Raw genomic sequence first — 72,089 nt, 5'->3', positions numbered from 1 at the left:
TACAGAAGTCCTGAGACAGGACTAAATTTGGCTTGTTTAAGAAGTGTAGGCAGTAGCCAGATGATGTTGATCTTTGCAGGCCATGGTAAAGAGTTGAGATTTTATTCAAAGTATGATGAAAAAACTTGGAAGTTTTGAAGCTATAGGGAGATACGATCTGATTTACATTTTTCAGAGATAAAAATCTCAGCCAGTCCTACTCTGAAGCCATTGCTCTTAATCTTAGGGCAATAATGTGTTTCAAAGAGCTGGTGTCTAGTTAGTATAGAATTAAAGCAATAACAATGACACAGTTCAAGAAGCAGGAATGCTCCCAATTCGGGAGAAAAGAATGAGAATCCAAAAGCAGGTGTCCATGAAGACAAATCTACATCTGAGGGTGGGCTGCTCAGAGGTTTCCTGGTCCCAACATCAATCAAGGATACGGACCCTAAGGGGAACCAACTGACAAAAACAAGAGAGAAGCCCGTTCTTGGATGGTCAAAAGCACTAGGAAGATTCTCAGACTGAGAAAAAAGGGAAAGTAGCTAACTCAGAAGCCCAGGATTTGTGGGTACCGAGCAGAAAGAAAACAAGGAAGAGAAGGAGGCACTAGGATGAGAAACTTGGTGAATAGGAAACAATCTGGGGTCAGGGAGACCACCACCACCACCACCACCACCAAGGCCTGTTCTGGCGTGAGGCGCTTCCCGGGAACACTGTGCAGAAGTTTGGGACCATCACATTCGGTTCAGTGTGGGTGGACTGCGTCTTGGGGTGAAATGAGAGTGAATTCCACTCTGGAGAATGAGAAAACACTAGGCAAAGGAAATTGGAAAGGAAGGAAGCTCCAAGTTTAGCATGATTTTTTTTTTCTTAATTAACCTTCTCTGGTTCTTATTAGTCATCTCCATTATTTTGTCAAGGCATACATCATGTTGATTTAATAGCCCGTCTTCAAATTTTGCAGGACTATTGAAGTCACAACTGTAGGCAAATTGAGTTGTGTGTACTCTGTAAACTTAAGGTAATTTTCATAAATCTAATGAATTTCTATTCTCCCTTCTCTGTCTTTCCTGCTCTATTCTCCCTTCCTCTTTCTGTGTCTCTCACTCTCTTCTTTGTCATTTTCTCTCTGCCTCTTCCTTCCTCCTTTCCTCTTTGTATGTTCGTATGTAGATAGGTTAAAAACAAAATTAGGGAATCAATAGGAACTTGTGTTTTCTTTGAGATTATCTTTTATATTGTTTTGACTATGAATGCAATATTTGCTCTTCTCCAAGCATCAGGCACTTTTTATATTCTCCAGAATTTTTAAGAACAAAACAAACAGAAAACCTGAAAATGATTTCTCCTCAATGATTCATTGGTCATTTCTGCAAGTTCACTTGAACCTGGAGGCATGAAATCATTTAAATCAGCCAGGGATTTCCTTATTATGTCTTCCATTGACTTGTGTTTCAGTTTCCTCTTAATGATATTTATTTTAGGCTATTTCATTTGAAAAGCCTTGCTGTAGAATGTAAAAGGAAGTTAGGAGCTGAGAAGTTCTGCTTTCTGTGTATCATCTGTTAACAGGGCACCATCTGCCCCAGGCAACTGGTCTGTTTCTTCCCCGTTCTCTTCTAGGTAGTAAACATATTTACTCAAAGGGAAAAAGAAAGGAGAGAACAAAGGGTTTGCTACAAAAGGTGGGGGATGGAAATGGAATGGCACCCATTGGTGAAAGATAACAGGCTGCTTACTCCAGGCTACTGTCAGGCCCCAAACCCACATGCTTGATTCTATATCTACTACAGCCTCTTTGCACCGCTCCCACCAAAAATTATTAAGAGACAAAAGGGGGTGCCCTAGCCAGTTTGGCTCAGTGGATAGAGCGGCAGCCTGTGCCCAGGTTCGATTCTGGTCAAGGGCACATACCTCGATTGCAGGCTCCTCCCTGGCCCGGGCCCTGGTTGAGGTTCCTGCCGGAGGCACCAATCCATGTGTTTCTCTCACATTGATATTTCTCTCTGTCTTTCCCTCCCTCTTCCACTCTCTCTAAAAATCAATGGAAAAATATCCTCTGGTGAGGATTAAAAAAAAAAAGACTTGACCCTCACTTTGCACCTTAATGGTAAAAAGGAGGAGAGAGAGAGAGAGAACCATTTTTCAAAGCTTTCTTGTTTTCTCATCATAAAGATAATGTTTCTTCTGATAGCTTGATACACACCTATATATATAAAAGCCAAGTGACCAGAATGACAGAACAACCAGAACGACCGGTCGCTATGACATACACTGCAGCAGCCAACCAGCTTAATCAGGGCCCAATCGGCGCCCCCAACCTCCCACAGCCCCTCCCCCGGCCAGGCTGGCCCTCAATCGCCCCCCCCACCCCGATCGGGGGTGGGGACAGCCAGACAACTGCCCGAGGCCCCTCCCCCTGGCTGGCCCTGCCCCCCAATCAGCCCTGATTGGGGTGGGCTGGCCAGACCCCACCTGTGCACGAATTCATGCACCGGGCCTCTAGTAAGTAATAATGTAGTTCCTTGACTTGTAAATGCTTCACCCCTGTCTCTGCCTTCATGTTCATGTGGCACTCTACCTGTGTGCATGTCTGTCTTTTCATATGGCACCCTTTTTATAAGGACACCAGTCATATTGGATTAGGGGCTCACCCTATTCAAGTATGACCTCATCTTAACTAATTACTGAAATCACTATTTCCAAATAAGGTTACATTCTAAAGTATTCAGGATTAGGACTTCAACATATGTATGGGAGGAGGGAGAACTGGGGGGGTGAGGGGGGAGCACAATTTGGCCCATAAGCCCATAACAATCAGATTCCATGCTGTATTCATTTTCACATGCCTAACACCTAGCACAATGTCAGGTCTTTGCTTGAAGTCTAAGGCCTTCAGTAATATATGTTTAATTGCCTTAAATAAATATCCCTGCCATTTTCAGTTTAGATGCAGGCCAAAGTGAACATGGAAGCTCTATTTTTTTCTGAAGGACAGAATCATCAGGAAGTCAGAAAAATCTCTGAAAATACAACGCGATCTCTGATCCAAGAGACCTCAATGTAATCACCTGTGGCTTGTGTAGTAACACCCACTTCAGTCCTCATCCAAGAGGACTACATGTGACAATGTATGTCAAGCACATTTTATGGCACACAGAGGTGGCCACCCCTCTACATGGCTCCCATGGCCTAACACATAAAGAATGAGGTCCAAGAAGCCTGCAGACCACATTCATTCTGCAGATACCTACAAAGACAGATCCCTGCTCCTCCTTCATTTCACATTATCTTCTCTTAGCATCCAAGAATAATGACATGCAGAGATGAACAGGGCACGGGGCTTTTTTTAAGAGGCTCACAGTCTGTGAGAAAATAGCATGTGGCAAATATTACAACAGTGTGAGCCCAAGATGTAATGGGAAGCCAGAGGCCATGAAGATTTGGCTGGATCTTCAAAGGAGAGTAACAGTGAGCCAGGCGACAAGGTGGGTGAAGGTCTTTCCAGGCAATGGGTATAGCTTTACAAAATCCCAGAGGTCAGAGAATAGCAAGTAAAATCAATGGCTTATATGGTTGTAACCCCACGAGTCTGGGGTCAGGGGTCAGATCAAAAGTGTCAGGTAACTCATGCTGAGGGATTTTGGACTTCAAGCAAAAAACTGAAGGCTTTTAAGCACTGGACTAGCACTACCAGATTTGCAATTTAGAAAGAATGCTTATTGCAACAGGAATTTACTAGAGCAGGCCTGCATGGATCAGAGAATATAGGTTAGGAACCCATTATGTAATGATGAAGATAAATAATAATGGGACATGAACTAAAGATGGACAGAAAGAGTCAAGAAGAGATCATGTTGTACACTCCTGGGTGGACATAGGAGTCCTATATCCACCCAGACCTCCTGGCATCTGAGCTAACATTTTCTGTGCACTCCCTTCAGCTGAGCTTTGACTTGAATGCCCACATTCCCCCACACCTGTTTCTCCTTTGGAGACACTGCTTGGCCACTGATGGTGCTTTGCCCACAGACAAAGAGCTCAAAGTGACTAAAAGTTCACTCTTTACATACCAACCCTCCCTGTTCTGCCCGCCCCACCCCCCATCCCCCACCCCGCCCCCACACACACACCACTAATTCCTCAAATCCCTCAGTCCTTCGCCATTGATTATAAAATATAAATATAAAAGCCTAGCTTCTTTGATTCTGCCTGGGACATATCCCATGGTATAAGTTATACTTAAAAGTTCCCCATTTGATCAAGCTGAAACCACACCCTTCCCGGTCTCACATATCTTACTCCTTTACCTGCTTCTTCTGGAAGCACTTCTTTAGTAAATCTCTCAGACATGAATTCTTTCCCTGAGATGTCCTTCTGGTAATGTCCAAAGACAGAAGATTTGAGAGCTATTAAAAAATCTCAATGTTCAGAGCTTGGTAAGTGATTGGATGTAAGAAGATTTGATATTAACTCGAAGAAAAATATTCAGTGAAACTCAAACTATGTTTACAAACAAATGCTTGGGAACCAAAAGGACAAGTGCTATTAAAGAAGAAAGTAAAATTTTATATGTCTAATTTTTATTCTTTCTTTGCCTCTCAGGAAGGGAGGGGAGGTCTTGATCATTAAATTGCTCGTGTTTCTCCAAATATAGAAATATAAGACACAAATATCTCTCTTTAGTAAGATTTTTATATAATTGCCTCTGTTATCAAGAAGGGAAGAATGGCTGCAATGCCTGCCAGGTATCATGGTGCTGCACCCACTTCCCATCACCCCTTCTCGCTACTTATCCCCTTCCATGTAACCACTGGGTTTCCCCAAATGTCTCATATTATTTACTCCCTAGGAATGCATTCTGCAGAATGTTCTGCACTGACTGCTCTCATTCTGGCCACTCTTGCCTTACCTTCAGTTCTAAGCAATGTGCTTTCTCTTATTTTCTTTTTAAATTTATGAATGAACAAATGTGGCACCTGTGCTACATTCTATGAGGTCTGAGCTTGTGAGGTATGATTATAAAGCAAAGAGAAGGGCTTCTGTTGTTACTTCTGGATTAAGCCTCATATTCTGTAAATATATCTTTGGCATATGTAGTGCTTGCTGATGCAATCAAATAAAACAAAACAAAGTTGATCTGACAGAAATGAATTTACAAGTATAATGAGTAATGTTGCTATCCTATATAATAAAAGCCTGATATGCAAATCAACCAAACTGTGGAACGACCGGTCGCTATGACATGCATTGACCACCAGGGGGCAGATGCTCAATGCAGGAGCTTCCCCCAGCCCTCAGGCCCCAGGCCAGCCAAGGCGGGTGCCAGCACCCTCTTCAACCCCCCCCCCCACCACCGATTGCCTCGCCAGTCACCTCCCACAGAGGGAGGCGGTGGGGGGTGGGGGGGGTTTGGCAAGTGACTGGTACCAGCCTGACCAAGGTGGTGCCTGTGGGGGCCCCCCAGTCACCCTGCTGATGACTCCACAGATCGGCCCTGATCGACAGCCTGGCCTAGGGACCTTACTCATGCACGAATTTCATGCATCGGGCCTCTAGTATGTTAATAAAACACAAGCAGCTCCCATAAATGCCACTTAATACCTAATTTTTACATAGGCAAAGTCAATATGTAGTTCTGAAGCTTCTTTTAGAAAGGCTGTCATCGGTATTCAGGCAAACCAATGGTTTCCCAATCACAATTTAGACAACGAAGTTCCTAGATTTCACTCCTCCCCTCCATAATTTTTATCCAGCTACATTTGAGGGCTTGCTTTATGCTGAACACTGTGCCAGGTGCTGGTGACATAGGGAAAATGGAAGCTTGGTCTCCACCATCAAGCAACCTGGGTTCTCTAATTCTCACTCGCAGCCACCATCATCTAGTACTGACAGTTGTGGGTTCCACTCCTGCTCTTGTGTCTCCCCACTTCTCACATTGCCAGACTCTGCCCTTCACCACAACAGTCCTTGCCAGGTACCTCCTGGCCTGGCCTCAAACTCTAGCTTAAGGCCTCAAGTCTGTGGAAACTATAGTCCATAAGCCCTTGGCTTCTCTGTTGACTCAAGTGAGTATCAGAAGGATAGTTACTCTATTGGTCTCAGGATGGAATTGACACACAAAAAGAGAGACAAGGCTCAGTGAAAGGGGCTTCGGATCCTTAGAGGGTGGGTAAGACGAGGAAAGCTATGAGAATAGCAAAGAATAAGGACAAGAAGGTAGAGGGTCAGTTAGTCATGTAGTCGTGGATTTTGGCAAGTCCCTCTGGGCCCAAGAGCCGTCTACATTGGGCAAGGATTAGCAGGGCTCTTCCTTCTGAGAAAAACTGAAAGGAATCTAAAGGTGAGGACAGAGATGATAAAATAATAATAATAATAAATGATAAAAACAAGTATTAAGAGATTGCTAAATGCCAGGGATCATGTTAATCCCTAAATTCATTATTTTGTTTAATCTTCACAACCACACCCTGAAGTAGTTATTAATACCATTTAGCAGGTGAAAAAATTGAGGCTAAAAACATGCCCTAAATTAAACAGCTAACGAGGGGTGAAACAAGGTATTGAAACCAGCTTTTCCTGAATTCAAGTCAATATTCTTAACTACTTCATGAATGACATCCAGGCCCTGCTCTCACTTACACCAAACCATAGCATGATTTTAGACACAAACAAATAGCATCCCTTCCCCCTTCCTTATCACTTGCTTTCTGGTTTCTATAACAAAATTGAAGAAAAACTACTTCCAAATAAAAGCAGTTTGGGAGAAGTAAGGCATCAGTGTGAATGAGATTTGATCAAAGTATAAATGGCAATCTGAGAGGTAGTTGAAATCAGTAGGGCTACCGTCTCGGGTAAAAGGGAAAGCAGAGATTGGGTCAAAGACACACATCACTGAGCCGACCCTTTTGCAAAGTCTGGTCATATTTTTATATGCAGCCAAATACAGGCAATAGAAGCTGGAGGGAGAGGTTGCTCCATCTGGGCTCCTGGGCACAGAGCCCCTGCAGAGGAACTTGGCTGTGAACATCAAGGTGGGCAGCAAGAGCTCCAACTCAGCTTTAAAGCAAAGGGAGGCATCCCATGAAAAAGAACCACCCCTTTCCCTTTTATGCTCCTGTTAAGACCTGTCCCAGGGAGAGGCTATAAAATCACTAATGAGCCTGAGATGTGAATTTCTAAATACTCATCACCCAAATTCCTTCCGCCTGAGAGATGGCAATGGTGACCTGTACAGAACATTGTACTCAGTCAAGTAATCAACGTATTTCATTGACAGGAGATAAACATTAATTCAGAAATCCAAACAAAATTTTTGGCTCAGCATTGTGCCTCCCTCAAAAGGTCTTCATTCATCACCCTAGTGAATTTACCAGGGTCCAGATCATTGCCAGGAACCCAGCTGGCTCAGCTATGTGAATTGTCTCTCTCTCTCTCTCTCTCTCTCTCTCTCTCTCTCTCTCTCTCTCATTTAAATCCTCACGTGAGAATATTTTTCCATTGAAAAATTTTTTACCATTTTAGAGAGTGGAAGAGAGAGGAAAAGATAGAGAGAACATACATCAATTGGTTGGCTTAGGGCCAGGGCCCTGCCAGGAAGGATCCTGCAACCTAGCTACATGCCCTTGACCCGAATCGAACCCGGGACCCTTCAGTCCACAGGTGGATGCTCTATCCACTGAACCACACTGGCTAGGGCTCAGCACATCTCTTTTACGGACAACTCCGGGGTAGATATATAAACCCAATGCCAATTTATTAATTATGTGTGATGAGCAACAGCTATCACAGGGACTAAGCTACGTTAAGTCCTTATCACTAGTACGTCTCTTGGGGCCAGGCACGCCCCTTTGGAAAGCCAACTCACACTGAAACTTTACTTGGAGTCTTGGGAAGCAGAAAATACTTACTGGCATCCGGCTGTCGTGGTGAGATGCCACCATCTTGCAGACACGAAGCCTGTTGGCTACGGTTTCCTCTTCCAAGATGCACAAGACAGGTTTCCCCACTGTCAGAAAGTGCCGCATTCCGATGAAACCTTCCATAAGCAAAGAAGCAATGCCATTCATTTCTAATTAATTGTGTGCCTTCCCAGACCCCAAAATAACCTACCAAGTGGGCTTAATGACGTCCAGTTTCGCACTAAGTGTAACACCCTTATGAGCGCCCCAAGGTTTTGCTGATACCTTAGTGCAGTGGTCGGCAAACTCATTAGTCAACAGAGCCAAATAGCAACAGTACAACGATTGAAATTTCTTTTGAGAGCCAAATTTTTTAAACTTAAACTTCTTCTAACGCCACTTCTTTGAAATAGACTCGCCCAGGCCGTGGTATTTTGTGGAAGAGCCACACTCAAGGGGCCAAAGAGCCACATGTGGCTCGCGAGCCGCAGTTTGCCGACCACGGCCTTAGTGTAAATCTTGCCAACTAGGCGCGTGAAGCAAGATGAAGCGCAGGTGCTCGCCACACAGTTCAAAGTGCTGGTGGCCTGGTGCTCAGGTGGGAGCGAGGTCTGGGGAGGCAGCTTGGCGGGGCCATGTTTACTGTTGGGGGCACCCCTGCCCCGGTAACAGCTGCTGCAAAATGCATGCTAGACGCTGCTTTTCGCCTTTTGTCGCAAAAACAGAACGTCAGCGGATTGCTCAGCTCAGCCCGATCAGGTGCTGACCAGGTCATCCTAAAAGCAACCGCAGCCTACAGGCAACGTTGGAAACGCAGGGAAGACCTATACTTCAATGTGCAGACAGTTACTGGCAAGTTAGCCTTTGAGACTTTTTTTTTACGTTTTCATGGCTAACTGATGCTTATACTTTTCTTTCTTTCTTTTTTTTAGATATGATAAAACATTAAGTGTTATCAATCAAATTTTATTGGCCTAGGAGCTATTCTATCTATTCTGTCTTTTTATGGAAACTTCCTTTCTCAGTTTTGATCTATTATTTGTTTATCTTCAAAGGAAATTCTCTGATAATCCTATTTTTCTTTCAGAGAAAGCCTTTTAAAAAAAATAATAATAAATATATATATATTTTGTTTGTTTCAGAGAGAGAGAGAAAAAACATCAATGATAAGAGAGGATCATTGATCAGCTGCCTCCTGCATGCCCCACACTGGGGTTTGAGCCCCCAACCTGGGCATGTGCTCTGATTGGGAATGGAACTATGGCCTCCTGGTTCATGGTCGATGCTCATCCACTGAGCCATGCCTTTTCCAAGCTTATATACTAGTAAAAGTCTGATGTAAAAGCCCACACATACCAGCAATAATCCTCATTTTAACATCATTGGTAAACAGATAAGAGTATGAGATGCAGAATATTAAGACTATTAAGACCAAATCACTTTCTCTGGCAAACAAGGCTTTCAACACTGGCAGAATATATTGTATTGTTTATTCATTTACTCATTTTTTCATTCTATCAGTATTTATTGAGAACCTACCATTGGCTTGACAAGTTCTAGAAACAGGGAAACAATAATGAATCGCCACTCCATGGAGCCTTACATTCAAGTGAGAGGTGGGCAGATAGACCAAGTACAAGAGAAAATAGTAGGCAGTGGCCAGTAGTCTGATAAAAACAAAACACGTCTTATGGATCTGCTGGGTAGGGAGGTCAGAAAAGTTCTTTCTGGGTGATGTCATTTAAAAGAAGACCTAGCTATCAAGAAGGTAATAACTGCGTATAAATCTGGGAGAAGCGTTCCACACACAGGGTACATCTGGTACAAGCCATACATCTATCTGTTATGCTAAACATCTCTGACACGAGAATTTCACAAAGATTTCTGTAGACACCAATTGCATTGTAGATATTCTCTAGAACATTTAAAAGATAAAGCCTACGTTTAGACGCTTGTTGGTTCCAGGATACCATCCAGGGAACTTATAACTAGTAAGATAGAATTTTCTTACTTCATTCACCAAGACATTATACATGTAGTGGGTGATTAGAACAAAAAAAGGGAACTGCATGTGGTTTAGCTGTTTTCCTGCTGCTCAACTCCTTTCCCCCACTAATAGTCTAAAAAGCCTGGCATGATGCCAGCACAGTTTCAAAGCCTCTACAAAAGTGGCAATATTGACCATCTATACATCCATATTTGCATTTCATTTTCTGAGCAAAGAGAGATTTGCTTGGGCAGATTTGCATTCTTTCATTAACCCTTACTCCTCATGACAGCACCAAAAAGACAGCAAAAGCCACCAGGTTTTGGCATCATCTTTTAATAGGTAGTCTTTATTCAGAGTGTAGCCTCTGATTTTCAATAATTAGGGTCATATTTAGTTCTCATTTCTCACATGGAATTGCAGTAGACAAGGAAGAAAAACAAAAACTAGAAAGACGGAGTAGATACCTTTTTAGTGCCCTGAGTTTTTTTATGTCAATAACTAGTAGCCCTGCACACGAATCCGCTTGCCTCAGCTAGCCACCCACCCACCACCGCTGGTAGTTCTCCACTGCTCATAGCTTGCTGCCCCGCCCTCCTGTAACTCTCTACCCACTGCCCCGCCCTCCTGTAGCTCTCCACCCACTGCCCCACCCTCCTGTAGCTCTCCACCACTTGTAGATTGGTTGTGAAGTTACGGTGTAACGGATAATTAGCATATTCCTCTCTTATTATATAGGATATTTAGTATTGAGCTGAAAGCAGCTCTTGTGAGGGGAAAGGGAGGGAGCATTTTGTCATGGTCAATCCACAAAGTAACAATGTGGTTTGTGGGTTTCCTTTGGCATATTCTGTCTCTCTAGATACTTTGCTGTTGTTTCCTAGTTTAAAACTCACCATTTTAAAATGCTCTGTTTTCCTCCTTAATGTAGGAAAATACCCAAAACGTTCTAGTTGAATAACAATTTGTTATAAAAACATGCACACTCATAGTTTTGGAGCTTACCTCACAAACATCCAACATCCACGTCACTTGTACTCAGTTTTTAGGACATTATTCCCCAAATACATTCCTGTTGCATTAATGTGTGATGGAATTCACCTTATCCAAACATCTCCAAATATCTACATAAGTGATATTTCAGTAGAAATTAGGCACCAATGTTTTTCTCAGTTACAATGAGAAGAACATTGTGAAACTCTGTTATCAGATACAGGCCATTGACTTCCAAGTCCTTCCTTACATTCATCTTCTACTCTTACACAAGATATGACTTTGTTTACTCTTTATTAGAACTTCAATCGTAGTGAGCTGAAATTTTACAAAGATTTCACTTTCATTTCCTTCAGTTATATAAGTTGTCCCCCTCTACTTCTGTGACTCTCGGACTTCTCCTTTAACAGCTAAGAGTGTGGTAAACAGTAGCCAAGAGTTTCTAAACCTACTTAGAACTGGACTTTCTATAAGTAGTAACAATGTCTTGAATATCCTTTCCCAGTAACTTTAGAAGACATTCATAATACTTGCATAACATTAAAATAACCAGTCTGGTCACTCCAGTCAAATAATTAAACTGTGTACTTACCAATTAAATAAAAAATGTTTAAATATAAAAATCTCCAAACTTACATCCTTAGTCAGGCTTTTTGTGAATCTTTAGCAACTAAGTTGCTTCATATATAAAATATCCAGATTTTCCACATAGGGCATGTATCCAACGATTTCAGTGCTAGAGCTAGAAAATTTTGAGAGCAATGTCAGAATTTGTAATGAAATGTATAAAATTAATATCCAATTTAGAAAAGCAGACATCAATTTACGTTGTCAACATAGCTTTATTATCTCCATTTTAGAAATTTATAAACTATTTGGGGATATTGCATTAACTTTCCTGTGTTTCAACTGATTTACTAAGACCTTGGGCAAGTTCATTTCCTTCAGTATACCTCAGCTTATTTCCATTTGTGAAACAGGAATGGGAACAGCTCTAAACAGTTCAGTCCATAAAGCGCTGAAGTTGCTTCAAATGAAGGAGTTATGTAACCAGGAAGGGTCTCTGTTTTTGTTTTTATTAAGTGATTCCAGAGAAGTACTTTCAATGAACACCATTCAATTTACTATTAGACACTGGAAGACACTGTCAACCTGACAGGCGGTTGAATTCATGGTACTTTGGTAGGTCTATCTCATTAGGTGCCAGGTTATTAGCACATTACTTAGGGAACTTCATCAACTCTTTCAAAGGCAGCGATGTACTGAATGGAAAATTAGTAACTATGTATGTGGATTCTTTTAAGAAACTCAGTGAATAAGCAAAACACTGGTTGTTCTTGTGACGGATCCTTTGTTCTTGCCTTTGATCCCAAGCTACTTGCTATGGTTCCTAACTAGGATTTATCCCATAATTCAGGTCTTCTGACTTGTCCTTCAAGAATGTCTCAAAATGCCTAGATGTGTGAAGCCCCTTTACCTACCCCAACTCTCCCTTAATGCTGCCTTATAGAATTTACTTTCCCCTACCCAGAAACTTGATAATCCAACTATGAAAATTGTGGACCAAAGTGTTTTCTTATTTGACTAATGAAGTTTTGATTAACACAGTTCAATATACGGTACTAGTGCCGTGGTCGGCAAACTGCGGCTCATGAGCCACATGCGGCTCTTTGGCCCCTTGAGTGTGGCTCTTCCACAAAATACCACGGCCTGGGTGAGTCTATTTTGAAGAAGTGGTATTATAAGAAGTTTAAGTTTAAAAAATTTGGCTCTCAAAAGAAATTTCAATCGTTGTACTGTTTACATTTGGCTCTGTTGACTAATGAGTTTGCCGACCACTGTCCTAGTGTGCTCTCAGTTTATATATTTCCCACATATTAAAAAATACTGATTGAACATCTACCGTATGTTAAGCACATATTATTATAAAGCAAATTTCTCTTCTCACTAAGCATCCATGTAATATTTTATAGCTTTCAAGTGGAATTATATTATTCATTGAGTGTTGGGATAGGCAGAATGCTAAAATGGCCCACAATGGCCCACAATCTTATATAATCCCTTACCCTTGAGTGTGGGAAGGACCTGGGAATAGGTCGGGATATGACTCCCATGCACAGGTCATATTATATGTCACAGTTGACCTAATCTGACCTCATCAGTGAGACCATTAAAGGGATGAGGCTCTTCCTGGTGAAAGATTTGAAAGGTGATAAGGATTTGACACAAAGGAAATTCTCTGATGTTGGTTTTGAAGATGGAGAAGGGCACATGGCAAAGATCTGAGAGTGGTCTCGAAGCTGAGAACAGTCTCTGGCAGCCAGCAAAAAAGGGAGACTTTATTTTTTATTTATTTATTTATTTTTTAATCAGTCTGTAGTGAGTTTCTTTCTGGGCCAACAGTTCTTTTGAGACCCAATTTCAATGTCAAACAGCTCCTTATGTGTACATGTCAGCAATGATATTTCAGTTCTGGATGGTGGACAAATGGTGGTAATGCAGGTCCGACCCTCTCTGGTTTGGTCCTGGGCAACCTGAAGTGACGCACAGCTGCTAACTGCTAGTATGGCAAGGCGACGTAAGTGTCTCCCATCTCTGGACTGCTTCTCTTCTGTCTTCATGGCTGGAGTAGTCCTGTCGATTCCTCTCTGTTGCCGGAATCCACATGGTCTCGGAGTTGTTTTCTGAAAATATACAAACATATTCTCAACCAAAAGTTAATAAAGGGATATTTTCTATAAAATTGACTTTGGATCCTTTTTCATTTTTTGCCCAAATGATTTTCCTCTGGCTTGTTTTGACACCATGTGTGTTTTTCATGGGTGTCTTGCTTTTAGCCTTACAATTAATTTTCTAAAGTACAAATTTTCTAGATGTAATTTACTTACAGGGTGTTTTTCCTTACATGATATTCTTCTACTATTCCCCCTTTTTTTATTTAACTATTAGGAGGCTTTTGAAAATTTTATAATGTAGTCTTGATAGCTTTTAAATTTTAATTTTTTGCACTATAATATTACTGCTTTAGGTTCATTACATGTTACGCAATTTTATCATGAGATGAACTACCAATAAAAATTTAGTTAACACTTTAGGAACTGCTTTTTGTCCAGTACAATTAATTTTTCTAGAATATTCGCTTGTTTCAATTAGCCAATTTAAATTAGCCTGAAAACTTGACTACTATTTTACTGTCAAATGTATTACTCTAACAACAATCTTATTTTACCCTGTAAATATTAGTGGAAAGGATTATTTGCCTTCTTGAGTAGGCCCTGAGCATTCCTGGTGGTAGGCTGGATTTAGATATCAAAAACTCACTTCCCCACACCATGGTTACACGACAACTCAAACAATTCTTGTTGCAGTGAGAGGGCAGCTGCTGTCAGCCAAGTCTCTGTCGGTCCCGGGTTCCCCAAGATATGTGATCAGTGCTGGGGCCCCGCCAGCAGGTGAGGGGATCCCAAGGCAGGTGCTGGGTGTGGAGGCCACGGGGGCATAGGGTACCAAGGAGACAGAACTGAACCTCACATCACCCTGCTTGGCCCCGGAGGATGGCTGGTTAGACGGGTAAGATTCCTCAGGGAAGGAACAACCTAAGACAGGCACAGTCACAGAGGGGCCATCAGGAGAGAACTTGGGGGTCAACAGAGGTGGGGCACAGAACCTCACCCCCTCAACTTTGCAGGGGCCTGAACACTCACCCCTTCTGAAGGAAGTCTCCTGCCCCCATGGCTGCTTAACTTCCCATACCCAGCTCAAATCGGGACCTGGGTAACAGAAAAAAGGGAGACTTTAGACCTACTATGGCCTAGAACTGAGAGAACTTAGAAAAGGACTCCAAGGCTTCAAATAAAAACTCAGCCAACATATCGAGTGTGTAACCCTGAGGAGAGAACACAGTTGTGTCATATGCAGACTGCTGACTTACAGAACTGGGTATTGATAAATGGGTTTTGTTTTAAGCCACTAAATTTGTGGTCATTTTTTACACAGTAATAGAAAATTAATATAAGTGCTATATCCACTGCTAGACTGTAAACTATCTGAAAACCAAGGATTTATACACTTCTGAAAATCTCCTAGGTACCTTTGAAAATAAATGTCCTAATTTGACCTTGTTGGGGCACAAAAAATATATTTCCTCCCACCTTCTAAGTTCTTCTAATTGGACTAATAATCAAATTAACATGAGACAGATTATCTAGGGAAAACGTCCAAAATGTATTCTAGAAGTACATGCAAGTGTGCCATAAAAATATGAGAGCCCAAGAGGCATTGGGCAGTTGAGGTTTATGTACCATTTTGTACAAAGGAGAAACAGGCAGGGGTCTGGAATTTCAAAGGTAAAGCAGACAATTTACAGATAGATGAGAAAGAACAAACATAAGAAAATAAAATTCCTGCTAGGCCTGGCAGGTGTGGTTCAGTGGTTGAGCATTGACCTATAAACCAGGAGATCATGGTTTGATTTCTAGTCAGGGCACATGCCTGGGTTGGGGGCTCAATCCCCAGTGTGGGCTGTGCAGGAGGCAGCTGATCAATGATTCTCTGTCATCATTGATGTTTCTAACTCTCTCTCCCTCTCTCCCTTCCTCTCTGAAATCAATAAAAAATATATATATATATATTTTAAAAATTCTTTCTTGCCCACCAAGAAACAATGGGACACAGAATGAAGTTCAACAAGCAGCTTCTGCTAGTTTCTGTCTGTCTGTCACATTTAGTTTATTATGATGCTAAGGGGATGTCCCCTTCCTGTAAACATATACTGTCATACAGCAAATCTGAATTCCTTTAGGCAAGTAAAGGTGGAGGGTCAACGGTTATTTCTGAATGTTTTATTTCTTAATAACCACCGTAAAGTCAATATCCCAAAAGGCAAATTTTGGAGTAGCAAAATTTTGGCCCCTTTTAACCTTTCCCATGAGAATCACTTCCTAAGTTGTTTTAACCGTCTTATATATGAAATTCTTAAAAGTTCTACTAGCATAGACTTATTACTTTCAAGCCTAGAAATTTGTTCTGTTTTTAGCAAGACATGGATCAACATTTTCAAGAATCAGAGAAAAGGTAATTAGTGCTTCCAAGTACCACATTATAAAAACAGAGGTAAGAGGCAAGGAACTAGAAGTTTTTCTGAAACTTTTATTTCTTCCCTAGTTTTGTTTTATTTGTTCCTCCTACCAGGTATGACATTATATAGGAGAAACATCTAACATATTTTGAAGACTGGGGAGTCAATTGGACATAACAGTTAGCCAAGTAGAAGTTAGGAGCAAAGAGGAGGAAGAACATTTCAAAGAAAGGGATATTTTGTGAAATATCTGGAGAAAGAAAAGAACAGGCCTGTTCAAGAACTTCTAGTATTTCAGTATGACTCATTCTAGAAGGGGGCGGGGAGGGGGGGGGGGGGCAAATTCTGAGCATGAGAAATAAACAGGAACCGGAAGGCTTTGGCTTTTCCTCTGGGTCTAAGACCACCTTTTAGTGTGAGGGACCTGGGGGAAAAACTGCCATCCGAAGTCCAATGGGGTGTCTACTCTGGTACTGTTAACCTATCCAAAGTCCATGTACCCGATGCTTAGAAAGGATAAAACTCAAAACATTAGAGTTTGGAGTAAGGAAAGGTTTATTGATTGAGTAGGTGCCAACTGAAAAGATGGAAGACCTAATCTTCAAATCCATCTAAAGAAAGTACAGAGTTCAGGCTTGTTTTATGTCAAGGAAAGGAAAAATGGGAGAGGCTGTTTTAGTAAAAACTCAAGCCCCAAGCAGAATTCCCCTAATGATTAGCATGTCTAAAGCAGGAGCTATTAGCCTAAAGGCCAAGGGCACAATACAGGCTAGAACAAGATGGAGCCAGAGGGACAGACATTTTACTCTGTTACAGTATGCCAAATAAGAGCGACTGAGCCTTAGTCCTCATGGGTGAGTGGTTGGTGTGGGATCTTTCTTGGGCTTTTGGTGGCTTCAGGAAAATATCTTACCTGAGTCTAAATAGCGCTTATCAAAACCCCAGAGAACTACTCTCAAGTGTAGCTCCATCTGGAGGGCCTTCTAATCTTGAAAATTGAAATAAATGGATTTAGATTCCCAAGATCTGCCAGAAGTGCAAAAGCAGTGATGGGTTTGAAGATTCCCCCAACCTTAGAAGAATAAGAACATGGTATGAACATGGAGAACCTTTTTTGTGTCCATTGAATTACCCATTGGATGAATTTATCAGGAGACAGTCTATATGAGGCAGGATAGTAAGAAGCTAGAAAAATTCCTTGGCAAGTGGAATGGGGAAACTGAGACCCATAGATGGTTCAAACTGGCCTCCTTCAGCATTCTGACTCAACCTGCCTCCTTCTCCCTTGCATGACCACTCTCTTAAGCAGTAAGCCCTCAGGACAATGAGGTTCTGATCAGCATCAAATGATCGTAGGAACAAAAATATCGGGTCAGTTGACCACAGAATAGATTTTTGATCAAATTAGAGATAGCATCTAGACCTCAGTTGTGTTTCAGCTCCAGGCCCAGAAAAGCAGCAAAACTAGACTAATCAATACTATGGCTGATATCAGGATCAGCAGCATTGACTAATAATCCCCCACCCTAGTGGCTGCCAGTCAGTAGAGACCAAGACCCTGACCCTATATGCTCATTTTGATGAATCAGCATATTGAAGGACACACCTGGAAAGCTGTTGAATATTCTATTGAGATCCTCCCCTGAGATCTCCCCTAAAATTTCTGCCTTTAGAAAACAGATAAAAACGCTTAATGCAAAGGACCCAGGGCATACTATCTCTCTAGAGCATCTTCTTTCCTTAGGCCTGTATCTTTGCTTTCTTTCTCCTAACCGATAAGGGTCCCCCCCCTCCAGCAGACCTGCAACCAGTGGTGCCATGGGAAGCAGCAGCTTGTCCTGGGCTAACCCCCTGAACCTATCCTCAAGGGCCCTTCTTTTGCCTCTGTAACTTGTTTCCTGAGCCCATGCAGCCCAGCTGGCTCACTTCTTCTGCTTCTGTGACTTTCTTTCTAAGAGGCCAAGGTAGCTCTCTGAGCAGCCCACTCAATTCTTCCCTTCCATGGTACTTTTGCTTTGCATACTATATAAGAATCCTCTTGCATTAGAGTTCTTGGTTCTCAATTCTTTCTTTGCCGAACTCAAGAACTGAGAGCCCACATCATCAGTAACATCTAGATGCAAAACAAATTAAACTATACTCACAACTCCCTTATAAATTCTTCTTAATTAGCCTACTATGGATTTTTTCTAGCAGTATATAAAGGTTTTAGCATTTCCATTTTTCTTAAGGAAAATCTACAATTTCACTGAAGAATGATTCTTATTTTTATGTTTATTTTACTGCAAGAGATAGTGATCTTTCTTACAACAAGTTGGTATTTTCAAGGGCAATTAAACTGCTCTTATCCTTCACAGAGAGAAGCTATTTCTCTGGTTTTGATTTCTAAATAAAGTTCTGCTCCTTGCTATTGCTACAGTGAAGGAGGGCTGGGCAGGTTGGAGTTAAGGTAAGTCAACCACAGAGAAGGCAGGGGGTGGAAGAAAAGAGGCTTTCTCTCCAGGGAGGTCTTTGACATGGAAATGTGCCTCTAAAGATAATGGGGAGGGGCAGAATCCTGCTGGTGCAGTTGAGGAAGATGAGACCAAACAACAGATGCTATAAACCTCCCTAAAACAAACAGTAAGAATGAAAGATTTCACTGTGGTGCTCTTCACAAGCTCCTCAAAGGACAGAGAAGGTGACAAGGCACTTGCTCTGCACCAAGTCCTTCAGAAAAGAGATGTGAGGCCCCACTCTCAAATGACAGCATCTCGCACACAATTAGCACAGTGTAAAGTTCAGGTAAGTTGGATTTCTTACTTTTCACATTCAGATTGTGAATAAAGGGGGCCCTGAGAGAGGAAAAATAGACTTCTGTTATTTTATCAATGCTTAATCGCTGAAATTCTAGAAAGAGTTTCCCACACTTCGTTCCACTTTGCTTAGGATTTTCTGGCTTTGACCAGTTTCTTGTCACTGTTGTTTAAATTATACTGTGGCCTGCTGTTTCTCTCCTTCTTCAGAAGGGGCCCAAATAATGTCAGTTGATGAGCAAACACAGGAACCAGCCAGAAGTTTCCTCACTTTCTCTTGTGTAAGTGTAACTGTTACTTTTGTTGTCGGTTTAAAAGTCAGCTTTCCAAAGAAAAAAGTTATCACAGTAAGTACACAGGCTGTCAGTTCTAGAAAGACAAGCAAGGGAAAAGCCTGGAAGCTGACCTAACCCTGAGACATTATTGATTGCAAGTGGTTAGGATAGAACTAAGGACAGATTCTTCCAGCACATGCCCCCTCACTACACTCAGCACTTCACTGAAATGATGGGCAGCCTGGGAGGGACTGGGATATTTCTCCAAGTGGTTGGAGTTTAGCCCATTTTTCTTTTTCTGCTAATGGGATGTTGGCAGAAAGTTGGGGGGAGGGGTGGTTTATGCAGGAAGCTGATTGGCACATGAAATTGTGGGGAAGAGGAATCTCTCCTTTTCTAGATTCTTCAGCCCCCCACACTCCAGAATCCTTATTAGAGAAGAGGATTGCCACTCCATGCTGTCTGTGCAAAAAATGAAGACAACACTAATGAAAGCAAAGGGGAAACGGGACTACATTATTTCCAAGATATCTTCACACTTAGGTAGACCAGCTTCTAAGAGACATCTGTGGAGGCTGCAGCACTTCCTTGCTGTGGAGTTTTGGGTTAGTGTCTTTCTTATTTTGAAAATTGAAAATGACATTTGTGATAGAAAATAGAAATAAACACACTCCCATTTATATATATAGCAAACCCCACACTCTCTCCCCAGCTGAGGCACTGGCCATGGTTGAATTTGGCTAAGTCTCCTGAGGCACATGTTGATGTGTCCGGTTAATTTGGTTAGGCTCACAAGTACAGATCATACTGTACACAATGTTTATTACAGGCTTTTGCACTTAGTACTTCATGAACAAATTTTCCTGCCCGTAAATAGTCCTTGGTGTTTATTTTGAAAGGCGGCTGCATGTGAGTTAATCTCTTCCTGAAGCCAGATAACGGCTCAGCAGAGTTGAGAAGACAGCATCAGCGGGGTGTCTGAAATCCCAGAATCACCCTGCCTGTTCTGTTGACTCACCTGAGTTGAGTGTATTTAGAGAACTTAGGCACATGGGTCTCTGCTCTTTCAACCTCAGCCTCTGTCAGAAGTGGGAAAGGAGACAGCCAGGTGTCTATTGCTGAGTAGAGACCCCCTAAAACAGGAAGGTCAGATGGTGCCCAGAGAATTAGCTGAGGAGACATTCGTCACTGGAATACCCACATTCCTGTTCGTCCCTTAGAGGTGTTTTGACTATTTTGCCATCCCACTGACACTTACCTATGGTTTCTTTCTTAGGACATTGATTATTATTAAAGCACAAAGTAGATCAAGATAAACATTTTACAGTTAGATGTTGACGGCAGATGTCTCAGTTATCATGACCTTCACATTTTCAGTGTGGTCTGCTGCATAGATAAGTCCACATAAGACTGCACAGGAAACAGTAAAGGAGAATTGCTTATCTCCTACCCCCTCCCCACTTTCCTTTTTTCTTGGTCTGGAGCAAAGAGACAGGTCTCTTTGTTTTCTCTTGTTAGACTTATTTTGCCTTATGCCTTTTTGCCAAGGTCCCAGGGGAGGGGACCTACGGCGGCATGCAGGGCAACTAAAGATGGCCTTCTCCAGCCCTCTCACTGCTTCTAGGCAATGTCTCCAGGAGAGGCGCTCCCTCTTTCTGCAGCAATGGCTTCCATGGCGGAGGTAGAACAAAGCAAGGAAAGCAAAGCAGTGCGGGGATTGGTGGACTATCATTCTAAATGAATGCAACCTTCCCTGCCATGAAAGGAGTATGAAGCCTACATATTTAAATCTGCAAAGGAACTTCGGGTCTTTAACTTCTCAGAGGTTAGGTGCAATGTAAGAAAAAATAAATTAACAAATAGATTTATTATAGATACTAGTAGATGGATAGACAGGTAGATATGATAACACATTGATTACAACTATCTCTGACCACCATAGCTCAAGTGGCTCTATTACATTTTTCAAGCTCCTTTTTAAAACTAATATACATCAGGAGCAACTTCTGAGACCATCTCAAAGTCTGAGGCATATTCTTGAAGAAATCAGTCACAAAAAATAGATAAAACATAAGTGCTGTAGCAACAACTTGATTTTTTTGTTTTGCTTACTAAATGGCAGAATTATGTTTACTAGGGGAAAAAGCTGAAAATAATTGCAATATAAATAATGACATAATCATCCTATATAATAAAGAGGTGATATGCAAATTGACCATCACACTAACACACAAGATGGCCACCCCATGTAGTCAAAGATGGCCACCCCCATGTGGACACAAGATAGCCTCCACAAGATGGTCAGCAGGGGAGGGCAGCTGTGGGCAATCAGCCCTGCAGGGGAAGGCAGGTGGGAGGAACCAGGCCTGCAGGGGAGGGCAGTTGGGGAAACCAGGCCTGCAAGGGAGGGAAGTTGGGGGCAACCAGGCCTGCAGGGGAGGACAGTTGGGGGGGGAGGCAGGCCTGCAGGGGAGGGCAGTTGGGGGCAACCAGGCCTGCAGGGGAGGGCAGTTGGGGGCAACCAGGCCAGCAGGGAAGAGCAGTTAGGAGCAACCGGGCTGGCAGGGGAGGGCAGTTAGGGGCGACCAGGCTGGCAGGGGAGGGCAGTTAGGGGTGACCGGGCCTGCAGGGGAGGACAGTTGGGAGGGGTGGGACCAGGGCTGCAGAGGAGGGCAGTTGGGGGCAACCAGGCTGGCAGGGGAGGGCAGTTAGGGGTGACCAGGCTGGCAGAGGAGGACAGTTAGGGGTGACTAGGCCTACAGGGGAGGGCATTTGGGGGGGGACCAGGGCTGCAGAGGAGGGCAGTTGGGGGCAACCAGGCTGGCAGGGGAGGGCAGTTAGGGGTGACCAGGCCAGCAAGGGAGGGCAGTTAGGGGTGACCAGGCCCGCAGGGGAGGGCAGTTGGGGGCAACCAGGCTGGCAGGGGAGGGCAGTTAGGGCGACCAGGCTGGCAAAGGAGGACAGTTAGGAGTGACCAGGCCTACAGGGGAGGGCAGTTGGGGGGTGACCAGGCCAGCAGGGAGGGCAGTTAGGGGCAACCAGGCCAGCAGGGGAGCTGTTAGGCGTAGATCAGACTGGCAGGGGAATGGTTAGTGGGTGATCAGGCTGGCAGGCAGAAGCGGTTAGGGGCCATAAGGCAGGCAGGCAGGCAAGCGGTTGGGAGCCAGTAGTCCTGGATTGTGAGAGGGATGTCTGACCACCCGTTTAGGCCCGATCCCAGTGGGACATCCTTTGAGGGGTCCCAGATTGGAGAGGGTGCAGGCTGGGCTGAGGGACACACACACACACCCTACCCCACGCACAAATTTCGTGCACTGGGCCTCTAGTATAGTATAATAACTTTAAATCCACTCCTTAGTGTCTCTTCTTACTACTGCCTTACCAATAATACATAACATTATTGAGTTCTGACTATTTTATAGACACAGATCTGGCGGCTTTACACATATTAATTCACTTAATCTTTATAACCCTATGAAATATCTACTATTCTTATCCTTGGTTTACAGAGGAGGAAACTGAAGCAGAGAAAAAGTGAGAAACTTCCCCCAAGGTCATGGCTTCTAAGGCCAGGACTCTAAGTCAGGTCATCTAGCATCCCATGTGCCTTTCTGCACCTCTTGCTAAGAATTGGCTCTTATTCCTTCTCTCTCCTGGTCATTCTCCCTGCCTCCACTCCCTCTATTCCATCATTACACAGCTACCAATGTAATTACCCATCTGTAAAATGATATCATATCATCATGCCTCTTTAAAGCCCATCAAGGATTTCCCTTTTGCCTACAGAACAAAGTCCAGCCTGCTTAGTATGGATCCCAGCAGGTTTCACATTCTCATCTGAAATGTCCTTTCAATTCTACTGTCTTCCCATCATTCACTTTACACACGCCCTCTGCATTTTCTTATCTCTATGTTTTTACATTATATTTCCTTCCTCAATTTTTGTCACTATTTAGAATCCAGATGAAATTCCAAATCCTCCATGAAGTCTCCCTCTATTATATAGCAAGAAATAACTTCTCACTCCCCTAGACTCCCACTGTACATTATTCCTCTCTTATAATCTTTGTTTTTATTTTTTTCCACCTTCAGTATAGCTTTTTGTGTGCTTTCTGAATAACAGCTCCTAAAAAATTAAAGACCATGGCTTGTGCAACTTTAAACTCAACCATTTTTTATAGTGCCTTGCGCATAGTAGGTGTTCAACAGGTATTTATTGAATTGGAAGTATGTTAGACTCTGTGTTGGATAACAATATCTTATATTTGCCACTTGTGTCTGTGTAAGTCCACAGAGGGCTGTAGAAGTTTGCTGTGGCCATATGGGAAGGAAAATTCCCTAAGGTGGTGGATACCGTGACTCAAAATATCAGATCACTGAGTTATCACTGTGGTGTCATATTTCTGCTGCATGAGTAAGGAGAAACTGCTCTGCAGGAAATAGGCATAGCTCCTGTTTACTATTCTTTTCAAGGCCCCATCTTGATTAGGCCTAACTGACCACTACAGCAGCATCTCCCCATTCCATGCAATGCATTTTGGTTGCTGCAGAAAAAGCATTTTTGTTCCTGGCCTATTTTCTCTTCTCCTTCTGCCTGTCTAAAATTCTCTTTGCTCCCATAAAGGCATTCCCTGCAAGAGTGGCAAGTAGCATGTTACTAGAAGATGCATGGCACAGGTAATAAAACATTAAAGCAATTTTTTAAAAGAAAGAAAAAAAGAAGTGATGTAAAATATTAAAAATATTGGGCACAGAAATGAAGAAACAAAAATGAAGAAGTGGTTAAAAAGCAAAAATGAAAAGGAATTGGATGACACCTAAGAAAAGAAAGGAAACATTTGTTATTCCTTAAAAGAGTACGCTGGCCTCTGCTGAAACCTAGAGCACTCCATACACCTTAATCTGTAAACTTGGCTTTCTCAGATGTAGCCATAATAAAAACTTGTATTCCTCTACCAAAGATGTGAAATTCTTGCCTTCACACCAACAAACAGTCTCAAGAAAGATCCTCACCTGGCACTTAGATAAGCCCCTACTTTATATTACTTCTTCCTGGGTCAACTTTGCATGGATATTGTACAGATTAATGGCAACACTTCCACTTAGATCATATGCCTGCTCTTATTCTTTCTACCAATATAAGATATTCCTCTAATTTTGTTTCCTGCCAACCATCATAAACAGTATCTCCAAATATACAAATAAATTTTAGTTCAGTTGAATAGCAGTAAGACAATCAACATAGATAAAATGCAGAAAATCTCAGTTACAAATCTTCACATTACACAATCTCCCTGGCATGGTTCAAAACATCAATGGTTCTTTCTAGCAATTCTTTCTTATCACTTCACTTTTAGCCCAGGGACTCTCTAGACCAAGCATGTCAAACTCTCGGCCCACGGGCTGCACACGGCCCACAACGAATATTTTTGCGGCCCAGCTAATATAACGGTATGTAAGATACGTTTTAATAAAATATTCGTAACTTGCCCTGGCTGGTTTGGCTCAGTGGGTAGAGTGTTGGCCTGGGGCCTGAAGGGTCCTGGGTTCGATTCCGGTCAAGGGCACATGCCTAAGGTGCGGGCTCAATCCCCAGTATGGGGAGTGCAAGAGGAAGCCGATCAATGATTCTCTCTCATCATTGATGTTTCTATCTCTCTTTCTTTCTTCCTTCCTATCTGAAATCAATAAAAATATATTTTTAATTAAAAAAAATTCGTAACTTAATTTTTACAATATCCTGTTATACATAATTATTAATAACGAACTACAACGTTCGCTAAATACTGATTACTATAATCGTGTTGCATTCCTTTCTCTCATGCACCTTACGCGCAGGAACACCATTTCTCTCCACTAATACTAGTAGAGAATATTTTAGAAGCCGATTGCCATGTCATTAGTCTTGGACTGACTTGTTTGGTGTGCACAACAGGAGATATTTCACTTTCAGAGAACAAGAAAAATAGGTTTATTTGCGTTACGCTTATTAATTTGTGCAGTTATTCAGTGTCTACTAAGTTAATGTTCAAGAAAAAATATTAATTTTTATTAAAATGTTCTATTATTTTATGTTAACAACTAGAGGCCCAGTGCATGATTGAATCATGCACGTGTAGGGTCCCCTACACGCTTTCGCTTTCAATCACAGTGGAGCTGGGTGCCTGTCCGCTGGTGCATCAGGCCTTTCGGAAGCCTCCGGCTCGGCGGAGGCTTCCGAAAGGCCTGGTGCTGGAGCAGACAGGCACCCAGCTCCCCCGCTTTTGATGGTCCGCGGCGGGACGTGAGCTCGCTGCCCCAGATGCCCCTTCTGTTCCGCAGCACAGCCATGGTGCAGACACTGAGCTCGCGCCGCCGCTGGCGACGCGAGCTCAGCGTCCCGCCGGCCCAATCAGCTACCCCGGCCACCCTGAGTCCCGCCCCCTGCGCCTCCCTCTGGCCCAATCCTGGGCATAGCGGAGTGATGGTAATTTACATATTACCATTTTATTAGGTAGGATTACTCATTTATTTCAGCCCTTTGTATTCAGCATGTCTCTATCAAAATAAACCTACGTTTCAATTATGAAAATTGAAGCTTTTGTTTTTTTGCGGCCCACATAGACTTAAACCTTGTTTATTTGGCAAAATTCAATGTACACTTCTGATAAAAACTCAGCAAACTAGGAATAAAAGGGACCTATGAAAACCTATGGCTACATCATACTTAATGATGAATGACTGAATATTTTTCCCTTAAGATCAGGAAAATACAGGGATGTCTGAACTAATCATATCTATTTAACATTGTACTGAAGGTTATAGCTAGTGCAATTAGAATTAAAAAGAAATATAAGATATGTACACATATAATACCTTAATAAAAAAATTGAAAAAAAAAAAAAAAAGAAATATAAGGCACCAGATTGGAAAGAAAGAAGTAAGCTGTCTCTTTATTGTCAAACAAGATTTGTAAAAAAAAAAAAAAAAAAAAAAAATCCCATGGAACCTATAAAAGGCAGCTAAACCTAATAGTAAGTTTATCAAGTTTATAGAATTAAAAAAATCAATTTTGTTTCTATATACTGGCAAAAACCTATTGAAAATTTTAAAATAGTTTTTTATTAATTTCAGAGAGGAAGGGAGAGAGAGAGAAAAAAAAAAACATCAATGATGAGAAAGAATCATTGATTGGCTGCCTCCTGCACACCCCAAAGTGAGGATTGAGCCTGCAATCTGGACATGTGCCCGTGACCTTCTGGTTCATAGATCAACGCTCAACCACTGAGCCATGCTGGCCAACGAAAATTAAATTTTTTTAAATACCATTCAAAATAATTTAAAACTACAAACTTCTTAGGAATAAATCTGACAATAGGCATGCAAGACTGATAACTGAATATCTACAAAACATTATTACAAGAAATTGAAGAAGACTGAAGGAAATGAATAGATAGCAATCCTTCATTAAGATGTCAATTCTCCCCAAATTGATCTATAGACTAAATGCAATCACAATAAAAATTTCTGTAGGCAGTTTTTGTAAATATTGACAAGCTGATTCTAAAATTCATATGAAAATGTAAAGGACCTAGAATAGTCAAGACAGTTTGGAAAATGAAGAATAAAGTTGGAAAACTAATTCTACCTGACTTAGAGACTTATTATAAAACTATAGTAATTAAGATGATATGATAGCTATGTGAAAATAGACAAATAAATCAGTAAAATGGAATAGAGAATTAAGAAATACAGCTATAAATATAGTAACAACTGATTTTTTAATCAAGTTTCAAAGGCAATTAGTTAGCAAAAGGTGTTCTTTCAACAAATGTGCTGGGATAATTGAGTATCTATATGCAAAATGTTCATCTTATCAAAAATTAATTCAAAATTGATTAGAGATCTAAATATAAAATCTAGAAGTAAAAATCTTTCAGAAGAAATTATAGCAGAATTTCCCTGTGAACTTGGGCTAGGCAAAGATTTTATAGCTACAATACCCGGGTTATTTCCCAGGCCCAAGCTCTTAACCAATACTCCACTATCTCATGACAAATCCAGGAACAACTGACTGCAGAGACTCCAGTGTGTAGTTAAAAAGGGAAGGTAGCCTGGGAATATACATCTTTATTATTAATAGAGTGTGTAAGTTTTTTAAAATGTAGAAAGACATGGGGAAAGGAAGAAATAAATTAAAGATTTCAAAAATAACGCTTTGATCTAAAGAGGCTCCTGGAAGCAAGTAGTAAACTCCTGGGCCATTAGTCATGGATTTAGATTTTCTTTTAAGCTATTGATAGCAAGTCAACTGGCACCTTACAGATTTAGTTAATCATTGTTCTCCTGGTGAGCAAATTTTTCAATCTGTTTTAAAAACAGTAATAGAGAACCAAAATATATGAAGCCAACTTGGATGGGAAAGGAGAGCACTAAAAACATTTTAACTGACATCATTGTTTACCAAGAGGGGACCCTTCTAACAGTCTAGGAAAAATGACTCCATGAGGAAGGATTTCTGTTCTCAGAAAACATTCCACAAACCTTTATAATTAAGAAGAAAACGCAAAGAGACTTTTCCTACCAATAAAATCATCCTAAATGTACATGAATTGATTATCTAAAATAATAGTTACAAATTATTTCAAATATAAATAAATGGGGGAATTTGAATTTCTAGTTGTTTGTTTTCCTATTCCATGAACCCATCTCCATCTTCTCTTTGATTTAATCATCAACAAATTGCACTAAATCAGAGATGGCGGGGACTGTGGCTGGCTGGGTACCAGTGTTTCTCTTTGTTTGGTTATACTGGAAATGTCTTTGGAATGAGCTTAATCTGAAAGACCTTTAAACAGCAATTCTCTTAGACTTCCAAACAGCAAAGGTTTGTGGGGTTTTTGTTTGTTTGTTTGGGGTTGGATTTGTCTTTTGTTTGTTTGGGAGTTTTTTTTGTGTGTGTATGGGAGATGAAGAGAGAAGAATGTGTGCAATTACATTTTTTAATTAAAAATAAATCAATATCAATATTTTATCTCCATTCTACCTCCCCTCACACCACACACACACACACACACACACACACACACACTCTCTCTCTCTCTCTCTCTCTCTCTCTCTCTCTCTCTCTTCACCTCACAGAACTTCTGTTGTTTTGAAGTCTAAAAGAATTGGGAAAAGGGGTAAGGGCGTGGAGGAGACATTTAATTTTTATTTCTTACATTTCTGTCCTGTTTGCTTTTTTTAAACCATGTTCATGTGATATTTTCGGTTAAAATAACTTTTTGATCCCTGAACTAAATGAAAAGACAGGGGAGAGAGGGAGAGAGAGAGAGAGAGAGAGAGAGAGAGAGAGAGAGAGAGAGAGAGAGAGAGAGAGAAAGAGAGAGAAAGAGAGAGAAAGAGAGAGAGATGTGTAGCCAAGAAGGCAAAATATACCAAGATAACAATGTCCTTTGTATTATTCTTTGGCTTAAGGCAAAGTTTCTCCTGAGTTTTAGGTTGTTTTCTCTAGCTAAGGGCTGGGGTGAGGGACAGGAAGGTAGATTTGCATCTGAAGCTGATTGGCAGTTTCTGTGAGAAAGTATCAAATCCAATAAATTGTGTTATTTTGGCAATTTCTTTCTCAGAATTGATGGTGCCCTTTCCTTTCAGGTGGGGGATGGTGTGAGGAATGGGATGTTGTTTCTAGTGACTGCTGGGAGGAGGGAGTGGGGGCAGCTGTCTGACTAAGAGACTGAAAAGGTTCTGGGAGAATGGAATGTTGTTGTTTCTCCATTTCTGAAACCACTCTTCTTTTTGATCATGTTTATACTTTAAATTTTCACACTGTGGTCAAACTAGGCAAGGTATAATTTCACATGTCGCCCATAAACACTGGACAACTACACTTGTCCTGTGTGTAAACTTGCACACAATTTTTATGGACCTTTAAGATGAGTACCTGGGAGGGGAATAACATTTTAATATCCAAAACATGAGAATCAAATGTTTTAAGTGCAGCCTCTTTTTTTGCTTTTCCTATAGAGGTTTTTTAAAAATCTTTTCAACAGGGATAACATATAAATCTAAGTGCTGTCCTTCTCAACTATAATTTAGAGTTACACTGAAGAAGGAAGTGATAAAATAGAAAGAGTTAATATATAAGCAAGTTTTAAGTTTACTGAAAAAGAATATTCCAGCAATTACCAAAAGATTCCACAGCTGCTAAACTAGAGAAACTATTTTTCTTTCTTTGAGTCTAACTCATCATCTTTCACAATTACCTCATAACTAATCAAAGCTTTTATAAAAACGTTAGTAGCCAAAGAACCACTTTGATTGCTTTCATTCACTGGCACACTATTTACAGGCTTGTTTGTGGCCACTAATAACCTTTTTTTAAAATAAATTGTTCTCTTGAAATCTGCTTTAACAACAATAACATGTGCCTTAAAATATAAACATAGGAGATAGAGCATCAACTTTCTTAAGCATTTCTTTACTATATATAATAAAAATGTACTCAGAGCCGAGACCGGTTTGGCTCAGTGGATAGAGCGTCGGCCTGCGGACTCAAGGGTCCCAGGTTCGATTCCGGTCAAGGACATGTACCTTGGTTGCGGGCACATCCCCGGTGGGGGGTGTGCAGGAGGCAGCTGGTCGATGTTTCTCTCTCATCGATGTTTCTGGCTCTCTATCCCTCTCTCTTCCTCTCTGTAAAAAATCAATAAAATATATTTTAAAAAAATGTACTCAGAGAAAGGGGAAAATGCAGTTGTTGACCTTGATGACTGCTAAATCTAGGTGAGGTGGGACCTCTTGTTACTGGAGAAAACCCTGCTCAGAAGAACTATTCTAAGAACATATCAGTGTAGCTTATAGACATTCATAATAGATAAACAGCTATGCATAAATTAGACTTGGGTCCATGCATACACTCAAGAAAAACTTGACCGAGTCTTTATTTTGGGTTTTGCTCTTACAATCATCTATCAGACATAAATACTGCTCTTAAAATACATGTGGTCCAATAAGGACTTTAAAGAATAGTATTCCTTGCTATAGATCCTAGGCCCTTGTATCAGTCAACTATTACGAAAACAATGCTGCATAACAATAACAAATATAAACCTTAATACTTTAGTGGCTTATAAAAATAACCATTTTTTTTAATGCTCATATATCTGTAAATTGGGCTCAACTCATGTAGGCCAGGCTCAGTTGGATTGGGTCCAGGTCAGCCAACCCCTTCAGGTACCAGTGGCAATCTAAGGCATGTTCTTTTCAAGGCAAAAGGAAGAAGCCCAAACCCAAGAGCTACTATATCTTCATACACCTGCTCCTGTCACACCCACTGACACCTCATTGGCCAGTACAAATCACATGGCCAAGGCAATCTTCGATGGGACAGGGAAGTATACTGGTCCCATAGAAAGGGAGGAAGAAAAGGAGGGAGGGAGGGAGGGAAGAAGGGAGGAAGGAAAGGAGGGAGGGAGGGAGGGAGGGAGGGAGGGAGGGAGAGAGGGAGGGAGGGAAATACTTGCTGACAAAAACAAAACAAAACAAAAAACACAATCTCCCCAAACTATCTTTTATTTTCATATCATTTTTTTATTTCCCTAGGAGATCTCATCAAACCCAGAGATTTCATTTTTATCTATTCCTGGATAATTCACCAATTTATATCCTTAAGTCAGAATTCTTAGTTCTAGAGTTTTATGACCAAAGAACCACTTGGTAACCGTACCTAGATATTTCAAACACTTCAAACATAATATGTCTTAAATAAAACTAATAATAACCCCATTTATAGACCAAAATTGGTATCCTGCATGTCACTGAATGCTGCAATATTCGTCTATGCAAACCAGAAAACTAGGAAACTACAATATTACCTTTTCTTCAACTGCCAAGTTCAATTTATCTCTAAGACTCATTTCACCTTCTAAATGTATATTAAACCCTTCACTTCTCTTATCTTCACCAGCATCCTATTCTACCACCCTACCAGTAATTCACACCTGGGTCACTCTAATATCTGTTAACCAATACTGGCCTTATTTAATTTGCTTTCCATTTAAAGTAACATTTTTGAAAAGCAAGTCTGATCATGTCACTGTTCCTGCTTAACACTCTTTAATGGTTTGCTTGTTTTAAAATATGTCCCAAATTCTTTGACACTACTCTTCAAAAGGTAGGACTAATTCCCCTCCCTTTGAATGTTCATAGGAATTAGTGACTTATTTTTAACAAATAAAATGTGGTGGAAGTGCTAAGTGACTTGAGGCTAGGTGTTTTAAAGGATCTCTCTCTCTCTTTCTCTCTCTCTTTCTCTCTATCACTTGCTCTTGAGAAAGATGGCTGCCATGGCATGTGGAATAGTCAAGCAGCCCTGTAGAGAGGTTGACATGAAGAGCAGCTGAGACATCTTACTAACAGCCAGTACCAATTTGCCAGCTACATCAGTGAGCCACTTTGGAAGTAGACCCTCAGTTCCCATCAAGATGCTAGATGACAGCAGAGTTTTGGCCAACATCTTGACTACAACCTCATAAAAGATCTCAAGCCAGAACTGTCCAGCTAAGCTGTTCCTGGATTCTTGATGCACAGAAACTGTGATATACTAAATGTTTATTATTTTTTAAGCCACTAAATTTGTGGCACACTGTTACATAATAAATAAGTTTCCATTGCTCTTAGGACAAACAACAAAATGCTTCATATACTTATAAGATTCTCTACCCAGCTTTCCAGCACCGTCTTATAAAATATCTCACCACTCTTCCTCCCGGACCTTCAAGCCTTCTATCAGTTCTCTGAATACACAGTGCTCCTTTCTACTACTCTTCTCTATGTCCTATATTTCTCAGCAACCTTGCCACTTCCCTGGTTGCATTTTTCTATGCATCACTGATCTGGTCAAATTCACCTATTATAACATTTTTCTGTGCCATATATTTCCCCCATCCTATATACATATTTACCATGTGATAGTTGGATTCCTATCTCTTACCCACTAGACTTCATGAGAATTCAGTTTGCTCACCATGGTAGAACAAGTACCTATAATATAACTGGCACAAGATTGGTAATCAAAGAAAATAACTGAAGAACTAGATGAATGAACACAGACGTGCACAGGACAATACTACAAGGCAAAACTTAGCAGGTTCAGAGTGACCAGAGCTGGAAGGCTGGGTGAATAAGTTAGTGACAGATTGTAAAATTGCCTTTTATGTCCACAATTTCTGCTTCCTCTGTCTTTCCACTTCTTTTTTAGAAGTTGGTCTTTCCCTTTCTTCTTGCTTCACCTTAGAAGTTTCTAAACCCCTATCTCTGCTTCCTCTGTCTTTCCACTTCTTTTTTAGAAGTTGGTCTTTCCCTTTCTTCTTGCTTCACCTTAGAAGTTTCCAAACCCCTATCTCTATTTCTCTGTCAACAAAGGGTCAAATAAAATAATTCACATTAAGGTGCTGATTGTCTGCAGTAAACCCTATTGTACTAGAGGGCACTGGAAGGAAGCAGAGGAAGAGGAAATGAGTGGGCAAACTCCAAGACAGAAGGGAGGCCAGGGAAGAGCTGGCAACACTAGAGTCAATCTCAATTGTGGTCAAGGGAGGGGTGAGAACATAGTAGAGAACAGTGGGGCTAGCTCCAGCACTCCTAAGCCCAAGGAATCTAATCTAAGAAGGGGATCAGTTTCCAAGCTATCGAATAAAATCTGAAGTGCCCATGGCAGAACTAGATACTGTGTGGGAATGCCTGTCTGTCATGAATGAGCTAAGGAATAGGGGACAAGGTCAAGTACTGAGGGAAGAGGCCTACAGAAATAGGCAGGACAGAAAAGCCATCAAATCACAAGTTTTAGTAGGCACCAGGCATTAGGAAAGCAGGCCTTTGCATCTAGGACACTGTAATCCATAGACTCCTCATTTATAGGGCCCTTTTCTCCGCCTCAGAAGGCACAGGAGGCTGTGCGCAGCACCATTGGGCCAGGGGTAGCACTGGTGGTCCTGTCCAATGTCTTCACTGAGCTCCTGGGGCAACCATAGATGATAAGTGTTCACTATCCATTGGTGGACTGAGGCACATAGATACTCTGAAAAGGCTAAGAAGGTTTAGTTTTTTGTTTTTTGTTTTGTTTTTACTTGAAATCATTTTTGACCTAGCAAGTTTGACTCAGTGGATAGAGTGTTGGCCTGTAGATCAAAGGGTTCTGGGTTCGATTCCAGTCAAGGGCATGTACCTTTGGTTGCAGGCTCCTCCCCAGCCCGGGCCCTGGTAGAGTACATGCAGGAGGCAACCAATTGATGTGTTTCTCTCACATTGATGTTTCTCTCTGTCTTTTCCTCTCTCTTCTACTCTCTCCTAAAGATCAAAGGAAAAATATCCTCAGGTGAGGATTAACAACAACAACAACAACAACAACAACAACAAATATATCCTATATAATAAAGAGGTAATATGCAAATTGACCATCACTCCAACACACAAGATGGCCACCCCCATGTGGTCAAAGATGGCCACCCCCATGTGGACACAAGATGACCGCCATAAGATGGCCTGCAGGGGAGGGCAGTTGTAGGCGATCAGGCCTGCAGGGGAGGGCAGTTGGGGGGGGACCAGGCCTGCAGGGGAGGGCAGTTAGGGGCGACCAGGCTGGCAAGGGAGGGAAGTTAGGGGTGACCAGTGACCAGACCAGCAGGGGAGGGCAGTTGGGGTGACCGGGCCTGCAGGAGAGGACAGTTAGGGGTGACCAGGCCAGCAGGGGAGGGCAGTTAGGGGTGACCAGGCCAGTAGGGGAGGGCAGTTAGGGGCAATCAGCCTAGCAGGGGAGTAGTTAGGCGTTGATCAGGCTAGCAGGGGAGCAGTTAGACATCAATCAGGCTGGCAGGCAGAAGCAGTTAGGGGCAATCAGGCAGGTAGGCAGGTGAGCGGTTGGGAGCCAGCAGTCCTGGATTGTGAGAGGGCAGTCAGACATCCCTCGAGGAGACCCAGATTGGAAAGGGTGCAGGCTGGGCTGAGGGACACACACTCCCCCTGTGCACAAATTTTGTGCACCAGGCCTCTAGTGTGTGTGTGTGTGTATGTGTGTGTGTGTGTGTGTGTGTGTATATATATATATATATATATATATATATATATATATATATATATTAAGTTAAATAAATAGACACTGATTATGGACTTCTAAACAAAGGAGCCAAGAAGAACATTGCAGCAGGCATTAGGAACCCCTGTGGGCCCAGAAATACTTGCTGTTAGTTCCCAGGAAGAACCTACCTTCCTTGGGTAGCTCTGAATACCATCATGTGCCAAGCCATTGAGCACTCCTTGGTAAGCAGGACTGTGGCCAACATCAAACAATGTTCAGTGAAAATTCTGAGATAGATAGCAGGTAGATTGAAAGAATCACATTTTTGAGAGATTCACAATAAATTAATTATCTGCCTTTAATTTAGTCAAGTCTAAAGCCTCTTGATGTTTTTAGTATAGATATTCTGTTTAACATAAATATGGTACAATCTCGGTTACAAAAAGGAGTAGACCAAGGTACCACTAATCTAGGATTTTTAATTTTCAGTCCTAGTGACAGAAAAGATCAACAAATGGTTCCCTCATTAATAGTTTATTGGACTGATTGTGCAAAGATAAAAACGAGAACATCTAAATTATTAGTTGGTTTTACAAAGGTTTGTTTGGTTGTATGTACAGAACCAACCCTTTAAACCTATAACATAAAGAGAATATTGCCTTGTTCAGCATATCCTTTCATCTTCAAGTCGCCAAGGCTTACAGATTCTAGGATAAGGAACATCCTACACCAGCCACCACTCCTCTGGGCCTAATGGGTAAGTTACTCAGCTACATTCTTTAACATCTTCTATTGGAACTAAAAACCCTTCAGAAGACGTACCACAAGACCACCAGGTTTGCCTTCAGAATTTCCTTCTGTGGCTCTATTAAAGTGCTATGGCAGAGAGAGCGAGAGCATTTTCCCCGCTATAAAGAAATGTGGAGTCCAACTTACTTTTCTCATTATTATTCCTGGGAAATTAGGAGGGCAGGTCTGCTTGTCACAATTTATGTGGCTGATGACACCCAGAATTATAAAAAATGAAATTATAAAGTCAAATTTATTTTTTATAATTTGTTCCCAAAATGATGTACTTAAAAAGCCAACTTTCTAACCTAGAAGAATGTAAACTCCTTAGGGATGTCTTTGGCAGGTTTTTTAAACAAGTCATTGTCAACTGCAATGAAACAATCCAATTCACAATCTATTTGAAATCTGTCATGCATAAGATGTAATTAAGTATAAGAATTTTCAAAATATTTGCTTCTAAGCAAATTAGATCAGATTTAGATTATTCATACAATAATGTCACTGTCACTCATTTGTATCCTCTTAGGTTTTCTTGAAAGGTGAAAAAAAATGTGTCGATACAGCTAGTGGTGGACAACCCACCATTCAATAGTTGCCAAATATTCTCCTCCTTCTGCATTCTTTTCAGGAAAGTTCCCTGTGATGTGCCATCAATCATGTATATCTCAAGAGAAAAAAATAAGGTGATCTCAAACACCAGCTCGTCTATGGCTGTTAAAGAAAGAATGGTCTATCTTTAGCTCAGCTCCCAGAGTATCCTGAACTAGTGCTACATTACAGCCCTTACTTCCCACCTGCTTTCTCTGCCTGTCCATTTCAGTGGTCATTTTATTTGACTCTACAAATTATTCATGTCAGTCTTCTCACTAGGACTACAAGCCTTGAGACCACAGATGTGTCTTTTTATCTTTGTGTCCAAGGTACAGCACATAATAAGAATTCAATGCTTCCTGGATGAATGGATGGACAGACAGACGACTGATGGCTTGATGGATGTTACATAGAATAAACACAAAGGATAATGTTCATCCAAACCACAAATGTTGCCTTCTTTTATTGAACTTTGAAAGTTCTGACAATGTTTTGAGAACCAAGGTTAAGTTTTGACAAAACGAATTTAGCATTTTGCAAAGCATAATTTTGGAGCCCAAATGACTATGTTTGACAACATCTCTTTAAGTCAAACTGCATTTTGTTTAGACGAGGGCATCGTGACTGACAAGTTAATTTTTTCTTTATTGGAAAGTTTTTGCAGAAACATATGACTGTACCAGCTATGGCTTCCTCCTGGTTTTAGCTGCTTTGTGTCCTCTGGCAGGAAGGCCTGGCCTCCAGGAATGCAGTGTCTTACTGGGCTTCCCAGGATCCTTCAGATGCTCCAAGAAGGCAAGAGGATGGGAATTCTGCTAAAATTATTTTGAACAATGTGAGTTTTTAAATACATGTTCTTAAAGGGATAGGACTGGAAGCAATGCCATTTGGACCCTGGGGTGCACCAGGGAGAGGGAGGCTTCCCTGAGGAAGGGCTTAATTCATAAGGTGTTTCACTAAACTCCATGCAAGCAAACCATGTGACTCTGCAAATTTGTCTATGAATGGAATCATTTGTTCCAATTTAGTGTTTCAGACTTTCTGAGAATAGTATTTCCAAGAATACCCAGGAGACTTCCAAGTGAATAATGCCAGACTTCTCTTTCTCTTTTTAAACCAAAAAACTTTAGATAATAAATAACAAATGAAAACATTTGCATTTTATGGTTTAACACAAGTTTACACAAATTGATTGGCTTGTGGCAAGTTTTCTGACTTGAGACACTTAAAAAACTCAACTCCAACTCTAAAGAAGATGGTGTATGTAAGTAAACGGAAGGCAGAATTTTGCTTATTGTTTGGCTCCGGTTTCTTCTTCCTGTGCTATCTTTTATAAGGGCTGTAACTAGCAGCTTAGAAATGCTAGAGAGATTTTTCTTTTTTTCTCTCTCTCTTTTTTTTTTAAAGAAAATGTGGCCAGGAACTTTGTTATTTGCCTATAGTAGGATCTTGACAACCCCCTGTGCCTTATCTTGTCCACATTGTAAAATGTGACTATCTGTGGACTTTAGGGTTTAACACAAATCAGCAGTAAAGGAACACTGAACACTGCGTTGAAAACACATTCATTCCAAACTGAATTATCATCGCTGGTGACGTTCTCCTCTCTAAACCCTAAAAAGTTGGGAAATGGTAATACAAACCACATGGTTGCCTCATTCCACCACCACTCTCTTGGCAGAGCAAGTGTTGCCTGGCAACCTTGCTGTCAGCTGGGCCTGTGGTAATCAGAGCCGTCTTGCCCTGTAGTTAAATCGAATGCTTTCTTTCTGAGAATCCATCAGTGGCTGCTTTTTCTTCTTATCAGTCTTCTCAGTAATGTTTTAAAAGGGCTTCTGTAGTGGGAGCTGCTGAAATAATAATAATAATAAAAAATAACAATCAAGTATTCCAGTGACTTTGCAAAGAAAAAGCCTGCAAGGCCCGCCTGCGTGTTGCTCTGGACTTTGGACCAGCCTGTCTGCTCCCTTGGCTCCTCTGTCTTCCCTGGGCCCTGAGCCTCTCTCCCTGTGGAAACTCGCACAGCAAGGATCGAATGTATGGAATTAAGAAATTAGGATCTGAAGACGGAAAACACAAATGGGGCCTTCTTGTATTTGGCTCTGGAAACAATGACACTATCTTAATCCCATCATACTTTGGAGGGAAATATGTATTAGGAACAAAACTAATGATGACAACATCCCTTTAAGTGGGCCTCATGGTGACTGAGATGACACAAATTTGCTATGATAATCGAGCGTGTGAAAAGTGATACTTCCAGGAAAGAGATCAGCAGAGCAGCCATAGCCAGGGGGATGGTGTCTAATGCAATGTGAAAGTCAATAGGGTATTGGATTCACCCGGCAGAATTTTACTTCACTTTATAGCCAAATCGCATAAACAAAGACATTATTCAACTCCTTCTATCCCCTGTTAATTAGGCAAAATGATAACACATAAAGTGACTGGTAGAGTTCCTGCACAGGGTTGGCATTTAATAAATGGGGGTTTGTTCCTCTCCAGTTAGGCAAATTTCCTTTGAGATCCCTGGCTCCAGACCCCTTTCAATGCCTGTGGTGCTCACTGGAGCTCTGCAGGGCTCCTTCCTTCCTTCAAGCACCTTCCATTGCTTCATCTTCCATCCTGAAACCTACAATGCCTGAGAGAAAGAAGGATAATCTGAAAAGGAGTTGATGAATCCAGCCCAGTCCAGCCACTTATATGAGTTAAGCCCTCTAAAGTGAAATTTTCTATGCCCTTAATCTCAGGATCCTCAAATCCAAGACCTTGGGTGGACTTAATTCTAAAGCTGAGAATGCTGTGCCCCAGAAGGAGTAAGTAAATGATCCCAAGGCTCATAACCAGAAGACAGCCTGGCTCTTTCCTTGTGACTTCGAGAGCAGGATGATTTTGTTAGCTCACTTTCTAAAGTGGTTAGAGGTGCTTGGTGAACAGACAAGAACTTACCCATTTGTCTGGAACTAATAGGATTCACACGTAAGAGGTTCTGCCATAATTAAAAGCATATCCATAATTTAGATTTCCATTCTAATGGGCATAAAATAACTTGGGCTTTAGTTAATGTTCCTATTCTAGCCTTTTCTTTCACAGCCCTGAAATACATAGAAATCCAGTCACCAAGCACAGTTACACCCCTGGGCACACACATGCCTTCTTCGTTGCCCACAATCCTTGTTGTACTCACTCTCTGTTTATATGCACAGATTTAACTTTCAGGGAGATCATTTGCCATTCAAATAATAAATGAAATTGCTTACATTTGCATGTGTTCTAGAGTGTCCCAAGTGTTTTACACTGGTTATCTTGTTGGATTGTCACTTCTGTGAAGCAGGCAAGGATAGATAGTATTGCCTTTATTCCTGTGATAAGGAGACCAATATAGAGGTGAAAAGTCTCAGGGAAATATATTTGAAGTAGACTGTCACCAGGCAGGGAAGGCAACAAGATGATGTTCTGTTTTATTTTAAACTAGGATTCCAATAGGCCAAAGTTAATGAAACTTAAAATATATACTTCATTATTTCAGCTAGAGTGCATTTTGAACAACTTTTAGATAGTACGGAGGTGAATTTTTCATAAGTACCTTTCTCAGAAATCTGTGTCTATTTATCACTGTTTAACTTTCATCTTCCCGGAGAGTTCATTAGGCTGCTTTTTAAATCCACTCTGCTGTGTCCATTACCTCAAAGCCAGATTCCTCCTCGGCTTAACCCCAGGTGCACCTCTCCCTCTATCTGTATGTGGTCTCTTTTCCCTTATTAGCTTTCTAGAAACAATTAAATACACAGCTTTCATTTCCTTTTCAGCCCCTGTGCATTAGCTACAGGGCTCTGTTCTGTCTTAAAATGTCTCTCCCCAGATGGATGAAGACAAGTTGATCACTGACATTTAAGGTGTCCCTCAATTTCTGCAGACCCCCTTCCCCATTCCCAACTCTTCCCAGTCCCAGAAAGCTCTCCCCTGGCATTGTTCTTTTCAGAACATGAGGGAAAGTTTTCCCTCCTTCTCCTAATTCCTTCTGTGATTAGCAGCTGCAAGCTAGGTATAATGACTTTCAACTACAAAACATCTCTGAAGCCTGTTGCTACCAGTAACACAACATACAACTTTTAAACAGCTCCGTCTGATACAAATTGTTCTAGCCAAAGAGTTTCTCTAAACTGATTTCTAAAATGAGAGATATTCTTCCAGAACAAAACATTTTATGCTAGTTTTTTTTTTTAATGGTGATTTAAATCATCCCATGACCCATTTATCCTTAAAAGCTCAACTTCTTTCCTGTTGCGCAGCTCAGTTAAATAAGAACTTCTGGCCCAGCAATAGTGTAAGGGTCTTCTATGACTTCCCAAAACTCAAAGTGCTTGTGCATTTGGTATTAGAAATCCTCACACAGTCTTTTTTAAGGGGTAAGGCGGTAGGTAGGGGCATCTGTGTAGATTTGGAGAAGAGCCAGTGAATGGTCAAATATCTTTTTTAGTGGATTTTAGCTTTATAAAGATTTTAAAACTTATTCCCCTAGAAAATTGTGTGACTATCATTTATTCCACATTTCTGCTATATAAATGGCAATTTTCTGGAACTCAGGTACCTCTTTCTTTAGGTCTAAAATGGGGTAAGTTCCTTCCCAGGCTTCGTCTGTTTACCTTCTTTATATCTCACCAGCACTCCTAGACCTGTGCTATCCCATACAGTGACTATTTAAGGTCTTCAATTACACTGGCCACATTTTAAGTGCTCAATAGCCACATGTGGTTAGTGGCTACTGTACTGGACAGGGTAGCCATAATACATTTCTGTGATCACAGAAAGTTCTACTGGACAGCACTGCTGTAGTTTGTATGATTCATAAGGACAGAGACTATATCTGTCGATCCCATGGTAGCACAAGACCTTGAGAATTTAGCATATAGTAAGCACATGGCAAGATTTGTTTTATAAATAATCCAATGGGGGAAGACAGAGCATGGGACAATAAAAAGAATCTCTCATTGGAAAAGAAATGACAGCCTAGCTAAACATGGCAGCTGATAAATGTGGGCAGGAAGAACAGCCATAAGATAAACACAAGCATGCCCCTATTTAGTAACTGCAATGAGTTAATGCTCACAATGAATTAAACCTCCATCCAGCACTTACATATCAAAAAAAATGTTTTTTTCAAATCTGGCTACTTTATAAAACCAGGAGTTCAAATTATTGATCTAACAAGCTCATAGCAAAAGTTTTAACCAAAAGAAAACAAACTTATTATTGGGATAAAGAATTCTGTAGTCGAGTCTTCATTAATCCAACACTTGCTTGACTTCAATATGCAAAGGATAAAAAAAACAAGAAAGTGGGGGAGATATCACTAAGGTACCCATCACACAAGAACTTCTTCATATGAAGGCAGTCTCCAATGAGAAAATGCACTTGGCTTCAGGAGTGGACTGTAAGTTGTTTGTTAAAACAATCCTTCCCATAGAAACAATGTCCCATAATGTGAGGCTCCAAGAGCAGCCTTCCAAAGCTAATGTCATCCACCCCATAGTTGAGGGAGTCTGTTTAGCCTGGGTGTACCACTGATTCTATGGGGAAATACATTCAAAGTTCTAATTTGGAGTCCTTGCATAGATGCCTCACCTATCCATCACTGACTGCCTTAACTCTGAAGTACTGAAGGGGGTTTTGTGGCCTTAGGGAGGTCCAGTAGGGGAGAAACCAAGAGAAGTAGATGCAGAGACCCAGAGTGCAGAAGTGGTCGGGGCTCTAGAGTAAGGAACAGGATGAACAGGGGGCAAAAAGCAGAAATAGGGCATCTGGGAGATGCTGGGGTGAAGGTACAGTGGTGGAGGTGGTGGAGGAAGCAGTAATGAAGGAATGAAATGGAACATGTTTTCCCCCTTTAAATATTTTTATTGATTTCAGAGATGAAAGGAGGGGGGGGAGAGAGAGAGAGAGAGAGAGAGAGAGAGAGAGAGAGAGAGAGAGAGAAAAGCATCAATGATGTGAGAGAATCACTGATTGGCTGCCTCATTCAAGCCCCCTACTGGGGGTTGAGCCCACAACCCAGGCATGTACCATGACCAGGAATCAAACAGTGACCTCCTGATTCTTGGATCGACTTTCAACCACTGAGCCACGCTGGCTGGGCTGCTTTCCCCCTTTAATATCAAACTGCTGTCAAACTGCTATGACCCCACCCCCTCTCTCACCACCACCCAGCACTGTGAAAAAAACCCTTACATGGCTTATGGCTTCCCAGTTGTTTTAAAATAAAAACAAAAATCCTACTTTGACCTCAAAATTAATTTGAGTCACCGGAAGCTGCCCTTCACCTTTCTCCCCAGCCACACTGATCCTCTCTCTGTCATTCCCATGTCCCATCCCACCTCAGATCTTCAAATATGCTACTTACTTAACCTGGAACTTTTTTCATTTCCTTTTGGGGTGAATTAACTCCTATTCAAACTTCACATTCAGCTTTTATCTCTTGCTCAAGAAAATCTTCCTTGAACCCTGGATTAGGTTCCATTTTTTTCTATTTCTTACTCATAGCATGTACTTTTCCCTCTGTGATTTTACGTCTTTCATGTAATTGTTTGATTAATGGTATTTTCCTCTCTGGAATCTAGACTCTACACTTCAAGAGGCCTATTTCCAGGGTCTGTTTCTCTCACCACTGTGGTCTTCATGCCTAGTCTAGTGCATGGCACATGATAGGTATTCACTAAACATGTGTGGAATGAATGCGTAAGTAAATGAATGAAATGCAATCAGAAAGAGACGGTTCTCAGGCTTGAGACTGGGGACTTTCCGGGTTAGCCCTCCCTGATTAAGAAGGGGAAGGCAAAGAGGGACAATGTTTATGTGTATACCCAGCTGTTCATAAATAAGGGTGACCACAAGTGAGGAATTTGCCTGTATTCATTTGGAAGTTAAAATGTTTATGCAATTCAGTATGCTTTTCCATTCTTTCTCTCAAGCCATCCTCCTTTCCTTTCACATGTGATTTATTCTAAGAGGCTTGGACTGCATTTTCAGTATAATTGAGAATACAGGAGGTTCTGTCCTCCAATAAGCTAAACTGTTCACAGGCCACTCAACTTGGAATTGTCAGGGGAGGAGGGGGCGGGGGAGAATCAGATTAGAAAGTCACTTCTTTGCTTTACTTTTATGGTTACAATGAAATAACAACAGATCAAGAAAATAAATGTGCCTAATTGTATAGTTGGTAGGACCTGGAGGGGTTTCATGACAGGGAGCACTTGTCTTCCTAAATGGGATTCACTCTAATGGGGTTAGCCTCCTAAGCACACCCTAGTACTTACGCTTTGTGCTTCTGACCTAAGGGGTTAAAATGGAATGCAGCAACTTTTTATTCCTCATTTTATTGAGTCCTGCTAAAGTCAAAAGAATCACTTGTAAAGGCAGAAAATGTCATCATCTTTGCTCTGGCCCTGACCCCAGCATCTAAAAATACAAAATGCTGGAATTTCTAGAGCAGGTGACTTGAAAAAAAAAAAGAAAGAAAGAAAACTTAAAGAGAGCTAATTGTTTAAGGTCTAAATGTAGTCCACAGAAAAAGACAAAAATAGGGAGGTGTCTGTCCAAGTGACCCAGCCTGAATAAAACTGGGCACACAATTCATTTGAAAGACTTTTTGTTCCTGCATATTTCCTCTAAGTTTAAAGAGAAACATTTCATTTTCAGCATAATGGATAACAGTGTCATCTTGGCTACCTTCTGTCTACAAGTGGAGTTAATTTTAGGCTGATCCTCATTTGGAGCCCATGGAGGAATTTATATTACTCATCAGCCTTTGCTAGAAGACGAAGATAGCCTTTAAGTCTTGGAGAAAGTGTCTCCTGTTTAAAGAGCTTTCTCTACCACGTGTCACAGCCAGAAAGTGTGGTTGTGGATTTAGAAAAACCTGCACCTGTAATTGTAAATATCATTGTTGCTGCCAGGGCTTGCCTTTTACAGTTTAACTTTTCCTCTTTGAGATGTACTCTACTTCTTAGTTTAAATACACATTACAAAACACTTCCTTTTGGGTTCTAGAGTGAAGGAAATTGATCACTCTTCAACTGTATGTTTTTAATTGACTTCCTCCTTCCTGGCTAGGAAATTAACTCGCAGTCTTCTCTTATTTGATCTGTTAAACAGTGTGTGACACCTTCCCAGACAACAAGATTTAATGAGATCCTAACTGCTTTCGACTTCACCTGATAGAGGAGGCTCCACTTTCCCATGTAACTTTTAAAGATATAACAATCAAATTTACAATTGAATTCTACAGCAAAGCATATTGACTGGCATCGTCATCTATAATATATTGAAACAGCCAGCTATTGTCTCATTTTTCTCTGCCAGTAACAAGTCACTCTTTAAAAATCAATTTCCTTCTTCCTGTGCAGAGTTGCTAAAAGTGCTTTTTTTCAGTCTCATATCAGTTGTTCTTTATTCCCATTAAGATTGACACTTAATGTTTGAACTGAGACGAATTAATAATGTCTGAGGACAACTATGCCCAAATATTTCACAGTCCATTGCAAGAGGTTGTTGTTGTTTGTGCTGGTTGTTTGCCAAACTGACACCTGGGCAACCAGGTCGGTGACCAAACAGGTGACAATGTTCTCACAGTCCCACAGAAAACACACCCAGCACTCAGATTGCCACACTGCAATTCCTTGACTTCAAGTGTTTCACAGATTTTCCTGTTTTTCTTGTGGTTATCATCCACTGGTGAGAAAAACAAGCTCAAGAATTCCAGATCCCAGCCTACAAAGGTAGGGTTGATGCCTCAGAAGAAATCCGCATCCAAATCTCAGAATATCATTCAATGATGACCTCCAGGGAATTCCACTGCCCACAGCGGCCTGCTTTCCTTTTCCGAGGAAGGAAACTTCCTGGCTTGTCTTTGCAAACATTCTTCACCATGGGGAAATTTTGTGACTCTGACCTCCTGAATTCCTCTATAATATTGCCTCAACCAAACATAAAAATACATTTGATACCAACACACACACACACACACACACACACACACACACACACACACACACCCTATGTGTGCATTTACTCTGACCACTCCCCAAAGCTAGAATTTTTCATGGAAATAAATTTTTTCTTAGTAATCAATTTAACTACAATGCATTGAATTAATTACCATCTTCTTCCTCAAATGTTTTCTTCATTGATTTGTCTTGCCAGAGTTCTGCCCTAGTACTTATTTTTAAGACACAGCGACTTTCTTTTGTTCTCCTACCTTTGTTACTATAATCTCATTCTCTTTTTATCTTTCACATCATGTATTCAGTTTGCTTTTTAAGTAGCTCTTTTAATATCTCGGAAATAAAGGGTCTGCTGGGGAACAGGAACAGGGAAAATGGAGCATTGTCATGTTTGTAAAAAGAAAAGATGAAGCCAAATAAAAATCATAAGCTCTGTTCTTTCCATCCATCCATACTTTTCCCTTGACCAAGTGTAATACTTCAGGCTTTCTTCTTCCCCGGTTCTCACTGAACTGACACACTGCAGGTGCCACAGTCTAGATTCAACAATGAAAAAAAGTCCATTTCTTTTCTAGTTCCACAGCCAAGACATCAGAAAAGATAAAGTTATCATGAGCTCATTACAGTCCTCAAAAATTACCTTTGTGCTTTGCAAATATGCATTTTTTTCTTTGCTAGTGATGAAGAGGTTGGCAGTTTAAATAAAAAACACTATTTAAAGTAACAGAGTACAGTTATATAACCTTTTCACATAAATCACACAATAACTCTTTGTGCTTTGTTAAAAAAAAAAACCCTGCAGTGCTTGTTAAGAAGATTTATTTATATAATAATTTATGCAAAAGATTTTTTTCTCTTTTATAAAAGTGGGATGTTCTTTTTTTTAACCTCTGGAACTTGCAGACTAGAGGACAGAAATATCCTCCAATCACCAGTTTTAGTTACACACACTCCAGCTACTAAAAACTCCTATTCAGGTAGTGTTTTGGCATTACCACACATGTCTTCATTTATAAGTACACAGCAAACTCAAGGAACAGTCAGTGCCTACTAAAAAATAAAAATGTAAAGTAAAAATCCAATCCACTTTAAGGATTCCTTTGCATTCACAAATCACACCAAAACCTGAGATCATTTTTCTCAGTTTTTCAAGAATACTATTTCTATTTTTTCAAGTATTTTTAATATATTTTTATTGATTTCAGAGAGGAAGGAAGAGGGAGGGAGAGATAGAAACATCAATGATGAGAGAGAATCATTGATTGGCTGCCTCCTGGATGCCCCCCACTGGGGATCCAGCCCACAACCCGGGCATGTGCCCTTGACCAGAATCGAACCTGGGACCCTTCAGTCCGCAGGCCAATGCTCTATCCACCAAGCCAAACCAGCTAGGGCTCAAGTATGTTTTAATGAGTGAGGGGCTGTAAAATCTATGGGATCATTGAAGCCTTATAGTTTCTCCACAGATTCTCCATGGAACTCTTCTATAAGGTTCTTGTCCCTCCATTCAGATTCCTGCCCATACCTCATTTGCTTCCCTTAACTTTAGTCCCTGACTTAATCCTAGAAGCAGTAGTCTTACATTATTTACAATGTTGTCCCTACTATTTAAAAATATCCCCCATATAACATATCTTGACATCAACTTGATCTTACCACTGACCAGCCCACCCTGAATAGCCAGGACAATGCATAAGTTGCTAAATGTTAAGCATGGCTCAAAATGACCTACTTAAGGAAGAGCGATCCTTTCCTGGAGATAAGCCTAGTAAAGGCATTTTATTGGTCAAATATATCTATTCTAGCTCGTGCTGAACAGTGAGGTTTCTGAAGACAGGGAAACCCACAAGGGCTTTCTTGTGTGCCCTTATCTTCCATTGAGATGCTGACCTAACTTTTAAAAGCTATCTCCATGGAAAATTCTGGGCTCCCTTCCAAAACCAACCAGTAGGAGGTGGCTCTCTTAATCAGTGGCTGTGTTCTGTCCTTATATAAACAGGTTAAGCCAGCTGCCAGAGCCTCTGCGACCAATTTCAGCTCACATTACCCTTGGCTAGGAAGATGGGCCTGAACCAAAGCTACATTATGCAAGCAGAGAAGTCTACCTCTCCTAGGTTATAGCGAAAGACCTGGTTGCCATATACAGTGACCAGTCATCAGCAATTTACTTTTGTTCCCCAAGAAAATGAATAAGCCTTAACTGGTTTGGCTCAGTGGATAGAGGGTCAGCCTGTGAACTGAAGGGTCCCGGGTTCGATTCTGTTCCAGGGCACATGCCCAGGTTGCAGGTTCGATCCCCAGTAGGGGGCGTGCAGGAGGTAGCCAATCAATGATTCTCATCATTAATGTTTCAGTCTCTCCCTCTCCCTTCCTCTCTGAAATCAATATATATATATATATATATGAATAAAATGTGGCACAAGTTTATTTTCAGAAAGGGTAGGATTTTATCAACCTGACAATTGGAGGTAATGGCTCAAAAAGAAAAAAAGGAAATTTGATTATTCTGACTAATACAAAATTATCAAGCTACTCATCTTCCTAACATGGTGGTAAAGTAATAAAAGTAGAGATATCTCTTTGGTTATATATGGAATGGAGTGATAGGGTGGGATTTGATTAACTGAAAAGACATCCTCCCACTAGGTAGTCCACAAAAAGCCCTCATGGCCCAGGATGGAACTCAGAGTGTCAGTCTGTCAAATCAACAGGCATAACTAAAACTGAAAAGACACTGCTGACAAAATCTGTTACTTTCCTCAGGTATCCATTCCTTTCCTCAAAATGAGTTACCCTAAAATAGCAAGAAACCACATGGAATAAAATCTCAATAACTGGAATAATAAAACAGACTTCTGAGCTATACTTATTGATGTTGGCCAAAAATAATCAAGGCAGAAAAGATGAACCATCATGTTCATTTGCCAAAAATAATTTAAAACTTGATTATGGTTTAAGTCCTTACATCAGAGGCATTAAAAGGAACAGAGCAAGCAAACAAACAAACACCTTCCCATGCAGTGTGTTCTTATAATGTACTAGTGAAGGATGTTCTGCTTACATTAATCATTATAATGGAAATAATTAGGAATTCTGGACCTTGCTTCTGAAAGAAATGCTTTCCCACAGAAAGTACTTTTACGTGCTATCACATTGACTTAAAATCACTGAATTAAAGGCCACTGGTTTATAGGTCAAGCCATATTTGAATGGCTTAGAATAACTTTTTTTCACTTTTGCTACCAGAATTGAATGCAAAATATGTAAGGCCCTTTTGTAGATCTTATTTTCAAACACATTGGACAGCTACTGCAATGCCAATAAGATTCTTCTGTTTTTTTTTATTTTGACAGCATAACACTGCACCCATGGGAGCTGAGTTTTTCAGGTGTTAAAGAGGATTTGTTACAAGAAAATGATCATAATAGGATTTAATGTAATTGAAAGTCAAGGTACAGTAGCCATACAGTGTATCAGAGAGTGTCAAAACTTGCAGGGAGGGTGGAGTGCTTTTGGCTAAGTAAACAACAAAAGTGGAGAGAGTTGAAAATATTCTATGCCCAACAGGATCTACCAGGTTGGCCAACCTGATAAGCCGGCCCCACCACAGTGGGATCAAATCCACAGGTGCTACAGTGCTTCCCTGGCAAGAGGGGTCATGAATAGCTGCAGCCTTCCCACCCCACAAGAATGTTTCGAAAACAAGTTATATAATAACCCGAATTCTTGTCTAGAACTTGACAGGCAATAACCATAGGCCCTCAGAGGCTCCAGGAGGAAAGGCCCACCCCTGAGTCAGTGCCCTGGCCCTTCCAGTCCCAGAAACTAGTGTCACTCTGAGTCTTTTCCTGCCTTTTTAGGTTTGCCGATCTGGGTCGGCATGAGCCCATGTGCACACACATGCACACCAGGCAAGAACTGGCTGGCTCTCCAAGTGTTTCACTCCTTTTCTTGTCAAGGCCACTGTCTCTCTAAGAACAATCATTTATCAAACATGAGAACATTTTCCCATGAAGACTGCCCCATGAAGAATGCAGGTGTCATACCTACTTCGGGCATCATAAAATAATTACAAGCCCTCAAGATCAGAATGTGGGGGCAGCAAGCAAAAGTGGGAGAATAACTGAATGTTATTCCTCCTCTCTGTCATTATAGGGCCGTTTTCTTCCCTGAACTTGCTTCTCTGCCATTTCAAAATGTCATTAGACCCTCGTGATCATAACCACTATTAGTACCTATGTTTTGGTTGGCTTTTTATTGCTACCTATGATTCTGTAGATGGGCTGCAGCAGGACCTTAGACAAATATCTGGAGAACATTCTTTCCAGTTATCACTTCTAGTTCTTTACTGCATTGGCATCCCATAACAGCCTTTGGAGAAGAGAAACATCAGTGCAGGCAAGACCAAGAACTTATTAGCATTGCTATTAGCATTAATATTATGTATACTGTATTTCTCAAGTATGAAAGTGATTTACAAAATGATACATGATGGCAAATGGCATGCATGGACTTGTGAGTCAACTCTTTTCAGGTGCTGTTTTGCCAAACCAAGTGCATTTATACCTACATCCCCAATATCTGCTAAAAATTTAAGGATCACTACAGCAATTTTTAAATATGAAGTTTTTCTTCTAATTTTTCTGCCCCCAAATCATGAAGGCAGAAATATTCATATCAGACTTAAGAAATTTTCTTCTTCCTTCTGCCTAGGTTCTTTGTATTTTTCCAAAAAATTTTGACACCAATATGTGTTGTCTCTTCCCCTCTGTAGGGTTTTCCTTTTACCGTATATCCATGCTAGTATGTTCTCTATTCACAGACAACAGTGATAAATAATCCAAAATGTGAATAAATGCAAATACCATTAGTCAGCCAGAACTGGACAGCATATACTAGTATATATCCTATATAATAAAAGCATAGTATGCAAATTGTCCCCTTGACCAGGAGTTTGACCAGGGGGCGGAACCAGCTGGGGGAAGGGAGAGAGGTCCTAGCTGGCAGTGGCAGCAGGCGGCCAGGGGAAGGGAGGGAGGGAGGTCCTGGACAGCAGCCGACAGCCACTAGGGACCCTACCAGTGCACTGGGCCTCTAGTATATATATCCTACCTAATAAAAAGGGAATATGCTAATTGACCTTCACACCATCACAAAGATGACAGCGCCCACAGCCAATAAGGAGGGAATATGCTAATTGATCATCACACCCTCAAATATGGCAGCGCCCACAGCCAATAAGGAGGGAATATGCTAATTTACTGTCATGCCCTCAAAGATGGTGGCACCCACAGCCACAAGATGGCAGCACCCAGTCCCCTCAGCCCCACTGGGGTGGCAGGTATGCAGCAAGGCTGGGCCCACCCCCAGGCAGGCCCGGCCACTCCACACACCTGTCTCCGGAGTCCCCCAGACCCCTCAGCCCCCCAGCCACCCAGGACCGGCCTGAGACACAGGCAAGCCTCAGATGGCAGCTGCCCAGCTGCCTAGGGCCACTTGAGGCTCAGGTAACCAGGGCCGGCTGAGGCTTGAACTGCTGGCAGTGGCAGCAGCAGAGGTGTGATGGGGCATCGCCGTCCCCTGATTGCTGGGTCACCTCCCTTCCCTGAGGGCTCCTGGACTGTGAGAGGAGGCAGGCCGGGCTGAGAGACACCCCCCCTCCAATGCATAAATTTTCATGCACCGGGCCTCTAGTATATCTATCTATATATTTATCTATCTATCTATCTATCTGTATGTATATATATATATATATATATATATATATATATATATATATATATATACTAGAAGCCCGTTGCACGAAGTTTCGTGCAATAGACTTTCACCTGGCTGCCTGTACCAGTTTTCCGCCAGCAGCAGTTTTCCTCTGGCCACCCGCCGATCAGAGCGCCTCCTGCCAGCGCGATTGGCTACCCGGAGAGGAACTCCGATTGGGAGGCGCTCTGATCGGCAGGTGGCCAGAGGAAAACTGCTGCTGGCAGAAAACTGGTGCAGGCAGCCACGCAATCATCCACCCCGAGTTCCGCCACCAGAGTCTTCTGCCGGCCCCACGGGTCCTTCCACAGCGTCGTTTAGGCTGACGGGAGGAGCGGGGGTTGGGGACTTGCGAGTCCCCGCCCCCTGCTCCTACCGCCAGCCAATCGGCCACCCTGAGTCCCGCCCCCCGCACCTCCAGCCGGCCCAATCGTGGGCGTAGCGGAATGATGCAATTTGCATATTACCTTTTTATTATGTAGGATGTGTGTATATATACATATATATGTATATATATATTTTTAAGTTACAATTAAATTTTTAAAAATGTTTTTATACTTATATCAGAATATATGTTTTTAGTGATTTGGGAATTAATAACAGTTTACCTTAAATCATGATGTCATTCTAAAACTTTGTATTCAAAGGACCTATAAAACCACTCTATTTAGAACCCCTCACCTCCCAGACCAATGACAGAATACCACATTAAAGCAAAGCTGTTGTTACCTCTACAAAGCAGGCAATCAACTAATTGTAAGTTTTGATTAAAATATCCCTCTCTTTTAGAATTTTCATTTTTTCTGCTGGGTTAGCATGGTCTGTGTAGTGACAATCTCAGTAAGTACTAAATATTACCATATGCCACCAGTAAAACCAATCTGTATGAACCGACCTAGACATTCAAATATTCACTCTACTTTTTCTATTGACTTTCCTATTGTTTGTTACAACTCTTCCAATTTGAACACATTTCTTTTATTCCAAACTAGCCTCCCCAAGCCTCATATAGGATTATTCTACATTAAACACAAACGTGACTTCCACTTCAGAGTCCTTAATAAAGAAGTTCTGTCATAAACCACTTGTTCCTTTGATCATAGTTCTACCTGTGTTCTTTCATGCTTCATGAACTTTAACGTCAGTTAATTTTGCTTTGTTCCTTTTGCACATTCTCATTGCTAAGAATTCTTACCTGCCAGTTCTCCTATCATGGGCAACCCACCAATCAACAGCTGCCAAATATCCTCCTTCCTGCACCCTCCCCAGGAAAGCTTCCTCTTCTGAGAAATTCGTGTGGTCAAATCCAAAATCAACTTGAGTTTGTTCATTGTTTTGCATGTTAAAATGATCACTGCCTGGAATTCTAACATGGATTTTAGTCTCCGAATTTAAAAATGAGAATACTAATGTTTTCTTTGTGAAAATCTAGTATCATAATAATTTCACAAGCATTCAAAATATGCTCCTTTTGGTCACAACTAGAATTGCAATTCTTCACCCCCTGTAAACTTAAGCATAATCATTGACTTGTATTAGCCAATGAGATGAATAAGAGACAATGTGTAGTTTGCATATTCCCTCCTCCAGTAGTGTTGGGAGCAAGTCTACATGGAGCTGGAAACAGTCTGAGTGATTATGAGGAGCAAAGCCCCCACCAACTTGCACTGACTTGCAGCGCAAGTAAATCTTTGGGAGTTTTGTTGCCACAGCAAACCTCTATCATCTTGACTAATTAACTTAGAGATAATAGTTTGTCCTTTCACTTAGCGTCACTGCAGGGCTCATCTTCATACTAGCATTGCTACTGTATTCCAAGTATGTTTTATCAATTATTTTCAAGTATTTTTTTGTGAGTTTACCATTTTCAAACCTCAGATGGAAAGCCTAGACATAAAGAAGAAAAAAATATTCCATCAGTGTTTTTTTAGCAATCATTTCTAAAGGCAGAATTAGAATAGATCTGAGGTCCAGCCAGTGTTCTCTCCTCTGAACCAGAAATTACAAAGAAATCCAGGTCACAATCCACTGAGAGGGACAGTCATAGAGGCATGGACTATTTAGGCTGGAAAAGCATCAGAGCTCACCTGATCCAGGCAGCTTGTCTTAAGAGGAAGATCCTGAGGCCCAAGGGGTTTAAATGAGTATCTTGGCTGAGACCACACACAACCTAGTTAGAGACTGCAGAATACAAAAACTTAGCTCCCTCATGCCAGTGTTTTCCTTTGGTAGTGTATATACCCTAAATGAAAAGAAACTTCTTGAGGATTCTGAGAACAGGCAAGCATATTCCTAGTTATCAAATTAACAAATTTAATCCAAAATTTTTGGATATATCTTTCATATCTGAGTTATTCTTATAAAATGTTTTGCTTGGAAAACTGAATAACCACTTATAGAAAAATAAAATCAGACACCTGTCTTATACCATTCGTAAGGAAAACTTGAAATGGATTAAAGACTTAAATGTAAGACCTGAAACCATAAAACTCCTAGAATAATACAGGGAAAAATCTCCTTGACATAGGTCTTGGCAATGATTTTTTGTAAATTTAATACCAAAAGCACAAGCAACAAAGGCAAAAATAAATAAGTGGGACTACATCAAACTAAAAAGGTATGCACAGCAAAAAATAAATAAATAAATAAACAAAATGAAAAGGCAACATATGGAATGGGAGAAATTATTTTCAAACCATATATCTGATAAGGGGTTAATATCCAAAATATATAAGGAACTCATATAGTTCAATGGCAAAAAAAAAATCAAATTAAAAATAGGCATTTTTCTAAAGTACACATACAAATGGCCAACAAGTACATAAGAAGGTGCTCAACATGACTCATCATCAAAGAAATGCAAATCAAAACCATAATAATGAGTTATCACCTCACCTTTTAGAATGACTATTATCAAAATGACAAGTGATAAATGTTGGTGAGAATATGCAGAAAAGGGAACCTGTGCACTGTTGGTGGGAATGTAAATAGGGGCAGCCACTGTGGAAAACAGTATGGAGGTGTCTCAAAAAATTAAAAGTAGAACTATCATATGATCCAGCAATTCCACTTATATATATATATTCAAAGAAAATGAAAACAGGATATTGAAGAGATATGTGCACTTCCTTGTGTATTGCAGCATTATTCACAATAGCCAAGACATGGAAACAAACTAAGTATCTATAAATGGATGAATGGATTAAAAGTGTGGGATATATATATATACACATATTATCAGCCATGAAAAAAAAAAAAAGGAAATTTTGCCATTTGCACCAACATGGATGTACCTTGATGACATTATGCTTAGTGAAATAAGCCAGACAAAGACAAATACTGCATGGTATTACTCATATGTGGAATCTAAAAAAGTCAACCTTGTATAAATGAAGAGTAGAATGGTGGTTACCAGAGCCTGGTGGTGAAGGAAATGGTAAGCTGTTGGTCAAGGGTACAAGCTGACAGATAGAAGATGAGTAAGTTCTGGGGATCTAATGCCCAGCATTGTGATGATAGATAATAGAACTGCACTATATATTTGAAAGTTGCTAAGAGAGTAAGAAGATCTTAAATGTTCTCACTGCACACCAAAAAAAAAAAAAAAAAAGTAATTATGTGACTGTGACAGAAGTGTTAGCTAATATTATGGTGGTAATCTGCTGTTTTAAATAAGTGCATCAAATCAACACAATATACACTATGAAGTTACATAATGTTATATGTCAATTACATCTCAATATAGTTGGGAAATAAGTTTTGCCTTTATAATTAGTAAAATGACTATTAAATTTTGTTAATGAAACAAAAGCAAAAAAACAAAACAAAACACACACACAAAATGAGTTCCTCTTTCAATTCCTGAGAATTCTACACCAAGACTCATGCAGCAGTGTGATGTTGGATTCCCTCATCTTTGTGCTTCTAGCACCTAGCCCACAGCCTGCGACAGAGTAGGGGTTGGTATGTATTTGTGGAATAGATGCTTCTCCATGTAGTACCCAGTTCATTTTTCTTTCCAGCACATCATGCTGAAGTGGGTAGTAAGTTGATGATGACTCTGTTAACTAATCACCTGGATGACAAAGGTGAGCTGTCATCGTATCAGCCTAATTGATTTTTTGTATACACTCTTATTAGACATTGAGGAAAAAGAGGATAAAAAAAGAGTCTAGCATATTTTCAACAGGTTAGAGAAAATGTTTATTATCTTCAGTGAGTATAAACACTACCTCTCAACATACACACACTCCAATTCTAAACCTACCATCTCCTCCAACTCTGGAGTTTAAGTCACTATTGAAAAGGCATTTTCTCACCCTTCAATACACTTAGCCACTAGCCAAGATGAAATTCTTGTCCCAAGATGAGAAAGTACATGCCATGTGTCAGACACTATAGATGGACTGGTTCAATCAATGGCTCTATCTCAATGACAGAGAAAGAAACAAAGGTTACAAAGCTATACATAAGTATTTTGCCCAGGCTCCTTCGTTTGGATATAGCAAAGAAATGCTTTGAACCCAAGTCTGTGTTAGGAGCAGAGAGAATGATGGAATTGCCCCCTCTAAAACAGGTTGCTTAACCAGGGCTAAGCAGCTCCATTTTATGCCCCGTGAGATTGCAGCTCTTTAGAAAACTGTCATATGACCTCTATCCTTACCAAGAGGAAGACTTGGTTTCTAAGATCATCACTTGCACTTCACTTTCATTCTCAAAGCTTCAGAAAGCCAGAAACACACTCTCCTGGCTCTCCTATAATCCCTATGTGGGTAGAGTTAAACTCCAGTTAGCCTGATGAGAATGCAGACTTTTGCTGCTCTGGAATTATGTAAAGGTTCCTCTCTGTTTTTTTGTGGTAAAGTATCTTGAAGTTTTACTTTCAAGGGTAAGTGTGTGGGAGTTGAACTGGCAGGAAAAGTCAAGAGAGTTTATCCCTCTTCCAATCCACCTTTGTCAGGTAGACGGGAAGTTGTGAGGTTTACACCAAACTAGCTTTGGAGGCTCAGTTTTTAAGACTTCATATAACTCACCTTGTTACCAGTTCCCAGAACTTCCAACTCTCTAAAAAATGGACAATCTGAGTTACAAGGAGGATGGAGTGAGCAGGTTCTCTCTGCTCAGTTATCCCTCCTCTTGGAACTACCTTTCTGCTTCTCAACGTGGATGTGAGGAGATCGAGGCAGGGGTGAGTGGAACTCATTAGAAGTTACAAGTAATTTAAGTACAAAAACCAAAGATAATTGATATCACACATAGGCGTTTTCCACACTGAAGTTTTAGACTTTAAAAAAATAAACTCTATAAAGAAACGAGCCACTTTCCCCCTGCTATTATTAAAGGGAAGATGAAATAATAACACAGGCTCAGAACTGTTCTTACAGACCTGTTATTTCCACTTGTTCTACTGTTTGATATCCATTACAGAACGGAAGCACTTCACCAGCATGCTTTTTTCCTCAAGCAAACGTGTTTTCCTAGTACTTCCTTCTAATGGATTTCTGCACCACAAATTTATCAAGACATTTGAACACAGGCTACCTTTCATGTGGTGAGATGGAGAGACCCTTAAGGAGAGGAAAATGGCCAGGAAGCAAATAGATTTAGGTCAGAAGAAAGCAAAAGGCAAAAGAGTAGGAAGAAATTCAGAGACCCGGGTCTGGAGTAGCCCATCACCAAGCTAACCAGAGAGGCCATGATCTCAGTGAAGAAGGTTGGAAACAACTGGAATAATTGTCCTTCCCACCCACCAGGCTCTCTGTTAATCCAGGTTCCTTAAACCCATGATCATACTTCATATTCATGATCACATATGAATAAGTGCTACGCTCATACGATTATACCTATTTCATATGTCAGGAAACTGAGGCTTAGGAAGCATCCCATGCTTGCTTGTGCTCAAACAGCTAGTAAGTAGGAAGGAGGACCTAACCCCTCGGTGGCTGAACATTATTTACGTGCTCAGTCAATAACCCTATTCGAGAATTCACCAGACCCTGGCATTCACAGACAAATTTAAAGAGTCCATAAATCCTTTGAAATTGTACAGGAAACATTATGTGTAGTTTTGTTTTCCAGGGGAAAGTGCCTGCAGGCTTTACAGATTCTCAGATGGGTTTTGTGCTGCGAAATGGGGACTGCACTGTTGAGAGGGTGTTCGTAGGCCGGCTCCCGCGACTTCTCCCAGCTGCATGGTTTGCACTGGAAGTTAAAACTTCTGAATTTTCATTTCATATTTCAAAGGTCTCCTCCATCTTTAAAATACAATGGTTCTAAAGGGGGGTCATCTGTAGTAGTGTCAACAATAAATTTTTAAAAATACAATGGTTCTATTATCTTACATGTCCTAAAGAATAGTCAAGACGTGAGAAACCTTCATTCTGCCTTTCATGACCCCTCCCCACCCTACATACACCCCCCCAACTTTACTCTCCCACCCCCTGCTACATCACCTGTTTTTATCTCTCCCACAATCAGACAAAAGATATCCAATTGCCACAAGCATTCTTCATAGCTTTTGCAAACACTGGTTATACGATGCATGGAGTATGAGTCAGGCTAGGGGGAAAGGGGCCTCTTTTTAAAGTTTATATGTAACTGTGAGAGCATTCAAGCATGTGCTGGCATGCCAGCCCTCTGTTTAAAAAAAATAAAAATAAAAAAACTGTTCGCAATAATGTTTTCCTGCTCAAAAGTGGTTCAGAGACACCAGAGCCCTTGAGAGTGGTATGTGTCCTGGGAAAGGGTGTGCATGCTCAGGGGGCCTTGGGGGACAATGTAACCCACAACCACTTTTCCACCTTAAATTTCAGCTCCAAAAAGGTTCTCCAGCCTCATTCCCCTGAAAAGTCGAAAGCTCCAGTTTAAATTCCTTACTTGGAAGGTCATTCATTCTCTCATAGCCAAAAAGCCTCTTTGCTTTTGTCTTCCCACTTACTTTGAAATGAAAATATCAGACCACAGACCATCTTGCTTCCCCGATTCAAAAATTAATTACATCATGTCCAGAAGTGAAGGTTGCTGAAAGTTATTAATGTATTAGTTGGGAACACTCTGCATTCCGATAGCTTCTACATGAATGCACAGATGCTTGTTCTCAGCCCAACCTGATCGGTTTCTGGATAGTGAGAGGCGAAAACCATGGTCACAGATTGTCCCTCATTCCCTCACTGTGCTCACTCAGAAGCACATTGTCAAGTACATTTTTATTATCCTAAAGTGTACTTATTTATTTCCCAGTGTTTGCCAGCACGCCCTAGAAGCTTTTAGAATAGGACTTCTTAACCTGCCAATTCTGACCATTTCTATCTATCAACCATTTCTTCTACTGCCTTGGGATTCTAATAGATCTTGAAATTAGCAGTGTTACCCTGTTTGTCGTGTTGGCCTACTCACCAGTGGTGGCATGCCAAATATATCAGCTGAACAGCAGACTCCATGTCATATGTAGCCTGGGTACCTATCCCTGCCACTCTGGGCAGGGCTCCAGCCCATGGCCTGGGATTCATGTATGTCAGCAAGCTATTGCTCTAGAAAGAAGAAATAAAGGCCTGATTGTTTGGGTAAGATCTCTGCAGATGTAGAGGCAATGGTGAGAGCTAAAAACTTTTAGTTAAGTTTTTAGAAATACATTTCTAGATTAAAAAAAATTTTTTTTTTTTTTTTACCAAATTGAAACAGCAGTCTGGATACATAATCTCTCAAAATTTAGGATGAGGCAGAAATGGCTAGACATGAACCTATGATTACCCAGGATTCTCTGCACTCCTACTTAGAGGCCATCTAGATATAGACGACAAGCTTGGGAACCTTGTCTGGCACACTCACTTCTTCTGCAACTCCTCATCATGTGCCCTTTGCACCTGATGTTTTTGTTTGCTTGTTTGTTTTGGGGTTTTTTTTGGTGGTCCGGACATGACTTCCTTCTTTACATTCTTCCAACACCCCATGTGTATGTGTTATTAACGTGCCCAACATATTCACCATGTCTGTTTGTTTCATGACACATTTCTATCTAAACATGCAGTCTATTTCACTGTATTTCAAGCTTACTGGGGGCAGGCACAGCACCATCATTTTTTTTTTCTTTTTTGCACCATTTAATTCTTAGCACCTAGCATTGTTCCTGGCTGGCTTTAAGGAATATTGTTAAATAAATGGATGTTCTTTAAATATCTCTAACTTTTCTGTAAAATAGAGATAAGGCTGAAACTTGCTTTAAATGTTGCAGGAATTAAATTATGTAGCACACATGAAGTACTCAGAATAATGCTTGGAATGTAGCTAACAATCAATAAATATTAGCTGACATTAATATTTAGAATATTAGTTCATAGCCTAGGGGCCTTCCTTCAAATTAAGGAGTTATGTGAATCACCTGAACATCTGTGCAAATTGTGAGTGTACATTTTTTTGGAAAAGAAGACCCTTAATATTCAGACTGTCAATGGAGACCATTACTCCATCCTCCAAAAGAAATTGACAATCATTGCCATAGAGACTAACAGTAAATATTAAACTATAGAGAATAACACAGCAGCCCATTTTACCTGAGTGTAGGGACTACTAATTCTAATCTTCACGCAGTCCTAATTTGCTTTAATGCTCAAGTTACAGAGCACTGAACTAAGATCCAGTGGACACCGGCTCTCATCCAAGTACTTCTATTTTCATTTTGCTCTATGATCTTGGTTATTTCACCCATCCTCTTATTTTAGAAACTTTTTTGCCCTAGATAAGGCAGAGATAATGCAAGGAGGAATCACTTTTTAAAAATTTTTAAATCCTCACCCAAGGATATGTTGCTGATATGAGAGAGAGAGAGAAAGAGAGAGAGAGAGAGAGAGAGAGAGAGAGAGAGAGAGAGAGAGAGATGGAGAGAGAGAAACACCATTCCCCCTCTCCCCCAGGCATGTGCCCTGACAGGGAATCAAACCCACATCACTTTGATACATGGGACTTTACTCCAACCAACTGAATACCTGGCAAGGGCTGGAATATTTTTTTTTAATCTTAAATATATAAAAATAAAGGACTACATGAAGAATGTAGGATCTGCAAAGAAAAAGATCTCATATTCAGAGCATCCTTTTTCCTAATCTGTAAAATAAGTGAATTAAATTAGATGACATTTAAGATTTTTTTCTCTAACTATTCTCCACAATTCCAAGATTTTAAATATAAATAGCTTCTGTTCTGGGAATTTGTTTTCTATTTGAGTTTTCACTGTATTAATTTGCACCATTGCCCACATCAAGGACACTATTTTTATTGACCCATTTGCAAAACTGGGGTAGGGGTGAGAAAGTAGAAGCCATGTTCTGCTCTTTGCTGATTTTGATTTCATATATTTAACAGTGTGGTGGGTTTTCTGAACTTAAGCTAAGCGAAGATAGCTAGAGGAACCCAAGAGTTGGGGAAGTCAAGAGGACCAAAATTCCAACTCAAAATATTCTTCCCATAGGGCTCAGCAGATCATGAATGGGAGAAGAATCTAACTCCTCTCTTTGGAGCTGTAAATTATGTACCCACCTTACCCATCCCCTATGAATGCATGAGTTTTGCATAGCAAGGTAGCAATGTCTTTTATTGGAGTGAAGATAGATCTTAGGAAATTTGAGTTTCTAAAGAGGAGAAGGAGACAGAGTAAAGTGGAGGCTGTTAACTCACAATAATAGGACATTTGGAAAAGTTTCATACAGGAGAGGTCAAGGGCTCTGAATGCCAGGAAACAAAGACTATGACCCTACAGTTTCTTTGGAAGGTAAGGGACCTGAAAAGGACTCTGTACAGTGGTTTTCAATACACCACTTCTGTTGGTTAGCCCAGGAGAGCTCACCTAGGCCAGTACTGACCCATTGAAAACATAACCTCACTCTGGCCAGATGGAGCTTTGAATAGAATCCAGATAGAATCCAGACTAATGAATCTAGTCACATCCAGATCACTGTCTGAAGTTCTAATTATTGTCTGTTCATCCAGCTCCTTCTTCAAAGCCCATTATCTGAAGGCACATGGATAAATATAGTATCATCTCAGGTAATAACAAACCCAAACATTTGAACCATGAAGAGAATTTTCTGCATTCTGCTCTGGTTTGCTTCTTATACCATTATTTTGCTGATGGCCCTATTTCTCCATGAGGAAAATTCTACTCTGAAACATACTTGAGCCTGGAGTGCAATGAAATCACATTGCCTATAACTCACACAGTCTCACTGACCTGATTTCTATAAATAGATAAATTCGTCAAGGAAAAACACAGAATCAAAATCTAAAAGCAAACTCAGGAAATTATTCATTTTAGACTTTTTCCTCAGGGCAAATTAAATTTTCAATAATCCCTAAAACCCATGTCTCTCTGTATTTTTAAATAGAGATTCAGATTAAATAGGATTTCTTGATGACTCCTAATATATGATCAATTTTTCTGTCATAAGAATTCTTTTTTCTGACTGTAGGAGAATAGATAAGAACTAAATAAAGCTTCTAAACTGTAGTGGATATCATTTTCCATCAGGAAAGGACAGATTACTTTCCTGATGTAAGATATATTCATTCCTTCACCCATTTATTCATTCATTCAACATTCATTTGAAAAGTATTTATGAAATGCCTACTATATCTAGTCACAGTTTTAGAGATATAGTTTATTGGTTCGATAGGGCTGCCATAACAAAGCACCATGTCTTAAACAACAGAAATGTATTATCTCACAGTTCTGGAGGCTAGAAGTCCAAGATCAACATATCAGTGGGATTGGCTCCTTCTGAGAGCTGTGAGGGAGAAACTGTTCTATGCCTCTCTCCTAGCTTCTGGTGGTTTGCAATCTTTGGCATTCCTTGGTTTGTAGAAGCATTGCATTATTCCTATGTGCATGTCTTTGTCCAAATTTCCCGTTTTATAATGTCACCAATCATATTGGATTAAGACCCACCTTACTTCAGTATAACATCATCTTAACCACTTACACCTGCAACAACCTTATTTCTAAATAATAAAAGCATAATATGCTAATTAGACTGGACATCCTGTCCTTCCAGATGACCTTCCAGACAAAGCCAGGGCTGCAAGGGAAGCCTGGGTCCCAGGTGCCTGTCGGAGTCTGGAGGGAACCCCGGGTCTCGGGTGCCAGAGGGAAGCCAGTGCCGACAGCTGGGGGAAGGAAGGCCTACTCTTGCACGAATTTTGTGCATCAGGCCTCTAGTTTCTAAATAAGGCCACATGCTGAGGTACTGGGGGTTAGGATTTCACTATATAAATTTTGAGGGGACACAATTCAATTCATGACAAATAAGAATAAAACAAAATTCCTGCAACCAAGAAGCTTACCTTCAAATGATAGAAGACATTGTGGCGTGTGTGTCTCTGTGTGTGTGTGTCTCTGTGTGTGTGTCTCTCTCTGTGTGTGTGTGTGTGTGTGTGTGTGTGTGTGTAAGGCAATGAAAAATGCCAGAAAGTAAGAAAGCAGAATAGGGGTAAAGTGCAGTGATGAAGTTTAAGGGATTGCTACTTCAGATATACATCTGTCTGATGAAGTGCCTTTTAAGTAGACCTGACTAAAGTAAGAGGCTGAGTCTGGTGAAAATCCAAGAGGAAACGTGTTCCAAGCAAAGGGCACAGTGAGTGCAAACACTGTAGAGGAAAACCTCTCACTAACGCCTCTGATTGCAAAATGATCCCGGGAGTGTTATGTCAGGAGTGACATATTCTGGTAGATATTTCACTACCAGCTCCTAATCCTTTCCTCTCCCTTTTGAAGATTCATTTAAATAAATAGTTATCTAGCATCTATTATACTCTAGACATTGCTTGGAGCTAAATGAAAATCCAAACAGGAATATTCTAAAGTAAGTTTATAAATAATATTACATTTTGATGAACCTTGATAACTCATTATAATTTCATTTTTTACCTGACTTGCAAGAGTAACTTCTCAGAATTCCCCTGGGAATTCTTCCTTCCACAGGGCATTACAACTTCACAACAGTGCACCTAGATATACAACAAATATTAACAGACCTTAAGAGAGAAATACAATAATAGTAGGGGACTTTAATACTCTATTTACATCTATAAATATATCATCCAGACAGAAAATCAGTTAAAACTAAACTTATCTGGGTGATCACTTCACAAGCATATAGATGTCTAATCACTATGTTGCATACCTGAAACTAATATAATACTGTATGTCAACTGTAATTGAAAAATAAATAAAAAGAAAATCAGTAAGAAAACACTGGCCTTAAACAACATGTTAAACAAGATGGACTTAACAGATATTTATAGAACATCCCATCCAAAAGTGACAGATGCACATTCTTCTTAAGTGCACCTGGAACATTTTCCATGATAGATCATATTAGACCACAAAACAAGTCTTAATAAATTTAAGAAAATTAAAATCCTACCAAGCATCTTTTCCAACAATAATTATATAAAACTAGAAATTAATTATATAAAGAAAACTATAAAATTTACAAATATTTGGCAATTAAACAACATGCTACTGAACAATTAACAGGTCAAAGAAGAATAAAAATAATTTAAACATACCTTGAGACAAGTGAAAATGAAAATGTAATGTATCAAAATTTACAAGATGCAGCAAAAGCAGTTCTAAGAGGGAAGTTCATAGCAATAAATGCCTCAAAAGTCAAGATATGCATAACCCATAAACAGTGCAGTGAAGCACTGGGGAGGGGGCAGGAGTGGGGAGGAGGGGGTCAATGAGGGATAATGGGAGAGGAAAGCATCTGTAATTCTTTCAACAATAAAGATATATTAAAAAAAGAGAAGTCTCAAATAAATAACCTAATTTTATACCTCAAGCAACTAGAAAAATAAGAACAAATGAAGCCCAAAGTTAGTAGAAGAAGACAAATGACAAAGATTAGAGTAGAAATAAAGACTAAAAAGACAATAAAAAAGATTAATGAAACTAAGAGCTGGTTCTTTGACAAAATAAACAATATTGACAAACCTTTAGCTAGACTCACCAAGAAAAAAAAGAGAGAGCTCAAATAAATAAAATCAGAAATTAAAGAGGAGATCTTATAACTGATACCACAGAAATACAAAGGATCATAGAAGACTACTATGAACAACTATACTCTAAATAATTGGACAACCTAAAAGAAATGTATAAATTCCCAAAAACATACAATCTACCAAAACTCAATCATGAGGAAATAGAAAATCTAATCTGGCTGATTACTAGTATGAAGATTGAATCAGTAGTCAGAAACCTCCCAATAAAGAAACATTCAAGATCATATAGCTTTGCTGGTGAATTCTACCAAATATTTAATGAAGAATGAATACAAATCCTTCTCAAACTCTTAAAAAAATAGAAGAGGAGGGAATTCTTCCAAACTCATTTTTTTCCAGGCCAGTAGTATTCTCATACCAAAACCAAACAAGGACATCACAAGAAAATGACAAGCCAATATCCCTAATAACATCGATACAAAAATATTCAACCATGTTAGCAAACTGAAATCAATAACACATTGAAAGGATCATACACCATAATCAATTGAGATTTATTCCAGGGATGTAAGGATGATTTAACATCTACAAATCAATCATTGTGATACATTGCATTAACAATATAAAGGATAAAAATCATATGATCATCACAATAGATATAGAAAAGGCATTTGACAAAATTTAACATCCATTTATGTTAAAAACTCTCAACAAAGTAGGTATAGAAGAAACATACCTTAAAATAAGAAAGGCCATATATGGCCCAGCCAATGTGGCTCAGTGGTTGAATGTCAAACTATGAACCAGGAGGTAACAGTTTGATCCCTAGTCAGGGCACGTGCCTGGTTTAAGGGCACAGTCCCCAGTGGGGGGCTTGCAGGAGGCAGCTGATCAATGATTCTCTCTCATCACTGATGTTTTTATCTCCCTCTTTTTTCCTCTCTTAAATCATTAAAATGTCCATACTACCCAATGCAATCCCTATAAAATACCAACGGCATATTTCCCAGATCTAGAACAAATACTCCAAAAATGTATATGGAACCAAAAAGGACTCCGAGTAGCTACAGCAATCTTGCGAAAGAAGAACAAAGTTGGAGGGATCACAATATTAAGTTATACTAAAAAGCCACTATAATCAAAACAGCCTGAGACTGGCACAAGAATAAGCACATAGATCAATGGAACAGAACAGGGAATCTAGAAATCAACACAAGTCATTATGCTCAATTAATATTTGACAAAGGAGGCAGGAGCATACAATGGAGTAAAGACAATAAATTATGTTGGAAAAATTGGATAGGTACATACCAAAAAATGCAACTAGACCACCAACTTACATAATACACAAGAATAAACTCAAAATGGATAAAAGAATTAAATATAATCCATGAAACCATAAAAACCCTAAAAGAAAGCAGGCAGCAAAATATCAGACATCTCGCGTAGCAGAATTTTCACAGATACATTGCCTAGGGCAAGAGAAACAAGGAAAAAAATAAACAAATGGGACTACATCAAACCACTACATTCTTTTAATACTTCCAAACCATTAGCTTAGAAATCTACCCTTGACTTTTTCTGGGGTCATCTCTGAGAATAGCCGACTTGTTTATGGACTGTGGAATCTATCTCTTTTTCTAAAAAATGTAGTGACATTTTTGTTTTTATTTATCTTTTGGTCTCTGCAATATCTCAGTAATTGTTAAGATTAATCCTAAGCTTACATTCACTCATTCAAAAAGAACATTTTGAGCATCTACTATTTGTCCCACTCCCCAGTTTTCTCAGTAGCCTGGCATAATTTACACCCAGTGCTGGCAACTAGAATTCATTAAAGTAACCAGGCTTTGTCTTACTGTTCAATCATTCACTTAGAGTTGCAGTCAACTCCCTTTTTGCATTTAATGCTGAGTCATGATTTCCTCCTTAGTAAAGTAGGTTAATAACTATTGTGACTACCTCACAGGGTGAAAATACAATGAGACAGGTGTTAGAAAACAAAACAAAAAACACATGCCAACAGACAAAGAGCCACCCAAAATAACTAAAGGTGTTATTTTATTTTTGTCCTTCCTGAAGACCACTTTCCTCGCTGCAGAATTTAAAATAAAAAAATGAATTTAGTAAGTTTTGTTATCTGTTATCATTACACCATCTGTCCCCCAGGCAGCTGGGTGATCACTTTCTTGTTCTTCCAGTTTCTAATACAGAAGAAAAGCTCCTTTTGTGGTCCTAAACATATTCAACAAGCTCAAACTTTATTTTTTATTTGTTATTTATACCCCAATGGTATTTTATATTAAGATACAAATACAACCCTGGCTGGTTTGTCTCAGTGGAGAGAGTGTTGGCCTATGGACTGAAGGGTCCCAGGTTCGATTCCGGTCAAGGGCAGTCACTTGGTTGTAGGCTCCCAGCCCTGATCAGGGGCATGCGGGAGGCAACCAATTGATGTGTCTCTCTCACATCGGTGTTTCTCTCTATCTTTCCCTCTCCCTTCCATTCTCTCTAAAAATCAATGGAAAAATATCCTCAGGTGATGATTAAAAAAAAAAAGATACAAATACAATCAGTTGCAACAAAACCAATAAAAGATGAAGAGACCAAGAATAAAAGGAAGAGACGGATGGGTAAGAAAACCTCAGCTAAACATCTGTGCAATTGAACATATACTTATCTGTACTTTTTTGGAAACAGATTAAAAAACAACAACACTGGACTGGAGTATGGTACAAAAGGAGTTACACGGCATTCTCTGGTTGGTAACAGGGAGTATAACAAGAAACACACTTGTCTGTCCCTCTAAACGCTAAGAGATATCACAGATAGAATTTTACATAAAGAACACAAAATAATCTAATGGAAAATGTCTTCAACAGCAATTTTACAAAGAAGGAAATACATTCTCAAAATGGTTACTTTTATATGTAATCCTTAATAAAAGATGAAGGACTGATATCAAACTGTCATTCTGTGAAGGTATTTCTAGAAAAGGTAGATAACATTGTACACATACAAATATTTTTATAACCTGGCTTATACAAGGCTTAAATGTTTAAAATCAAGAGTAATGAATTATTATTGTGCCCATTAAGTGATCTCCTTTATCTGTGTTTTAGCCAGACCATGTCAAGGGGCTAGGCTGCTAATATATAGAGGCTGAGGCTAGACTAGAAGCCGAGAACATAGTTTTCCTGTCTTATCGATGGAACGGAGAACTCCATGCTTTAGAAAACTAGTATGTAGGTAGCAATAATTTATGTCAAAGATTAAGGTTTTCTTGCCTGAAAGGAGGGCTCTTTCTTTCATTTTCAGGGACATAGGCTGTCAAACCAAAGTATTCTCTAGCAAACTAGTTTAGAATATAGTGAGAATGTTAAACGAGGACTTAAAACCCCACAGTTCACATAGAGGAGGGTCAGCAAACTATGGCTCAGGGGCCAATCTCCTGCCCCATGTTTTTATAAATAGTTTTAATGGAACTTAGCTCCACGCATTAACGTATGGAATGGTTAAGGCTGCTTTTGCACTACAACGGCAGAGTTGAATAGTCACAACAGAGACATAGGGTTCCAAAAGCCTAAAATCTTTACCATCTAGCCTTTTACAGAAGTTTGCCAACCCCTGCCAGAGAACAAAGACAGAAAATCCTGGTAAAGGGACTTGAGGGCCCATCATCAGGTCTCACTATAAAATAATTTAATATCACTCTTATAAACTCTTTCATTTTAGCACCGCAACATCATGAAGGTCTCGCCCCTATGAATTTGCTGCACAATTCACTTCCAAAAAGTTAATTGAATTCATCTTCAAGTAGTGATTTCAGTGGAGTAAAAACAGAGACATATGCTCTGACTGATCTTTTCCTTTTAATTTGAATCTTCATAATATAATGACACTTTGCTATAAACTGGATGAATTTCCCCTGGTTCTAGAGAATAGAAAAATAGATATTCTCTAACAAGCAGACACTGAGATTAGAGAGTGGCTACTGATCAAGCTTGACCAGCTGATTGGTGCCAAAAAAAAAAGGGGGGGGGGGGGTTCCCAGATGAATGGTTCTGAAACCAAAGTCATTCCTTTGGTAGACATTTCCTTTTGCTTACATGATTTATAGTTAATCATCTTGTATAGTTAGTCAACAGTTCTGCAAATAAGAATTTTATAGTTAATTTCTATTAGACAGTACATCAGGAAATTATGTTCCACCAAGATACAAATTTCATGGATGCTTTACTGACTTTTCTCTTTTAATCTAAGCTAAAAATGACTGTGATTATGCTCAGTGTCAAGATCTTTGAGGCCTTCATCTCCCAAAGCTGCTGCTCTGGGCAGACTCAAATAACTTCCTAAGGGGGATGTTGTTGGGACCTTGACTTAGAGCTCTTTATTATATTCACAGTAAGAAAGCCTGGAGACACACTCAGTGGCCAAGCCTGGTGAGGGGAGAAGACTTTATAGAGCACAATAGTCTAATACGCTCCTTGTTTTATTTATTTTTCTGAGCCTCATTTTCCTGTTGTCCTACTTTCCTCACCACTTATTTTTCACTTTATCTTCTGTGGTATTAATAGGTAATCCACCTTAAATCCTTTCTGGACCAAGGCAGGGTGTAAGTAAACAAGTAAAAATGAACTGGTCTATTGAATAGAGTTATTTAGTATTGTCCATCTGAATACTGAAAAAAAAAATTATCTGCCAAAAACAACTATTTTTTTTTTGGCATGGTAGCTGCTGAGGTTTTCTTTCAAATAGAAATTGCTCAACAGGTTCAGGTGGCTTCGTGTTGCTCCTGTAGGCACATGATGTTAGGACCATGGCAGACCAGGGTGCTCACCTTGCTCTCTGCTATGGCAGAAAGGTGGGCAATCAGTGCCATTGCACCTGCACAAATAGTTAGAAATTGATGGAAAGGGTACTGCTAACATCATCTCTTCAGTCTCTCTTAGGGGAAAAAAAAAACCCTCAGTAATTAGCATTTGAATAGTGCTCTATAATTTGCAAAGAAATTTACACAGATGGCATTGTACTCACCCCTCACTGTAACATTGTTAATTTGGTTTATGACACTGAGACTTCAAGAAGACAAGTACAGAAAATAGAGGAACCAGGATTTAGCCCCCTGACATGAGGCTGCATCTTTATTTCACTGTGTTCTCCCTATCCTTTCATATTCTAATCGTTTCATCCAGGCATTATAAAGTCTGGAAGAGTGCTATGTGATAGCTCATAGCAAAAGGCTTTGGAGTGAGAGCTGAGGTTAAATGTCAAATTTTTCATTTTCTAGAATTTACTTTAGGTCACTGTATTAGATTCCTAAGGCTACTTAACAAATTTTCACAAACTGGGAGGCTTAACACAACAGCAATGTATTCTGTCACATTTCTGGAGGCTTGAAGCCGAAAGCAAGTGTCAACAGGGCCACAATACCTCCAAAGGCTCAATCCCTTCCTTGTCTTTTTTTTGCTTCAGGCATTGTAGACACATCACTCCTATTTCTGCTTCCTTGGCCATGTTATCTCTTCTATCCATTCATCTTCTCCTTCGAGTGTGTATCTTATAAGGCAACGCGTGATGCATGTAGAACCCATTTAGGATAAGCTCCTCCTCTCAATATCTTTAGCTTAATCTCATCTTTTGCCAAATAAGGTAATATTCACAGGTTCTAGGGATTAGGATATGGACATATCTCTTTGGGGTCCACCATGCAACCCACTAAGGTCACTGAGCCTCATGGCCCCTTTAATAAAATATACAATAATATCACTTATCTGGAGGGTACAGATTAAATAAGATAATTGAAATACATATCAGTTGATATATACTTCTCTTGTATTCTCTCTTTTTTATAGATTAAAAATATCAATGTTAAAAGTTAAGTGCTGATCAAATACTTTAATTTTATCAAAATTAATTTTCCAAAATAGAACAAAATTCTTCATTACTGCAAAAGGCTACTTCATGCCAAGATTTAACACCAAAAATATAATATCCTTATCTTTCCTCTTCCTAAGTGGTTTGAACTGTATTCTCATGGTGGTAGAGTTGGTTCATTCCTCATATGCCTTCTTTGCTTTAGCTTTGTTTATATCTGGATGTATACCTCAGTTATACATAATACTATCCTATTTTCCTTCTCCTAGATAAGTTTTGATATTTTTAGGGTGCTTTATCCCATCAATTGTCAGTGTTCTCAATAACATTACATTTACTTTTTTGCTTTAAAACTTTGAGTTATTTTATCACCCCATACTTTGTATTGACATGTATAGTTTCTTAAGGTCATAAATATTATTCTTTGAACTTCTCTGTTTTGTTGAATGAATGAAAGAATGATAATTACTAGGAACCACATCCACTACACAAATTCTTTCTCTGTCACACCCACTGTTTATACCTACTTGGTAGTTGGTTTTAATTTTTCTCCCTCCCCTGCATCCATTTATCCTTGTTAAATATCTTCTCCACTTTGATCCAGTGCCCTTTTCCATTTTCAATAGTATATCTTCTTGACATTCCTGTCATGATCCCAAAGACAAATTCTTCCTTTGGATGCCTTCTATGTAATCAACTATTACCACCTTTCTCTTCCAGAGTCAAAGAAGAGGGAAATTTTCACCCAACCACTAAATGTTTTCACTTTCCTACCTAGTCCCAAAGATGTATTGAGGAATTCTTTTAGCTGCAGCATTTGTTCCTATATAAATCATCAAAGTAAAGGGGATTGGTGAGTTTGGTGATCTTGGCAGGCTCTCTAAAATCCTGCTACAAGAAGGCCAGCACACAGACCCATGACCATGCCAAGTTCATACAAGGCCACCTCCTCCCAGCCAGCAGAGAGTACATTATCAAATCATTATGACATGTATGTTTTTATTTGATTGAGATAACACAGTTTCATCATTTTTTGAATGCCTGGGAATCTCTTGGAGGCTGAGATAATGCCTCTGGTTGAATATGCCTGAAATTGCCCTCCAGGAGAAGAACCGCATAAAGCTCCTTTGCAGACTAATTTATTCTGGCTCATCCTCAGCTGTGTCACAGCCCTCCAAACTACTCCCAGTGACAACCCCAAAGTCACGCTACAGTCCCAAACATCTTCCTCTTATGGGCAACAGATATTTAATCTTCTCTTATAAAACAAACATACAAACAATGTCCTAGGACTTGTTTCTCTCTGAGGTAGGATCTCCCTAAGGTAGACAACAGAGTACAAAGTTATTCTCCCACCTCCTCCCTTTCTTGTTACACCTCAGAATAAGCACACAGGGCTGTCCATTTTAAGTCAGTGTGATCAATCACTATGAAGAATTAGATGGAGATAATGACAAAAAATGTTAAAAAAAAAATTACCTAAAAATATCAAGAGGTCTAAGAGGTGTCCTAGCTGTTTTCCTTGGCATATACCCTGAGTGGCCAGATTATTATGACCACCCCACCAGTACTTCATTGGGCCACCTTTTGCCTTCAATACTACAGCAATTCTTCTTGGCATTGACTCCAGGGGATGTTGAAAGGTGATGCGAGGAATCTGACACTATGCCTGATGAATAGCACTGTCGAGTTCTGTGAAATCTGATGGTTGTGGAACCAGCTGCCTGATGGCTCTTTTAACTTCGTCCCACAAATGCTCAATTGGATTGAGATCTGATGATTGTGGGGACCACCTAAGCAAGGTAAAGTCTCCCTCATGTTCTTGAAACCGCTCCTGCACAATACGAGCACACCATGGCATGGCGCATTGTCTTGTTGGAAGAAGCCATCTTCATTGGGATACATCATCAACATGATAGGATGAACTTGATCAGCAATGATACTTAGGTATGTTGTGCTATTCAGACGTTGTTCCACATGAATTAAAGGGCCCAAATCATGCCAGGAAAACATGCCCCAAACTATAACACTGCCCCCACCAGCGTGAAGCATTGTACTCATGCATGTGGGGTGCATGCTTTCATGCTGTTTCTGACAAATTCTCACTCTGCAATCTGCATGATGCAACTGGAAACGTGATTCATCAGACCACATTACTTTTTTCCAGTGCTCAACTATCCAATCCTTGTGTTCCTGTGCGAATTGGAGACGTTTTATCTTGGTACCTGCAGACAGCAACGGTGTTCGAACAGGCCTTTGGCTTCCATATCCCATACGATGCAGTGTACAGTTAATTTGCCTACAAACATCAGGTGATCATAATAATCTGGCCACTCAGTGTAATTACTGATTTCCATTTAGAATACTCAGAAAGCAAGGTGAGGTTTTATGGGTTTTTAGTATCTTCTACAATTAACTCTAATATCTGTCCCTGTGTGGGGCTTCCCAAGAGGGCCCTATTTTGGGACAAAGATTAGGAATTCCTAAAGATGTCTTCTCTGCACTTCAGGCTATTTCCCTCTGAATTTGCAGGTAGGTCCTCACTCTTCTGAGACTATCCTAGTCTTCCAACTCTGTAAGTTCTCCTTTTTGTCTTTTCTATCACTCAAGGGGAAAGGAAGACTTCCTTATTTGCTCCCTGAAGACTCTTCCCCATGAGGATGCCAGTCCTTTCTGACCAGCAGTCTATCATTCACCATTCTGGGAAATCTGCCCTGTATAGTGCTTGCAGCATACTCAATAGCCAGGTAAAAGTTGAGTTCTACTTACAGCCAATTCTTGCTTCACCTGCTATTCTCAGATACTATCTGGGTACAGCTTCTCTGATCTTGGCCCTTGTAGCTCCCATCATCATACTAGGAGCCAGGATCAGCTACCTAATTTGTAGGGCCTAGAACAAAATGAAATTGTGGGTGCCTTGTTCAAAAGATACTAAAAATTTCAAGACTTCAAAAGGAAAGCATTAAACAAAATGCATGACCCTTTGAGTACAGGAGTCTATGCAAATGCATA

General features: G+C 40.3%; 1 long non-coding RNA gene across 2 annotated transcripts; it reads right to left on the bottom strand.

The window, feature by feature from the left end:
* Positions 1 to 13,251: 13,251 nt before the first annotated feature.
* Positions 13,252 to 36,539, bottom strand: LOC307105599. Of its 2 annotated transcripts, none has more exons than XR_013814035.1 (4): positions 36,132 to 36,539; positions 34,257 to 34,355; positions 14,571 to 14,636; positions 13,252 to 13,550 (listed from the first exon to the last, which is right to left on the bottom strand). It is a non-coding gene; the product is annotated as an uncharacterized lncRNA (long non-coding RNA). The 2 variants fall into 2 exon arrangements; XR_013814036.1 differs by lacking the exon at positions 36,132 to 36,539 and adding an exon at positions 35,005 to 35,059.
* Between the last annotated feature and the right edge of the window lie 35,550 nt (positions 36,540 to 72,089).

This window comes from Cnephaeus nilssonii (assembly GCF_951640355.1).
Source record: "Cnephaeus nilssonii genome assembly, chromosome: 9".
NCBI lineage: Eukaryota > Metazoa > Chordata > Mammalia > Chiroptera > Vespertilionidae > Cnephaeus > Cnephaeus nilssonii.
Note: the sequence above shows the minus strand (reverse complement) of the source record. Positions and strands in the feature narration are given on the sequence as shown.